The sequence below is a fragment of the Falco biarmicus genome, chromosome 9, assembly GCF_023638135.1.
Source record: "Falco biarmicus isolate bFalBia1 chromosome 9, bFalBia1.pri, whole genome shotgun sequence".
NCBI lineage: Eukaryota > Metazoa > Chordata > Aves > Falconiformes > Falconidae > Falco > Falco biarmicus.
In genome coordinates, this window is record NC_079296.1 from 15,264,254 (window position 1) to 15,334,381 (window position 70,128).

Genomic DNA, 70,128 nt, shown 5'->3' on the forward strand with positions numbered 1-70,128 from the left:
CCCGGCCGTCCATAAAGAAGTGTCTGCTTATCTCCCTCACATCGGGGTCGGCAAGTTTTTCATTCCGAGATTTCGGTACCAGCCGCTCCCCGCCCCCGCCGCGGGCCGTGCCTGCGCTGAGGCGGCGCGGCCCGGCCCCTGACGCGGCGCCGCTCTGCTCTGCCAGGGCCTCCGGTGGCGGCCGGCGGAGCGGCGCGGCCGGCTGCAGGTCCGCGGTGAGGCCCTGCGCGGGCTGGGGGGAGCGGGCCCTGCTCCAGGGCTGCCCCGGCCGCCGTCTGTGGCCCGGCACGGCCCGGCCCGGCCCGGCCCGGCACGGCACGGCACGGCCCGGCCCGGCCGGGGGTGTGTTTTCTTGGGGCGGAGCTGCCGGCCTCGCCCCCCGGCGCTGCCTCGTCCTGGCAGCGCCTCTGAACACCGAAATTGTGGGGGTTACGGTCTTATTGTCACCTGACGCTGTAAATCTACAAAACGCCGTAGAATATGATGGGGGGCGGGGCAACGTTACAGAAACCCATCAGTCTTTTACCTGAGCTTCCCCCCTTCCTGCCCAGGAGACACGTTTTCCCTTTTTTCTCCTCTTTTATCCACTGACAGACACATCAGAGGATTTTCTGGTTAGTGCCCCCCAGCACCGCAGCATCTTCCCCTGGGCTGAGGTAGCGTGAAATGTCTCCTGTGCTCTACAGATGCCCCCTCCCGCGTCCTGCCGACCTAATGGAACCAGCCAAGAAGCCCTGCAGTATGAAATCGAAGAGCTGAAGCAGAAAGACCTTGCTCTAGACCAGGAAACTGCACAATTATTGTCCGAGTATGTCCTTGGCGAGCTCAGTGTCCGCTGTGATGCCTCAGTTATTTTTGTTTCAAAAAAACCCAGCGGTCTAGGGCTTAGAGCTAAAAGCCGTCCTCTTACGCCACCGCTTTTATCGTGGCGTTGTGCAACGTTGATTACAGCGTTGTTTTGATTTATGGGACCCGTTAAGGGAGAATTCTTTCCACTTTATTTGGTAAAGCAAACCCAGGTTTCACTAGGAGCTGGGATAGGAGCATTTTAACTTTACCCCAGGTGTTGCTGAGGCAAATTACCTGTGAACTGGGAATGAATGGTTTTAACCGTCGTGATGCTATGACACATCATGCTACCAGAAGGCCTTGTTCATGTGAGAATTAAAATTGAGATTGTGGCTTGTATGACCTGCCCGGTTTAGCCCCGGATGAAACGGTTTCCTTGTTTGTTCCATCCCGATCAAGTGTCTATTTCTTTCCTGTCTGAAGCGAGTGGGTTAAACGTTGGTGTTCAAGAAGCAGAGGTGTTTCCCAGGCAAGCGAAGGGCCTGGAAAGAGATGGGTGCCGCTTACAGGGTAGCGCAACTGCTTTAACTGTGGTTTCTTATGACCTACTGTGGCAGCTACTTATTAGCAGCTCTTTTGAGATCAAGTTGCTGCTTGGTTTTTAAAGAGAGGGTATCTCTGTGGGTTATTTGTTGCAAAGGAGTGTTATTTTCTAAGGTCACGTGTAGTACAGAGAATGGAAACGGCAGAGCAACAAAGGCTGTTCCCAAAGCTTTTTTGCTTTACCACCACGCCTTTTTTTTTCACTAGCTACAGATTAGAGATACAGATATAAACTGAATTCACCACAGCCTATTCCTGTTTCTACTTGATTCTGAGAATTCGGGTGGGTTGGGGTTTTTTGGTAAGTCGATGCGGCAAAAAAAACCCCACTCAAAATGAGGGTCTGCTCATTTGTAGCTTTCGTGTTGATGACTTGCAGCAACTGTACTTGCTGCCTTCGGATTCTGCTTTGGATAGTGCCAGGCTTGAGCGTCTCAAATCTCCTTGCTGTGCTGGGTCAGTAGGGGCAACACTCGCCGTGCGGCATTTTTGACCTTTTCTGCTTTTATTGCTACAGAGGCTACAGCCTGGAGGAATTGGAGCAGCACATTTCTCTGCTCGCTCCATGAGTACAATGATATTAAAGATGCTGGACAGATGCTGCTGGGCAAACTGGGTAAGGAAGGGGAAAACTGTTGATGAACAACTCAGTCAATGTTTTCATGTAGACAGAGAGAGAGAAGGTACTACGCCACGAAGGCAGAGCTTGTTTTAAAGATTCTTGAATTCTAGGGCTTTCATTGCCCAGCCACTTGTGCAGGCACAAACACTTCTGTCGTTATTTTCGCAGGATGTGTTTAGAACCGAACATGCGAAAGAATTGTCATCTACTGCTATTTTAGTCTGTGTTATGTACTGCCAAACTTTGTTCAGTCTTACCAATTTTTGTCAGTTTTGCTCTTCATATACTTTAAAAGAGTGTTGAGACAAGCAGAGAGCGCAGCTGCAAAACCTTAGGTTGGTTCCTTAGCTATGGGAGGTTCTGTGAGAGAGTTAGGGGCTACTGGGAGGAAAACACAACTTTTCTGACTGGTCTGATACTTCTGTAATGAAAATAGCCGTCTTTCTTTTCCAGCTGTTATCCGAGGGGTTACTACAAAGCAGCTCTACCCTGAATACATACGATCTGGAGCTTAGCGACTAGTATTGAACCTGAAGATTGCCCCGTCCTGCAAAGCTGACACTTACTGGGCCGTGACGGTTTGGTGTGGTATTGGTTCAGAACGGACAGAAGGTGGCCTCAGAAGCTGTGTGTGGAATTGCAACAGCGCGTGCATGAACAGCCTTATTTCCGAGCAGCTTTACAACGTGAAAGCTGTTGAATCTGTCAGCTGTGTCCTGCTTGTGGGAAAGGGATGTAGGACTTTGGATGATTTTGTCTCCTGTCTGATGGGACAGTATTTTTTTTTTTTTTTTCGTTTGTTGGAAAGGCCGTAATTCAGGTTGATGTGAAGACTCTTCCCGTGGAGACCTTGCTTCTCTCCAGCATCCAGGGGCTGTTTGGTTACTGAATAATAGAGGAAGCGAGGGCATGCAAACGTGCAATGTAATAGCTGCTTTGAAAGAAAAGAAAAAACCCTCGGAAGCAGCAAGGGAAGAAGGCTGAATTTGTGGTGGCTTGGGGGTTGGTTTTGTTTTATGATCACATCTGGGTGAGTCTGGGTATTCTGCATTTTTGTACTTAACTGCTCGGGTAGCTAGAGGTTCTGTATCATTTCTGTGGTGAATGGCAAAAGGTGAAGTTGTATTGAACTGTCCTGTCTGAATAAAGCAGCTGTCACATTTCTCAGGAATTCACTTATTGAAGAGCCTATAAAACAGCGCGTGAACCTGGGAGCAAATTCTTAACCTCTAATCTGAGACAACTGGAACATCTATTACTCAAATGTTTTCTGAGGACTCTCAATGGTGACGGTGTGGCAGCGCTACCCAGTAATGGGTAGGTGCCGAATTACCTTTACTGCTACAGAGGCTACAGCCTGGAGGAACTGGAGCAGCACATTTCGTTCTTGCGGCTAAAACAGGAACAGTCAAAAGTAAGGAGGAAGCGAGTGGTGCGGCAGAGCGGTAATAAGGGGAGCAGCGGCGATGATGAAAATGCTATCGGCAGACGCGTTACAGAGGGGTGGAGGAGAGTGCGCTTGGAAAGTATGAAAGAGGGAGCGCACGCGTTTCCCGTGATATTACAAGATAGACACCCAGGCCAGTATCAGGCATTTCACTGGGAAATGATTAAGGAACTACGGAAAACTGTCACGCAAAATGCACTATATTCTCCTTTTACACAAATTTTGTTAGAGAACGTGATGATGGGTCCGCAGCTAGTGACTCTGCTAGAATGGATCCGTGACAAAGTGCTGGACTTTCCACCTGATGGCACCTGGAAAATTCCTGCCTGGCAAGCGGTCGGCAGGCGATTGTGTGATGCTGCCGTGGAGGGGGACTCTGTGGCAGGCATGTGTTTAGCGCCTTGCTGGCAAATTCTGACTCCTCTTTTGCCAAGCGTGGGCTAATTCTACTAACGGTGCTAAACCAGGGGAGGCTGTAAATCCCCCCGACAGCGCGGCTCTTCTCAACACACCGTCGACGACGGCGATTCCCTCCACACCTCCTCTGCCCCCAGAGCTCCTGTCACTGATTGCAGCGACCCTCACAGCACAGGACCGAGCGCGGGAACAGGACAACTCGGACAATGATTCCATTGACACCGATAAACCTTTGGACCCAGGTCCTATAGACCCGGAAGAGGAGCTAGACCTTTTTCCTCCTCCCCCTGATGCACTGGCTGTATGTTCGGGGAGGGTGAAAGGGGGTCTGAGGGATCGGTGGCAGGAATGCAGGCGGGAAGCGCTTAAGCGAGGGCATTTGGGAGGCGCCATGGCACGTTCACTATTTTGTCAGCCAAATCAACCTGCAGAGTGGCAGCCTGTGCAATACGAGGCTGTTAAAGGGTTAAGCAAAGCCGTGCGGGAAGGGGGGATCCATAACACATTTGCTGTGTCCCTTCTTGGAGTGATGGCAGAGCCTTATACACTCACACCATGTGATTATTGGAAGTCATTGCTTTGTGTGGTACGCACGCCGACGCAGTGCATGTGGTTATCTGGTTTTTGCGAGCTATGTGTAGTGGCCTCGATTGAAAAGCTTAATCGGGGAACTGCTGTGAACTGTGAGCCGTTGGCTGGAGAAAATAATTGTGCCGACCGATCCTGTGACTCAGGCAAGGCATCCCAGGGACAGCTATTTGCAGACGGAGGAGATGGCTACGAAGGCAGTCCGGGTAGGGGGATACGGGAGTCTGGGCGAGCCTCTAGTGCGTCCTTCGCCACGGTCTTGCAGGGTCCTAGAGAGTCATAGACTAACTTTATTGATCGGCTTCAGAATAGTTTGCAACAACAAGTCGAGCAGGAGGAAGCTCAAGGGTTGCTTTTAAAACAATTAGCTGTGATAATGCCAATGAAAAGTGAACATGGGCATCGCAGCCCTTGCACAGGCGCAACCCCAACACGTGTCAAATGGTTATAACCCAGAACTCACAGCAGACTGTAACTCCCAGGTTGAGTTCTGGAATGCAGCGTGACACGTTTTTGCTTCTCTAATCTCTTCTGTAAGAATAGTGCACGCTCTTAACTGGCTTCGTAAATAAGGCTGCTGGCTTGCTAAAGAAAGTAATGCTACAATACTATTTCTTATTTTTCCTGGCTTATTAACAGGTGTCGATTCTGTCCGTCGTATGTTGCTACAGAACCGAGTTGCTATTGATTTTTATTATTAGCGCAGGGACAAGGGTGTGGAGGCTTTGATAGGTTGCGTTACGTCAGTCTGAGTGACCACCATGAATCAATCCACAAAAGCATACAAAACTTAAAACAAAGATCCGCAGCAGAGCCAGGGGTGGGAGGCCTTTGGTCTCTTCTCACGGCTGGGAAACTTTGGGCCGTGGATCAAAAGTAGTCCAGGATTTATTATAATCGCCTTAACCCCCGTATTGATGTTTGCCTTACGTCTCCTATGCCTTTTTGTCCTGTATTCAGCGTTTAGCTGAGTGTGACATAAATCAGGTCACGGGCACCCAGCTACACACAACCTTTGCCTTGTCGCAATTCACAAGCAAAAAAGAGGAGGATAGAGAACGTCTGAAGAGATATACAGGAGAGGAAAATAGGGAATGGCTGACCTAACGAGAGATGAGAGAACAGCTAGGTATTGTGAAGGAGAGGAGGAAAGATGAACACGGTTATCTAGTGACAAATAGGTGTCTGCATGCGTGTAGCGGTACATAGCTATGCAACTGCGTGAATGATTTCTGCCCTGAGCCTGGTGGTACGTGCAGCTGTGGTTTGTGTCCGGGCTCAGACATGTAGATACGGGCTTCTCTGTTACGGTCAAGTCTCTCTGGCTGCATTAAAAAACAAAACCAAACCAAACCAAACCAAAACAAAAAACACAGTGACTTTAATAAGACTGCAACCTGATCGAATTCCAAGAAATGTGAGATAAGATGAACTTCTGAATTTGTTCATAAGTTGTAATGGAGTGCTACCTATATATGAATGCTAGAACATAGCTCTATTTCAGTGTGACCAGAATTTAGCATGCAACTGCATCAGCATATTGACAGAATACCTTTTGAGTTATTTCTTTTTTTCGTAACCTCTAAACTGGGAACAGCTCAAGGTGAAAAGAGACTGTTCAAATCCTCAGCTGTTGCCTCAGAAGGAATAACGTGTTCTTTGTGTACAGGTGAATTTAACACAGCTGAACATTTGTTTTGGGTTAGAAGTATCTGTCACACCTTCATCCCCACCACCACAACCTTTAAGGTCGGTGGGAAAAGCATTCTGTACCCTGTTGCAGCGGGGAAACTTCAGTTGAGCTGCAGTAGTTTGCGTACTTAACTGCAGCTCCTTTGGTGAAAATGAAGTTGTCGTAGAAGTTAGACTTTAACTTGAGTAACATACCCTTTGATACCTTGTAAGCGAGAAAGATTGTGTCCTGACAGCATGCTCTTTCCCACGCTTGTGCCTAGAGTTGTACTTGAAATCAGGTTGCGTGTTAAGTTTAAACCTAATCACACAGATATCTCAAAGTCCACAAAGATACATCACTGCTTAGGGGATTCTTGCAGTATAGCAGGTGCAAAACCCGTTCCAAAGTAACGATCTAGTGAAGCGTTTTCTTTCAGGAACACCATTTTCCCACTTCTCATAGATTATACACCATACAACGTAATATCTCTCCATAAAGCGTCTTGTGGCTAAACCGCATTCTGCAAACTTGTATTAGAAATAGATGCTTGCATTTTCACCTGCCGAAGTTCCCTAAGCTAAAGGATTGTGACCTAGGCATTGCTACGAAGCTCAAAGATCGTGACAACAGTGATGGAGAAGAGTGATTTAACACGTAGTTGATTTATGGTTCATACAGGACTATATCACACTACAAAACCGGTATGAATTCAGAGTTGTGGATGTACTGCATGTTCAGGTAATAGTTTCTCTACAATTTAAAAAAAAAGTGACTAAGCTATAAATACTGTATACTCTTATCTTTCCTTATTTTTTAAGCATTTTTTTATTTCCCTGTTTGTGTATAGTTTTCTATACCTATCTCTATATAAACAACCAACACAAAGCAACCAGAACATTTTGAGAAACTTTTATAGTTAACTTCTGCATTTAATTCCAGTAACAATCTAGAGGTGTCAATTCAGCTGTTTGCTTAGTTCCAAGTCTTCATTGTGTGCTCCCAGGTTCTTTGAAAAGCAGCAGTAACAGTCGAGCAGTTATTTAAAGTGAAACTTTGCTCTACGCAACTTCCACTTCCATGCCTTAGAATGGAGGCACAGCGGAACACTCACCCAAGGGCAAGATTTCAAGAGCTCTTAAGTAGGTTTTATCTTTTCATTTTAGGAGAGAAAATGTTTCTTAACAGCTTACGTACAGAATTTACAAGTTAAACACAATTTCTCATGCTCGTTTATTTGATTAGAAGTTTCTGAAAAATATTTTCATAAAACTTCCATAGCTTATTGCATGTTCTTGTAAATAATCATAAACCTGTATGTTGACCTCTGTAGGAAATGCACCGATAACAAGTTTAACATTTTGTGAACCCGACTGAAATGTACGAACGTACACATAAAAGAAGGCTAAAACTGGTAATTAAGTCATGAGACAGAAAACAAAAGAAAAAGGATGACAACTCCATAACATGGTAAAGCAACCTTTTACCAAAAAAAAAAACCCAAAAACCCAGCAAAGAAACAAAACCAAAAACCACAAACAGGGGTGAATTGTAGAGAACAGAGACAGTGGGTTGTTTTGACATTGATAACGTGCAGCTGAGAACCTGCAGCAAAGAGTCACATAACTTTGAGGGAGCACGAGAAGAAACCAGCATGAGACAGAAAGAAAGGAGGGATGTGATCTCACCTGTAGAAGGCAAGTGAACAGCAGAGAGTGGCCTGTCGCAGCACTCTCCAAAGGAGCCAGCTGCAGCCAGGTCTTTTACCATCACACTCTCCATGGCAGTCCCTCTGCTGCCTTCTAGTCTCGCCTCATCCAGGGCACGCTCACCCTCTCTGCTTCTTCCTCGGCTGCCCAACCGCTTCACAGAACCAGCCACAGCTGCACCTTGTCTACACCAGCCAACCCACCGCCCCTGAAGCCAGCCCACAGCTGTACATTGTCAGTGCTGATTAACCCAGCTTCGTTCCTCTGCAGTAGCCTACAGTGCACAGTGCTAAGGAATGTGTTGTACGAACCTTCCGGGCTGTTCCGCGTCGATTCACAGTCAGTTACAAAAACTGAACGACATGTCACAGGGCTTACAGCAGGAACTATTGGGAGATTGGTTGCGGAATCTTTTCAAGTCTCGGGGAACCACCAGATGGTTGCAGGACTTCACAACACGCGGAGGAATATTGCTATTGGTAATTGTAGTTTTATTGACCATTATTCCCTGTATGCCGAACTGTGTAAGACCTATGATTCAAAAGTAGTTTAACCTCTAATGTTGTTTCTGTTCAAAATAAAGACGGGGGAAGTGTAGAGAGCTTTATGGCCAGTGCTGGAGGCCACGATGCCTGTGAAGCGCCTTGAAGGCTAAAGAAGAGAGAAAGTACGATAAGGTTGGCTGAACGCCTGGAAGGAAGACGGGATATGAAGCAAGGCCAGAGCGGATGCGCGATGCCACATCTCGGCGGCTGGCTGGCTGAGAACATGAAACCCGCAGAGATAAGAAAGAAGAGAGAAAAAAAACGCAAGAAGTTCAGTGCATTTGCAGCTTAGTAATTGACCAATTATACGTGGCCAAGAAGTGCGTGAACAGTATTGATTAACCAAGGATATTTTAGTATGGGGCGCGTGAACAGCAAACGAGGATATTATAAGCGTGGGTTCTGGACTAATAAAAGGTCTTCTGGTCGAACTCAGGAGTCCACGTCATCATCTCCGCAGGCCACATGCTCCTCCTTCTCGTCTGCCATTGCACGGACCTGCAAGGCCACACAATAAAAGTCAAAACAGCGTTCATGGTGCATTCACTCCTGCCTGTGTTTGTCTAAAGCAGCTGTGATGCTGCCCCTGGTGTTACCTGTTCAGAGAGCTGCTGCACCTGCTGCTGCCAAATGCTCCACACCTTCACTTTCTCTACATACTGCTCTCTTTCTGCCTGGAGCTGGTGAACGGACTCCGAGAGCTGTTCAAAACAAAATTAAACACAAAGAAAATCGTATTGGCTAAATAAATTTGGCAGTGACCGCTTCAGGGATAAAGCCTGAAGAAACCAGTGTTAACACAAAGCTCAGGCTGCATTCTTCTGCCACACAAGTTTCTTTACAGACATGAAGATTTGAATGTCATTTCGTACAACCCCTGAGCAACCTGGGTTTCCAGGCCTGCCTTCTCCTCCAGTGCCACCTGCAACTGCTGCTTTGCATCCAGACTCCCTGCCTGATTTGACAACTGCCAAGAAAAATCAAAAAGTTATGGCAAAATGTTAACACTCCACTTCTGCATAGCCTTTCCCCTGACAGTAACCTGCCACTTATGATCCATGTTGCAACCCTAAAGTGCTCCGACTCACGGTGATGTCCAATGGAAAAAAAAAAAAAAAAAGAAAAAAAGAGGGGGGAAAGGAGATTTCTGTGTTTCACAGCCAAGAAAGCTGAAGTGGCTGAGACGGGAAGGGTCTGCCTCGCGTTAAGACACCAATGGCAGCAGAAGCTCATGCCAACAATCAGCTTTTCTGCCCTATTAGCGCCAAGTGAGCTTCTGAACAGCATTCTCCTGACGCAGGATTTTTACAAGACGGCAACTGGAAAAAGAAATCTGTCATGACATATTGCAATTAAATATTAGTTTTCAAATGATTTCTGAAACCCCAGGCACAACGGTCCACATAACAGCCAATCAGATCAAAATGTATCTCTCCGTGCCAAGAAAACGAGAGCGGGGAAAAAACTGGGAAAACAAGAAGGAACATAATTCTCCTTTTTCAGAACAGGACTAAAACTGCAGATGCAGGTAGGCCTGCACTGCAAGACCAAATGCCAGCTCAGCAACAGCACTGGACCACCCATCTTCACCTCACCCTCCAGTGTGAAACCAGCCTCTTTCTCTGAGATCTAACTTAAACTGAGCTTACGAGCATTCACTGAAAATAATCCCCGTGACAAGAGCAAAACCCCAATCAAAATACATGCTTTCTGGTGCTAGACAGGCACACCCAGCACCCTCAGAGCTAACAGTATGTCACGTCACTCGGGTTCTACCGGTACGCAACCTACACGTACAAGGTCCAGCTGGAGGGACTTTCAGCTTTTCACTCTGTCTGCTGGACAGAACGGCTGCTGTATTATCACACAAAAAAAGGAGAAAAGGAATACCAAAGGCAAATCGGAGTGAACTCTGTTCCGTCTTGCGGGTTTCACTGCATCTACCTGGTACCGCTGGTGATTACTATAGTTACGTTTATTGATAAAAGACGCACAGATATGTAGTAAATACGAGTTACTTTATGACAACTGAACTGAAACAATGGTAGGAAAATAAGCTACCAAAAAGAAGCAAGTGAAACGAAAATCAGAGCTTTGCCACAGCAACAGCGGAAGACAACTCTGGGCTACCAAATTTGACTTCCCTGAGCTTCTATCCCAATTTGATCAAGCCTTACATTTAAATAAACTGCCCAAAAAGCATTTTTTTAAAAAGGCTGGGGTTTTATGTTTGTGCCTGAACACGTTTCTGTGGCTTATTGGCATAGTTCCTGCCCTTTCCTCTTCAGAAGCCTGGCAACATGAAGACGCTAAAGCCTGTAAATGCTTGACTCAAAGGATCTGACTTCCTGCCCAAACCTATTTAAACCCAGCACTGGAACTTGCCAGACTGTGCATCCCCTGCGCAAGTTTCATTGCCTGTTGTAAAACGGGTTGGCAGGAGTAACTAGACAGCTTCCTCAGGGCAGCTGTTCAGAAAAACCAAAGAGCAAGGAGGTAGCAAATGAGCTGGGACAAAGACCGAGGCACTCACATTCTCTGGAGGCTGCTGGTCATCGCCCGTGGGAGTCTCGGGCCGACCGTCGTCTTTAGTTTTGCGTTTTTTCTTAGCTCCTGCAGCTGCTCCAGGGCTCTTCTTCTGCTGATACTCCTTCAGCTGTGAAAAATAATAATAATAATGATCTGAAATCCAAACAGAATATGCCTTCCGTGAGAATGATGTCAACCCCCCAGCCCCAACTCCACTGGCTAAAAAGACCAAGAGAAATGCTCTTCAATGAGTTTGTCGCTCCGGCGGAAGAAAAATAAAAATCAAAACACGTCCAGAAAAGGCTAACCTAAGATCTAATGCGATGAGTGTTCAACTTTTGTATACAGCTAAGAGTTTTTGGGAAACGACTTGATACTCCATCCTGCAACTACAAGGAGATGAAAAGAAGTATCTCGGGGTGGGGTTTTTTTAGGGTTCTAACTAAGAGCATTAAGGAAAAATGAATAAAGGGCAATTAAATCTGAATGTCAAGTGAAACATCAACACCTGACAGTAAGGTCTCCCACTCTGTGAAACACTTTGAGGAGGAAAATTACAATCCTCACAGACAAACGCCACGTTAATACAAGCAGCGTAGTCACTGTGAACTAAGGGGAGAAGCAACCTACAACGGATTTTTCAATCGCACCCGCTTCACCCCGGAGAAGCTAGTCTGATAAGCCGTTCGCTTGAATTCGGCTGGGTCTTCCGAGCCGAATCGTTCGTGCTCCAGCAGGGTGAAGCCCCCAGGCAAGCGAGCCCCAGGCAGTTCGGTCAACTGCCCGTTTCCGCAGCCCGCCCTCCGCCCCCCCGCCGGGCCGGGCCGGGCCGGGCCGCGCCTCGGCCTCCAGGTGGGGAAAGAAGGACCCGTTATTGGCAGAACTCCAAAATGGAAGCCCGAACCGCTCCAGGACACTTTCCCCTCGCAAGGACTTTCACATACGCCGCCCACGCCGCGGCCGGGGAAATAAGTAACATGAGACCAAAAAACCCCAAAAAAGGGTGTGGGGGAGGCCAGGGGGAGGGAAAACCGCCAAACCGAACCCGGCGGATCCACGGCACCGCCGCCCCTCACCTTCTCCTTGCCCGCCGCCAGCCAGCTCTGCCCGCTGCCGCCCGCCACGGCCGCCCCGCGCCTGGGCCGCCTTAGCTTCGCCCACCAGCGGCGCCAGCAGCCAGGGCCCGCCCAGCCTGCGCTGCCGCCCTGGAGGCCCGGCCCATCGCCGTGCCGCGACGTGCCCGGCCCACCGCCGGGCCCCGCCTCGTGGCCGGGCTCCACCGGCTCGGGCTCGTCGGCGGGCCGCGGCTCGCGGCCGGGGTCCACCGGCTCGGGCTCGCCGCCAGGCTGCGGCGGCTCGGGCTCGCGGTCGGGCTGCGGCGGCTCGGGCTCGCCGCCGGGCTGCGGCCCATGTCCGTGCCCCGCCGGGCCCGGCAACTCTGCTTTTGCCTCCTTCTCCTCAGGAGCAGGTGCCACCTTGCAGTGCCTGCTCCCCATGTTGGAGCCCGCACCGCCCGCTGCTCGGGTGACAGCCCGCACCGCCCGCTGCTCGGGTGACAGCCCGCACCGTCCGCTGCTCGGGTGACACCTGGCTGCCCGGCGTGCCCCACCCAGAGCTCACCTGCAGCTTCCCGGAGACGTTTGTTCCCCGGCGCTGACGGCACAGTGGGCCCTGTCGCTGGGAGACTCCACTTCCCAGCGTGCCCCGCGGCGCGCCCGCGCCTGCCGCTCCCGGCCGGCCCCGCGCGCACCCGGCCGGCCCGGCGGGAGGCGGCAGCCCTGGCCGAGCGGGTCCCGCCGAGCGCGGGTCGCAGCGCGCCCGCCCCGCCGCGGCCCGGGCCCGGCCGGTAGGAGCCGGGTCCCCGTGTTACAGATTTGCTAACGGTTACAATTAACTAACCTTATTTGATTTTATAAAATCATTTTCATAGAACTGTAGAGGAATAAGAAATATATTTTAGTGGAACTAGCAGCTGCACCACACAAGCTGCTGTGGAATCCTCTGTACAGCCCTGTACCACGGCCAAGGACTGAGAGCAACCGAATGAAACAACTCGTAGCTACCTGCCAAGAAACCGTGAACTTTAATAATAGTGATATAAAGAAATGGCATGGAATGGGGACAATCAGTTACGGGTAAATATATTTACACAAAGAATGTAGGTCTAGTAATTAGGACTCACTCACGCACCCGGCCGTCCATAAAGAAGTGTCCGCTTATCTCCCTCACATCGGGGTCGGCAAGTTTTTCATTCCGAGATTTCGGTACCAGCCGCTCCCCGCCCCCGCCGCGGGCCGTGCCTGCGCTGAGGCGGCGCGGCCCGGCCCCTGACGCGGCGCCGCTCTGCTCTGCCAGGGCCTCCGGTGGCGGCCGGCGGAGCGGCGCGGCCGGCTGCAGGTCCGCGGTGAGGCCCTGCGCGGGCTGGGGGGAGCGGGCCCTGCTCCAGGGCTGCCCCGGCCGCCGTCTGTGGCACGGCCCGGCCCGGCCCGGCCCGGCACGGCACGGCACGGCCCGGCCCGGCCCGGCACGGCCGGGGGTGTGTTTTCTTGGGGCGGAGCTGCCGGCCTCGCCCCCCGGCGCTGCCTCGTCCTGGCAGCGCCTCTGAACACCGAAATTGTGGGGGTTACGGTCTTATTGTCACCTGACGCTGTAAATCTACAAAACGCCGTAGAATATGATGGGGGGTGGGGCAACGTTACAGAAACCCATCAGTCTTTTACCTGAGCTTCCCCCCTCCCTGCCCAGGAGACACGTTTTCCCTTTTTTCTCCTCTTTTATCCACTGACAGACACATCAGAGGATTTTCTGGTTAGTGCCCCCCAGCACCGCAGCATCTTCCCCTGGGCTGAGGTAGCGTGAAATGTCTCCTGTGCTCTACAGATGCCCCCTCCCGCGTCCTGCCGACCTAATGGAACCAGCCAAGAAGCCCTGCAGTATGAAATCGAAGAGCTGAAGCAGAAAGACCTTGCTCTAGACCAGGAAACTGCACAATTCTTGTCCGAGTACGTCCTTGGCGAGCTCAGTGTCCGCTGTGATGCCTCAGTTGGTTTTGTTTAAAAAAAAAAATACGGTCTAGGGCTTAGAGCTAAAAGCCGTCCTCTTACGCCACTGCTTTTATCATGGCGTTGTGCAACGTTGATTACAGCGTTGTTTTGATTTATGGGACCCGTTAAGGGAGAATTCTTTCCACTTTATTTGGTAAAGCAAACCCAGGTTTCACTAGGAGCTGGGATAGGAGCATTTTAACTTTACCCCAGGTGTTGCTGAGGCAATTACCTGTGAACTGGGAATGAATGGTTTTAACCGTCGTGATGCTATGACACATCATGCTACCAGAAGGCCTTGTTCATGTGAGAATTAAAATTGAGATTGTGGCTTGTATGACCTGCCCGGTTTAGCCCCGGATGAAACGGTTTCCTTATTTGTTCCATCCCGATCAAGTGTCTATTTCTTTCCTGTCTGAATCGAGTGGGTTAAACGTTTGTGGTCAAGAAGCAGAGGTGTTTCCCAGGCAAGCGAAGGGCCTGGAAAGAGATGGGTGCCGCTTACAGGGTAGCGCAACTGCTTTAACTGTGGTTGCTTATGACCTACTGTGGCAGCTGCTTATTAGCAGCTCTTTTGAGATCAAGTTGCTGCTTGGTTTTTAAAGAGAGGGTATCTCTGTGGGTTATTTGTTGCAAAGGAGTGTTATTTTCTAAGGTCACGTGTAGTACAGAGAATGGAAACGGCAGAGCAACAAAGGCTGTTCCCAAAGCTTTTTTGCTTTACCACCACGCCTTTTTTTTTCACTAGCTACAGATTAGAGATACAGATACAAACTGAATTCACCACAGCCTATTCCTGTTTCTACTTGATTCTGAGAATTCAGGTGGGTTGGGGTTTTTTTGTAAGTCGATGCGGCAAAAAAAAACCCACTCAAAATGAGGGTCTACTTATTTGTAGCTTTCGTGTTGATGACTTGCAGCAACTGTACTTGCTGCCTTCGGATTCTGCTTTGGATAGTGCCAGGCTTGAGCGTCTCAAATCTCCTTGCTGTGCTGGGTCAGTAGGGGCAACACTCGCCGTGCGGCATTTTTGACCTTTTCTGCTTTTATTGCTACAGAGGCTACAGCCTGGAGGAATTGGAGCAGCACATTTCTCTGCTCGCTCCATGAGTACAATGATATTAAAGATGCTGGGCAGATGCTGCTGGGCAAACTGGGTAAGGAAGGGGAAAAGTGTTGATGAACAACTCAGTCAATGTTTTCATGTAGACAGAGAGAGAGAAGGTACTACGCCACGAAGGCAGAGCTTGTTTTAAAGATTCTTGAATTCTAGGGCTTTCATTGCCCAGCCACTTGTGCAGGCACAAACACTTCTGTCGTTATTTTCGCAGGATGTGTTTAGAACCGAACATGCGAAAGAATTGTCATCTACTGCTATTTTAGTCTGTGTTATGTACTGCCAAACTTTGTTCAGTCTTACCAATTTTTGTCAGTTTTGCTCTTCATATACTTTAAAAGAGTGTTGAGACAAGCAGAGAGCGCAGCTGCAAAACCTTAGGTTGGTTCCTTAGCTATGGGAGGTTCTGTGAGAGAGTTAGGGGCTACTGGGAGGAAAACACAACTTTTCTGACTGGTCTGATACTTCTGTAATGAAAATAGCCGTCTTTCTTTTCCAGCTGTTATCCGAGGGGTTACTACAAAGCAGCTCTACCCTGAATACATACGATCTGGAGCTTAGCGACTAGTATTGAACCTGAAGATTGCCCCGTCCTGCAAAGCTGACACTTACTGGGCCGTGACGGTTTGGTGTGGTATTGGTTCAGAACGGACAGAAGGTGGCCTCAGAAGCTGTGTGTGGAATTGCAACAGCGCGTGCATGAACAGCCTTATTTCCGAGCAGCTTTACAACGTGAAAGCTGTTGAATCTGTCAGCTGTGTCCTGCTTGTGGGAAAGGGATGTAGGACTTTGGATGATTTTGTCTCCTGTCTGATGGGACAGTATTTTTTTTTTTTCGTTTGTTGGAAAGGCCGTAATTCAGGTTGATGTGAAGACTCTTCCCGTGGAGACCTTGCTTCTCTCCAGCATCCAGGGGCTGTTTGGTTACTGAATAATAGAGGAAGCGAGGGCATGCAAACGTGCAATGTAATAGCTGCTTTGAAAGAAAAGAAAAAACCCTCGGAAGCAGCAAGGGAAGAAGGCTGAATTTGTGGTGGCTTGGGGGTTGGTTTTGTTTTATGATCACATCTGGGTGAGTCTGGGTATTCTGCATTTTTGTACTTAACTGCTCGGGTAGCTAGAGGTTCTGTATCATTTCTGTGGTGAATGGCAAAAGGTGAAGTTGTATTGAACTGTCCTGTCTGAATAAAGCAGCTGTCACATTTCTCAGGAATTCACTTATTGAAGAGCCTATAAAACAGCGCGTGAACCTGGGAGCAAATTCTTAACCTCTGATCTGAGACAACTGGAACATCTATTACTCAAATGTTTTCTGAGGACTCTCAATGGTGACGGTGTGGCAGCGCTACCCAGTAATGGGTAGGTGCCGAATTACCTTTACTGCTACAGAGGCTACAGCCTGGAGGAACTGGAGCAGCACATTTCGTTCTTGCGGCTAAAACAGGAACAGTCAAAAGTAAGGAGGAAGCGAGTGGTGCGGCAGAGCGGTAATAAGGGGAGCAGCGGCGATGATGAAAATGCTATCGGCAGACGCGTTACAGAGGGGTGGAGGAGAGTGCGCTTGGAAAGTATGAAAGAGGGAGCGCACGCGTTTCCCGTGATATTACAAGATAGACACCCAGGCCAGTATCAGGCATTTCACTGGGAAATGATTAAGGAACTACGGAAAACTGTCACGCAAAATGCACTATATTCTCCTTTTACACAAATTTTGTTAGAGAACGTGATGATGGGTCCGCAGCTAGTGACTCTGCTAGAATGGATCCGTGACAAAGTGCTGGACTTTCCACCTGATGGCACCTGGAAAATTCCTGCCTGGCAAGCAGTCGGCAGGCGATTGTGTGATGCTGCTGTGGAGGGGGACTCTGTGGCAGGCATGTGTTTAGCGCCTTGCTGGCAAATTCTGACTCCTCTTTTGCCAAGCGTGGGCTAATTCTACTAACGGTGCTAAACCAGGGGAGGCTGTAAATCCCCCCGACAGCGCGGCTCTTCTCAACACACCGCCAGCGATGGCGATTCCCTCCACACCTCCTCTGCCCCCAGAGCTCCTGTCACTGATTGCAGCGACCCTCACAGCACAGGACCGAGCGCGGGAACAGGACAACTCGGACAATGATTCCATTGACACCGATAAACCTTTGGACCCAGGTCCTATAGACCCGGAAGAGGAGCTAGACCTTTTTCCTCCTCCCCCTGATGCACTGGCTGTATGTTCGGGGAGGGTGAAAGGGGGTCTGAGGGATCGGTGGCAGGAATGCAGGCGGGAAGCGCTTAAGCGAGGGCATTTGGGAGGCGCCATGGCACGTTCACTATTTTGTCAGCCAAATCAACCTGCAGAGTGGCAGCCTGTGCAATACGAGGCTGTTAAAGGGTTAAGCAAAGCCGTGCGGGAAGGGGGGATCCATAACACATTTGCTGTGTCCCTTCTTGGAGTGATGGCAGAGCCTTATACACTCACACCATGTGATTATTGGAAGTCATTGCTTTGTGTGGTACGCACACCGACGCAGTGCATGTGGTTATCTGGTTTTTGCGAGCTATGTGTAGTGGCCTCGATTGAAAAGCTTAATCGGGGAACTGCTGTGAACTGTGAGCCGTTGGCTGGAGAAAATAATTGTGCCGACCGATCCTGTGACTCAGGCAAGGCATCCCAGGGACAGCTATTTGCAGACGGAGGAGATGGCTACGAAGGCAGTCCGGGTAGGGGGATACGGGAGTCTGGGCGAGCCTCTAGTGCGTCCTTCGCCACGGTCTTGCAGGGTCCTAGAGAGTCATAGACTAACTTTATTGATCGGCTTCAGAATAGTTTGCAACAACAAGTCGAGCATGAGGAAGCTCAAGGGTTGCTTTTAAAACAATTAGCTGTGATAATGCCAATGAAAAGTGAACATGGGCATCGCAGCCCTTGCACAGGCGCAACCCCAACACGTGTCAAATGGTTATAACCCAGAACTCACAGCAGACTGTAACTCCCAGGTTGAGTTCTGGAATGCAGCGTGACACGTTTTTGCTTCTCTAATCTCTTCTGTAAGAATAGTGCACGCTCTTAACTGGCTTCGTAAATAAGGCTGCTGGCTTGCTAAAGAAAGTAATGCTACAATACTATTTCTTATTTTTCCTGGCTTATTAACAGGTGTCGATTCTGTCCGTCGTATGTTGCTACAGAACCGAGTTGCTATTGATTTTTATTATTAGCGCAGGGACAAGGGTGTGAAGGCTTTGATAGGTTGCGTTACGTCAGTCTGAGTGACCACCATGAATCAATCCACAAAAGCATACAAAACTTAAAACAAAGATCCGCAGCAGAGCCAGGGGTGGGAGGCCTTTGGTCTCTTCTCACGGCTGGGAAACTTTGGGCCGTGGATCAAAAGTAGTCCAGGATTTATTATAATCGCCTTAACCCCCGTATTGATGTTTGCCTTACGTCTCCTATGCCTTTTTGTCCTGTATTCAGCGTTTAGCTGAGTGTGACATAAATCAGGTCACGGGCACCCAGCTACACACAACCTTTGCCTTGTCGCAATTCACAAGCAAAAAAGAGGAGGATAGAGAACGTCTGAAGAGATATACAGGAGAGGAAAATAGGGAATGGCTGACCTAACGAGAGATGAGAGAACAGCTAGGTATTGTGAAGGAGAGGAGGAAAGACGAACACGGTTATCTAGTGACAAATAGGTGTCTGCATGCGTGTAGCGGTACATAGCTATGCAACTGCGTGAATGATTTCTGCCCTGAGCCTGGTGGTACGTGCAGCTGTGGTTTGTGTCCGGGCTCAGAGATGTCAATACGGGCTTCTCTGTTACGGTCAAGTGTCTCTGGTTGCATTAAAAAACAAAACCAAACCAAACCAAAACAAAACAAAAAACACAGTGACTTTAATAAGACTGCAACCTGATCGAATTCCAAGAAATGTGAGATAAGATGAACTTCTGAATTTTGTTCATAAGCTGTAATGGAGTGCTACCTATATATGAATGCTAGAACATAGCTCTATTTCAGTGTGACCAGATTTAGCATGCAACTGCATCAGCATATTGACAGAATACCTTTTGAGTTATTTCTTTTTTTCATAACCTCTAAACTGGGAACAGCTCAAGGTGAAAAGAGACTGTTCAAATCCTCAGCTGTTGCCTCAGAAGGAATAACGTGTTCTTTGTGTACAGGTGAATTTAACACAGCTGAACATTTGTTTTGGGTTAGAAGTATCTGTCACACCTTCATCCCCACCACCACAACCTTTAAGGTCGGTGGGAAAAGCATTCTGTACTCTGTTGCAGCGGGGAAACTTCAGTTGAGCTGCAGTAGTTTGCGTACGTAACTGCAGCTCCTTTGGTGAAAATGAAGTTGTCGTAGAAGTTAGACTTTAACTTGAGTAACATACCCTTTGATACCTTGTAAGCGAGAAAGATTGTGTCCTGACAGCATGCTCTTTCCCACGCTTGTGCCTAGAGTTGTACTTGAAATCAGTTTGCGTGTTAAGTTTAAACCTAATCACACAGATATCTCAAAGTCCACAAAGATACATCACTGCTTAGGGGATTCTTGCGGTATAGCAAGTGCAAAACCCGTTCCAAAGTAACGATCTAGTGAAGCGTTTTCTTTCAGGAACACCATTTTCCCACTTCTCATAGATTATACACCATACAACGTAATATCTCTCCATAAAGTGTCTTGTGGCTAAACCGCATTCTGCAAACTTGTATTAGAAATAGATGTTTGCACTTTCACCTGCCGAAGTTCCCTAAGCTAAAGGATTGCGACCTAGGCAATGCTACGAAGCTCAAAGATCGTGACAACAGTGATGGAGAAGAGTGATTTAACACGTAGTTGATTTATGGTTCATACAGGACTATATCACACTACAAAACCGGTATTAATTCAGAGTTGTGGATGTACTGCATGTTCAGGTAATAGTTTCTCTACAATTTAAAAAAAAAAAAAGTGACTAAGCTATAAATACCGTATACTCTTATCTTTCCCTATTTTTTAAGCATTTTTTTATTTCCCTGTTTGTGTATAGTTTTCTATACCTATCTAGATATAAACCACCAACACAAAGCAACCAGAACATTTTGAGAAACTTTTATAGTTAACTTCTGCATTTAATTCCAGTAACAATCTAGAGGTGTCCATTCAGCTGTTTGCTTAGTTCCAAGCCTTCATTGTGTGCTCCCAGGTTCTTTGAAAAGCAGCAATAACAGTCGAGCAGTTATTTAAAGTGAAACTTTGCTCTACGCAACTTCCACTTCCATGCTTTAGAATGGAGGCACAGCGGAACACTCACCCAAGGGCAAGATTTCAAGAGCTCTTAAGTAGGTTTTATCTTTTCATTTTAGGAGAGAAAATGTTTCTTAACAGCTTACATACAGAATTTACAAGTTAAACACAATTTCTCATGCTCGTTTATTTGATTAGAAGTTTCTGAAAAATATTTTCATAACACTTCCATAGCTTATTGCATGTTCTTGTAAATAATCATAAACCTGTATGTTGACCTCTGTAGGAAATGCACCGATAACAAGTTTAACATTTTGTGAACCCGACTGAAATGTACGAACGTACACATAAAAGAAGGCTAAAACTGGTAATTAAGTCATGAGACAGAAAACAAAAGAAAAAGGATGACAACTCCATAACATGGTAAAGCAACCTTTTACCAAAAAAAAAACCCAAAAACCCAGCAAAGAAACAAAACCAAAAACCACAAACAGGGGTGAATTGTAGAGAACAGAGACAGTGGGTTGTTTTGACATTGATAACGTGCAGCTGAGAACCTGCAGCAAAGAGTCACATAACTTTGAGGGAGCACGAGAAGAAACCAGCATGAGACAGAAAGAAAGGAGGGATGTGATCTCACCTGTAGAAGGCAAGTGAACAGCAGAGAGTGGCCTGTCGCAGCACTCTCCAAAGGAGCCAGCTGCAGCCAGGTCTTTTACCATCACACTCTCCATGGCAGTCCCTCTGCTGCCTTCTAGTCTCGCCTCATCCAGGGCACGCTCACCCTCTCTGCTTCTTCCTCGGCTGCCCAACCGCTTCACAGAACCAGCCACAGCTGCACCTTGTCTACACCAGCCAACCCACCGCCCCTGAAGCCAGCCCACAGCTGTACATTGTCAGTGCTGATTAACCCAGCTTCGTTCCTCTGCAGTAGCCTACAGTGCACAGCGCTAAGGAATGTGTTGTACGAACCTTCCGGGCTGTTCCGCGTCGATTCACAGTCAGTTACAAAAACTGAACGACATGTCACAGGGCTTACGGCAGGAACTATTGGGAGATTGGTTGCGGAATCTTTTCAAGTCTCGGGGAACCACCAGATGGTTGCAGGACTTCACAACACGCGGAGGAATATTGCTATTGGTAATTGTAGTTTTATTGACCATTTTTCCCTGTATGCCGAACTGTGTAAGACCTATGATTCAAAAGTAGTTTAACCTCTAATGTTGTTTCTGTTCAAAATAAAGACGGGGGAAGTGTAGAGAGCTTTATGGCCAGTGCTGGAGGCCACGATGCCTGTGAAGGGCCTTGAAGGCTAAAGAAGAGAGAAAGTACGATAAGGTTGGCTGAACGCCTGGAAGGAAGACGGGGTATGAAGCAAGGCCAGAGCGGATGCGCGATGCCACATCTCGGTGGCTGGCTGGCTGAGAACATGAAACCCGCAGAGATAAGAAAGAAGAGAGAAAAAAAACGCAAGAAGTTCAGTGCATTTGCAGCTTAGTAATTGACCAATTATACGTGGCCAAGAAGTGCGTGAACAGTATTGATTAACCAAGGATATTTTAGTATGGGGCGCGTGAACAGCAAACGAGGATATTATAAGCGTGGGTTCTGGACTAATAAAAGGTCTTCTGGTCGAACTCAGGAGTCCACGTCATCATCTCCGCAGGCCACATGCTCCTCCTTCTCGTCTGCCATTGCACGGACCTGCAAGGCCACACAATAAAAGTCAAAACAGCGTTCATGGTGCATTCACTCCTGCCTGTGTTTGTCTAAAGCAGCTGTGATGCTGCCCCTGGTGTTACCTGTTCAGAGAGCTGCTGCACCTGCTCCTGCCAAATGCTCCACACCTTCACTTTCTCTACATACTGCTCTCTTTCTGCCTGGAGCTGGTGAACGGACTCCGAGAGCTGTTCAAAACAAAATTAAACACAAAGAAAATCGTATTGGCTAAATAAATTTGGCAGTGACCGCTTCAGGGATAAAGCCTGAAGAAACCAGTGTTAACACAAAGCTCAGGCTGCATTCTTCTGCCACACAAGTTTCTTTACAGACATGAAGATTTGAATGTCATTTCGTACAACCCCTGAGCAACCTGGGTTTCCAGGCCTGCCTTCTCCTCCAGTGCCACCTGCAACTGCTGCTTTGCATCCGGACTCCCTGCCTGATTTGACAACTGCCAACAAAAATCAAAAAGTCATGGCAAAATGTTAACACGCCACATCTGCATAGCCTTTCCCCTGACAGTAACCTGCCACTTATGATCCATGTTGCAACCCTAAAGTGCTCCGACTCACGGTGATGTCCAATGGGAAAAAAAAAAAAAAAAGAAAAAAAGAGGGAGGAAAGGAGATTTCTGTGTTTCACAGCCAAGAAAGCTGAAGTGGCTGAGACGGGAAGGGTCTGCCTCGCGTTAAGACACCAATGGCAGCAGAAGCTCATGCCAACAATCAGCTTTTCTGCCCTATTAGCGCCAAGTGAGCTTCTGAACAGCATTCTCCTGATGCAGGATTTTTACAAGACGGCAACTGGAAAAAGAAATCTGTCATGACATATTGCAATTAAAGATTAGTTTTCAAATGATTTCTGAAACCCCAGGCACAACGGTCCACATAACAGCCAATCAGATCAAAATGTATCTCTCCGTGCCAAGAAAACGAGAGCGGGGAAAAAACTGGGAAAACAAGAAGGAACATAATTCTCCTTTTTCAGAACAGGACTAAAACTGCAGATGCAGGTAGGCCTGCACTGCAAGACCAAATGCCAGCTCAGCAACAGCACTGGACCACCCATCTTCACCTCACCCTCCAGTGTGAAACCAGCCTCTTTCTCTGAGATCTAACTTAAACTGAGCTTACGAGCATTCACTGAAAATAATCCCCGTGACAAGAGCAAAACCCCAATCAAAATACATGCTTTCTGGTGCTAGACAGGCACACCCAGCACCCTCAGAGCTAACAGTATGTCACGTCACTCGGGTTCTACTGGTACGCAACCTACACGTACAAGGTCCAGCTGGAGGGACTTTCAGCTTTTCACTCTGTCTGCTGGACAGAACGGCTGCTGTATTATCACACAAAAAAAGGAGAAAAGGAATACCAAAGGCCAATCGGAGTGAACTCTGTTCCGTCTTGCGGGTTTCACTGCATCTACCTGGTACCGCTGGTGATTACTATAGTTACGTTTATTGATAAAAGACGCACAGATATGTAGTAAATACGAGTTACTTTATGACAACTGAACTGAAGCAATGGTAGGAAAATAAGCTACCAAAATGATGCAAGTGAAACGAAAATCAGAGCTTTGCCACAGCAACAGCGGAAGACAACTCTGGGCTACCAAATTTGACTTCCCTGAGCTTCTATCCCAATTTGATCAAGCCTTACATTTAAATAAACTGCCTGAAAAGAATTGGTTTAAAAAGGCTGGGGTTTTATGTTTGTGCCTGAACACGTTTCTGTGACTTATTGGCATAGTTCCTGCCCTTTCCTCTTCAGAAGCCTGGCAACATGAAGACGCTAAAGCCTGTAAATGCTTGACTCAAAGGATCTGACTTCCTGCCTAAACCTATTTAAACCCAGCACTGGAACTTGCCAGACTGTGCATCCCCTGCGCAAGTTTCATTGCCTGTTGTAAAACGGGTTGGCAGGAGTAACTAGACAGCTTCCTCAGGGCAGCTGTTCAGAAAAACCAAAGAGCAAGGAGGTAGCAAATGAGCTGGGACAAAGACCGAGGCACTCACATTCTCTGGAGGCTGCTGGTCATCGCCCGTGGGAGTCTCGGGCCGACCGTCGTCTTTAGTTTTGCGTTTTTTCTTAGCTCCTGCAGCTGCTCCAGGGCTCTTCTTCTGCTGATACTCCTTCAGCTGTGAAAAATAATAATAATAATGATCTGAAATCCAAACAGAATATGCCTTCCGTGAGAATGATGTCAACCCCCCAGCCCCAACTCCACTGGCTAAAAAGACCAAGAGAAATGCTCTTCAATGAGTTTGTCGCTCCGGCGGAAGAAAAATAAAAATCAAAACACGTCCAGAAAAGGCTAACCTAAGATCTAATGCGATGAGTGTTCAACTTTTGTATACAGCTAAGAGTTGCTGGGAAACGACTTGATACTCCATCCGGCAACTACAAGGAGATGAAAAGAAGTATCTTGGGGTGGAGTATTTTTAGGGTTCTAACTAAGAGCATTAAGGAAAAATGAATAAAGGGCAATTAAATCTGAATGTCAAGTGAAACATCAACACCTGACAGTAAGGTCTCCCACTCTGTGAAACACTTTGAGAAGGAACATTACAGTCCTTACAGACAAATGCCATGTTAATACAAGCAGCGTAGTCACTGTGAACTAAGGGGAGAAGCAACCTACAACGGATTTTTCAATCGCACCCGCTTCACCCAGGAGAAGCTAGTCTGATAAGCCATTCGCTTGAATTCGGCTGGGTCTTCCGAGCCGAATCGTTCGTGCTCCAGCAGGGTGAAGCCCCCAGGCAAGCGAGCCCCAGGCAGTTCGGTCAACTGCCCGTTTCCCCAGCCCGCAGCCCGCCCTCCGCCCCCCCGCCGGGCCGGGCCGGGCCGGGCCGCGCCTCGGCCTCCAGGTGGGGAAAGAAGGACCCGTTATTGGCAGAACTCCAAAACAGAAGCCCGAACCGCTCCAGGACACTTTCCCCTCGCAAGGACTTTCACATACGCCGCCCACGCCGCGGCCGGGGAACTAAGTAACATGAGACCAAAAAAACCCAAAAAAGGGTGTGGGGGAGGCCAGGGGGAGGGAAAACCGCCAAACCGAACCCGGCAGATCCACGGCACCGCCGCCCCTCACCTTCTCCTTGCCCGCCGCCAGCCAGCTCTGCCCGCTGCCGCCCGCCACGGCCGCCCCGCGCCTGGGCCGCCTTAGCTTCGCCCACCAGCGGCGCCAGCAGCCAGGGCCCGCCCAGCCTGCGCTGCCGCCCTGGAGGCCCGGCCCATCGCCGTGCCGCGACGTGCCCGGCCCACCGCCGGGCCCCGCCTCGTGGCCGGGCTCCACCGGCTCGGGCTCGTCGGCGGGCCGCGGCTCGTGGCCGGGCTCCACCGGCTCGGGCTCGCCGCCAGGCTGCGGCGGCTCGGGCTCGCGGTCGGGCTGCGGCGGCTCGGGCTCGCCGCCGGGCTGCGGCCCATGTCCGTGCCCCGCCGGGCCCGGCAACTCTGCTTTTGCCTCCTTCTCCTCAGGAGCAGGTGCCACCTTGCAGTGCCTGCTCCCCATGTTGGAGCCCGCACCGCCCGCTGCTCGGGTGACAGCCCGCACTGCCCGCTGCTCGGGTGACACCTGGCTGCCCGGCGTGCCCCACCCAGAGCTCACCTGCAGCTTCCCGGAGACGTTTGTTCCCCGGCGCTGACGGCACAGTGGGCCCTGTCGCTGGGAGACTCCACTTCCCAGCGTGCCCCGCGGCGCGCCCGCGCCTGCCGCTCCCGGCCGGCCCCGCGCGCACCCGGCCGGCCCGGCGGGAGGCGGCAGCCCTGGCCGAGCGGGTCCCGCCGAGCGCGGGTCGCAGCGCGCCCGCCCCGCCGCGGCCCGGGCCCGGCCGGTAGGAGCCGGGTCCCCGTGTTACAGATTTGCTAACGGTTACAATTAACTAACCTTATTTGATTTTATAAAATCATTTTCATAGAACTGTAGAGGAATAAGAAATATATTTTAGTGGAACTAGCAGCTGCACCACACAAGCTGCTGTGGAATCCTCTGTACAGCCCTGTACCACGGCCAAGGACTGAGAGCAACCGAATGAAACAACTCGTAGCTACCTGCCAAGAAACCGTGAACTTTAATAATAGTGATATAAAGAAATGGCATGGAATGGGGACAATCAGTTACGGGTAAATATATTTACACAAAGAATGTAGGTCTAGTAATTAGGACTCACTCACGCACCCGGCCGTCCATAAAGAAGTGTCCGCTTATCTCCCTCACATCGGGGTCGGCAAGTTTTTCATTCCGAGATTTCGGTACCAGCCGCTCCCCGCCCCCGCCGCGGGCCGTGCCTGCGCTGAGGCGGCGCGGCCCGGCCCCTGACGCGGCGCCGCTCTGCTCTGCCAGGGCCTCCGGTGGCGGCCGGCGGAGCGGCGCGGCCGGCTGCAGGTCCGCGGTGAGGCCCTGCGCGGGCTGGGGGGAGCGGGCCCTGCTCCAGGGCTGCCCCGGCCGCCGTCTGTGGCACGGCACGGCACGGCCCGGCCCGGCCCGGCACGGCCCGGCACGGCACGGCCGGGGGTGTGTTTTCTTGGGGCGGAGCTGCCGGCCTCGCCCCCCGGCGCTGCCTCGTCCTGGCAGCGCCTCTGAACACCGAAATTGTGGGGGTTACGGTCTTATTGTCACCTGACGCTGTAAATCTACAAAACGCCGTAGAATATGATGGGGGGCGGGGCAACGTTACAGAAACCCATCAGTCTTTTACCTGAGCTTCCCCCCTCCCTGCCCAGGAGACACGTTTTCCCTTTTTTCTCCTCTTTTATCCACTGACAGACACATCAGAGGATTTTCTGGTTAGTGCCCCCCAGCACCGCAGCATCTTCCCCTGGGCTGAGGTAGCGTGAAATGTCTCCTGTGCTCTACAGATGCCCCGTCCCGCGTCCTGCCGACCTAATGGAACCAGCCAAGAAGCCCTGCAGTATGAAATCGAAGAGTTGAAGCAGAAAGACCTTGCTCTAGACCAGGAAACTGCACAATTCTTGTCCGAGTACGTCCTTGGCGAGCTCAGTGTCCGCTGTGATGCCTCAGTTGGTTTTGTTTAAAAAAAAAAATACGGTCTAGGGCTTAGAGCTAAAAGCCGTCCTCTTACGCCACCGTTTTTATCGTGGTGTTGTGCAACGTTGATTACAGCGTTGTTTTGATTTATGGGACCCGTTAAGGGAGAATTCTTTCCACTTTATTTGGTAAAGCAAACCCAGGTTTCACTAGGAGCTGGGACAGGAGCATTTTAACTTTACCCCAGGTGTTGCTGAGGCAAATTACCTGTGAACTGGGAATGAATGGTTTTAACCGTCGTGATGCTATGACACATCATGCTACCAGAAGGCCTTGTTCATGTGAGAATTAAAATTGAGATTGTGGCTTGTATGACCTGCCCGGTTTAGCCCCGGATGAAACGGTTTCCTTGTTTGTTCCATCCCGATCAAGTGTCTACTTATTTCCTGTCTGAAGCGAGTGGGTTAAACGTTGGTGTTCAAGAAGCAGAGGTGTTTCCCAGGCAAGCGAAGGGCCTGGAAAGAGATGGGTGCCGCTTACAGGGTAGCGCAACTGCTTTAACTGTGGTTTCTTATGACCTACTGTGGCAGCTGCTTATTAGCAGCTCTTTTGAGATCAAGTTGCTGCTTGGTTTTTAAAGAGAGGGTATCTCTGTGGGTTATTTGTTGCAAAGGAGTGTTATTTTCTAAGGTCACGTGTAGTACAGAGAATGGAAACGGCAGAGCAACAAAGGCTGTTCCCAAAGCTTTTTTGCTTTACCACCACGCCTTTTTTTTTCACTAGCTACAGATTAGAGATACAGATATAAACTGAATTCACCACAGCCTATTCCTGTTCCTACTTGATTCTGAGAATTCGGGTGGGTTGGGGTTTTTTTGTAAGTCGATGCGGCAAAAAAACCCCCACTCAAAGTGAGGGTCTACTCATTTGTAGCTTTCGTGTTGATGACTTGCAGCAACTGTACTTGCTGCCTTCGGATTCTGCTTTGGATAGTGCCAGGCTTGAGCGTCTCAAATCTCCTTGCTGTGCTGGGTCAGTAGGGGCAACACTCGCCGTGCGGCATTTTTGACCTTTTCTGCTTTTATTGCTACAGAGGCTACAGCCTGGAGGAATTGGAGCAGCACATTTCTCTGCTCGCTCCATGAGTACAATGATATTAAAGATGCTGGGCAGATGCTGCTGGGCAAACTGGGTAAGGAAGGGGAAAACTGTTGATGAACAACTCAGTCAATGTTTTCATGTAGACAGAGAGAGAGAAGGTACTACGCCACGAAGGCAGAGCTTGTTTTAAAGATTCTTGAATTCTAGGGCTTTCATTGCCCAGCCACTTGTGCAGGCACAAACACTTCTGTCGTTATTTTCGCAGGATGTGTTTAGAACCGAACATGCGAAAGAATTGTCATCTACTGCTATTTTAGTCTGTGTTATGTACTGCCAAACTTTGTTCAGTCTTACCAATTTTTGTCAGTTTTGCTCTTCATATACTTTAAAAGAGTGTTGAGACAAGCAGAGAGCGCAGCTGCAAAACCTTAGGTTGGTTCCTTAGCTATGGGAGGTTCTGTGAGAGAGTTAGGGGCTACTGGGAGGAAAACACAACTTTTCTGACTGGTCTGATACTTCTGTAATGAAAATAGCCGTCTTTCTTTTCCAGCTGTTATCCGAGGGGTTACTACAAAGCAGCTCTACCCTGAATACATACGACCTGGAGCTTAGCGACTAGTATTGAACCTGAAGATTGCCCCGTCCTGCAAAGCTGACACTTACTGGGCCGTGACGGTTTGGTGTGGTATTGGTTCAGAACGGACAGAAGGTGGCCTCAGAAGCTGTGTGTGGAATTGCAACAGCGCGTGCATGAACAGCCTTATTTCCGAGCAGCTTTACAACGTGAAAGCTGTTGAATCTGTCAGCTGTGTCCTGCTTGTGGGAAAGGGATGTAGGACTTTGGATGATTTTGTCTCCTGTCTGATGGGACAGTATATTTTTTTTTTCGTTTGTTGGAAAGGCCGTAATTCAGGTTGATGTGAAGACTCTTCCCGTGGAGACCTTGCTTCTCTCCAGCATCCAGGGGCTGTTTGGTTACTGAATAATAGAGGAAGCGAGGGCATGCAAACGTGCAATGTAATAGCTGCTTTGAAAGAAAAGAAAAAACCCTCGGAAGCAGCAAGGGAAGAAGGCTGAATTTGTGGTGGCTTGGGGGTTGGTTTTGTTTTATGATCACATCTGGGTGAGTCTGGGTATTCTGCATTTTTGTACTTAACTGCTCGGGTAGCTAGAGGTTCTGTATCATTTCTGTGGTGAATGGCAAAAGGTGAAGTTGTATTGAACTGTCCTGTCTGAATAAAGCAGCTGTCACATTTCTCAGGAATTCACTTATTGAAGAGCCTATAAAACAGTGCGTGAACCTGGGAGCAAATTCTTAACCTCTATTCTGAGACAACTGGAACATCTATTACTCAAATGTTTTCTGAGGACTCTCAATGGTGACGGTGTGGCAGCGCTACCCAGTAATGGGTAGGTGCCGAATTACCTTTACTGCTACAGAGGCTACAGCCTGGAGGAACTGGAGCAGCACATTTCGTTCTTGCGGCTAAAACAGGAACAGTCAAAAGTAAGGAGGAAGCGAGTGGTGCGGCAGAGCGGTAATAAGGGGAGCAGCGGCGATGATGAAAATGCTATCGGCAGACGCGTTACAGAGGGGTGGAGGAGAGTGCGCTTGGAAAGTATGAAAGAAGGAGCGCACGCGTTTCCCGTGATATTACAAGATAGACACCCAGGCCAGTATCAGGCATTTCACTGGGAAATGATTAAGGAACTACGGAAAACTGTCACGCAAAATGCACTATATTCTCCTTTTACACAAATTTTGTTAGAGAACGTGATGATGGGTCCGCAGCTAGTGACTCTGCTAGAATGGATCCGTGACAAAGTGCTGGACTTTCCACCTGATGGCACTTTGCAAATTCCTGCCTGGCAAGCGGTCGGCAGGCGATTGTGTGATGCTGCCGTGGAGGGGGACTCCGTGGCAGGCATGTGTTTAGCGCCTTGCTGGCAAATTCTGACTCCTCTTTTGCCAAGCGTGGGCTAATTCTACTAACGGTGCTAAACCAGGGGAGGCTGTAAATCCCCCCGACAGCGCGGCTCTTCTCAACACACCGTCGACGACGGCGATTCCCTCCACACCTCCTCTGCCCCCAGAGCTCCTGTCACTGATTGCAGCGACCCTCACAGCACAGGACCGAGCGCGGGAACAGGACAACTCGGACAATGATTCCATTGACACCGATAAACCTTTGGACCCAGGTCCTATAGACCCGGAAGAGGAGCTAGACCTTTTTCCTCCTCCCCCTGATGCACTGGCTGTATGTTCGGGGAGGGTGAAAGGGGGTCTGAGGGATCGGTGGCAGGAATGCAGGCGGGAAGCGCTTAAGCGAGGGCATTTGGGAGGCGCCATGGCACGTTCACTATTTTGTCAGCCAAATCAACCTGCAGAGTGGCAGCCTGTGCAATACGAGGCTGTTAAAGGGTTAAGCAAAGCCGTGCGGGAAGGGGGGATCCATAACACATTTGCTGTGTCCCTTCTTGGAGTGATGGCAGAGCCTTATACACTCACACCATGTGATTATTGGAAGTCATTGCTTTGTGTGGTACGCACACCGACGCAGTGCATGATGTGGTTATCTGGTTTTTGCGAGCTATGTGTAGTGGCCTCGATTGAAAAGCTTAATCGGGGAACTGCTGTGAACTGTGAGCCGTTGGCTGGAGAAAATAATTGTGCCGACCGATCCTGTGACTCAGGCAAGGCATCCCAGGGACAGCTATTTGCAGACGGAGGAGATGGCTACGAAGGCAGTCCGGGTAGGGGGATACGGGAGTCTGGGCGAGCCTCTAGTGCGTCCTTCGCCACGGTCTTGCAGGGTCCTAGAGAGTCATAGACTAACTTTATTGATCGGCTTCAGAATAGTTTGCAACAACAAGTCGAGCAGGAGGAAGCTCAAGGGTTGCTTTTAAAACAATTAGCTGTGATAATGCCAATGAAAAGTGAACATGGGCATCGCAGCCCTTGCACAGGCGCAACCCCAACACGTGTCAAATGGTTATAACCCAGAACTCACAGCAGACTGTAACTCCCAGGTTGAGTTCTGGAATGCAGCGTGACACGTTTTTGCTTCTCTAATCTCTTCTGTAAGAATAGTGCACGCTCTTAACTGGCTTCGTAAATAAGGCTGCTGGCTTGCTAAAGAAAGTAATGCTACAATACTATTTCTTATTTTTCCTGGCTTATTAACAGGTGTCGATTCTGTCCGTCGTATGTTGCTACAGAACCGAGTTGCTATTGATTTTTATTATTAGCGCAGGGACAAGGGTGTGAAGGCTTTGATAGGTTGCGTTACGTCAGTCTGAGTGACCACCATGAATCAATCCACAAAAGCATACAAAACTTAAAACAAAGATCCGCAGCAGAGCCAGGGGTGGGAGGCCTTTGGTCTCTTCTCACGGCTGGGAAACTTTGGGCCGTGGATCAAAAGTAGTCCAGGATTTATTATAATCGCCTTAACCCCCGTATTGATGTTTGCCTTACGTCTCCTATGCCTTTTTGTCCTGTATTCAGCGTTTAGCTGAGTGTGACATAAATCAGGTCACGGGCACCCAGCTACACACAACCTTTGCCTTGTCGCAATTCACAAGCAAAAAAGAGGAGGATAGAGAACGTCTGAAGAGATATACAGGAGAGGAAAATAGGGAATGGCTGACCTAACGAGAGATGAGAGAACAGCTAGGTATTGTGAAGGAGAGGAGGAAAGACGAACACGGTTATCTAGTGACAAATAGGTGTCTGCATGCGTGTAGCGGTACATAGCTATGCAACTGCGTGAATGATTTCTGCCCTGAGCCTGGTGGTACGTGCAGCTGTGGTTTGTGTCCGGGCTCAGAGATGTCAATACGGGCTTCTCTGTTACGGTCAAGTGTCTCTGGTTGCATTAAAAAACAAAACCAAACCAAACCAAAACAAAACAAAAAACACAGTGACTTTAATAAGACTGCAACCTGATCGAATTCCAAGAAATGTGAGATAAGATGAACTTCTGAATTTTGTTCATAAGCTGTAATGGAGTGCTACCTATATATGAATGCTAGAACATAGCTCTATTTCAGTGTGACCAGAATTTAGCATGCAACTGCATCAGCATATTGACAGAATACCTTTTGAGTTATTTCTTTTTTTCATAACCTCTAAACTGGGAACAGCTCAAGGTGAAAAGAGACTGTTCAAATCCTCAGCTGTTGCCTCAGAAGGAATAACGTGTTCTTTGTGTACAGGTGAATTTAACACAGCTGAACATTTGTTTTGGGTTAGAAGTATCTGTCACACCTTCATCCCCACCACCACAACCTTTAAGGTCGGTGGGAAAAGCATTCTGTACTTTGTTGCAGCGGGGAAACTTCAGTTGAGCTGCAGTAGTTTGCGTACGTAACTGCAGCTCCTTTGGTGAAAATGAAGTTGTCGTAGAAGTTAGACTTTAACTTGAGTAACATACCCTTTGATACCTTGTAAGCGAGAAAGATTGTGTCCTGACAGCATGCTCTTTCCCACGCTTGTGCCTAGAGTTGTACTTGAAATCAGTTTGCGTGTTAAGTTTAAACCTAATCACACAGATATCTCAAAGTCCACAAAGATACATCACTGCTTAGGGGATTCTTGCGGTATAGCAAGTGCAAAACCCGTTCCAAAGTAACGATCTAGTGAAGCGTTTTCTTTCAGGAACACCATTTTCCCACTTCTCATAGATTATACACCATACAACGTAATATCTCTCCATAAAGTGTCTTGTGGCTAAACCGCATTCTGCAAACTTGTATTAGAAATAGATGTTTGCACTTTCACCTGCCGAAGTTCCCTAAGCTAAAGGATTGCGACCTAGGCAATGCTACGAAGCTCAAAGATCGTGACAACAGTGATGGAGAAGAGTGATTTAACACGTAGTTGATTTATGGTTCATACAGGACTATATCACACTACAAAACCGGTATTAATTCAGAGTTGTGGATGTACTGCATGTTCAGGTAATAGTTTCTCTACAATTTAAAAAAAAAAAAAGTGACTAAGCTATAAATACCGTATACTCTTATCTTTCCCTATTTTTTAAGCATTTTTTTATTTCCCTGTTTGTGTATAGTTTTCTATACCTATCTAGATATAAACCACCAACACAAAGCAACCAGAACATTTTGAGAAACTTTCATAGTTAACTTCTGCATTTAATTCCAGTAACAATCTAGAGGTGTCCATTCAGCTGTTTGCTTAGTTCCAAGCCTTCATTGTGTGCTCCCAGGTTCTTTGAAAAGCAGCAATAACAGTCGAGCAGTTATTTAAAGTGAAACTTTGCTCTACGCAACTTCCACTTCCATGCTTTAGAATGGAGGCACAGCGGAACACTCACCCAAGGGCAAGATTTCAAGAGCTCTTAAGTAGGTTTTATCTTTTCATTTTAGGAGAGAAAATGTTTCTTAACAGCTTACGTACAGAATTTACAAGTTAAACACAATTTCTCATGCTCGTTTATTTGATTAGAAGTTTCTGAAAAATATTTTAATAACACTTCCATAGCTTATTGCATGTTCTTGTAAATAATCATAAACCTGTATGTTGACCTCTGTAGGAAATGCACCGATAACAAGTTTAACATTTTGTGAACCCGACTGAAATGTACGAACGTACACATAAAAGAAGGCTAAAACTGGTAATTAAGTCATGAGACAGAAAACAAAAGAAAAAGGATGACAACTCCATAACATGGTAAAGCAACCTTTTACCAAAAAAAAAAACCAAAAACCCAGCAAAGAAACAAAACCAAAAACCACAAACAGGGGTGAATTGTAGAGAACAGAGACAGTGGGTTGTTTTGACATTGATAACGTGGAGCTGAGAACCTGCAGCAAAGAGTCACATAACTTTGAGGGAGCACGAGAAGAAACCAGCATGAGACAGAAAGAAAGGAGGGATGTGATCTCACCTGTAGAAGGCAAGTGAACAGCAGAGAGTGGCCTGTCACAGCACTCTCCAAAGGAGCCAGCTGCAGCCAGGTCTTTTACCATCACACTCTCCATGGCAGTCCCTCTGCTGCCTTCTAGTCTCGCCTCATCCAGGGCACGCTCACCCTCTCTGCTTCTTCCTCGGCTGCCCAACCGCTTCACAGAACCAGCCACAGCTGCACCTTGTCTACACCAGCCAACCCACCGCCCCTGAAGCCAGCCCACAGCTGTACATTGTCAGTGCTGATTAACCCAGCTTCGTTCCTCTGCAGTAGCCTACAGTGCACAGTGCTAAGGAATGTGTTGTACGAACCTTCCGGGCTGTTCCGCGTCGATTCACAGTCAGTTACAAAAACTGAACGACATGTCACAGGGCTTACGGCAGGAACTATTGGGAGATTGGTTGCGGAATCTTTTCAAGTCTCGGGGAACCACCAGATGGTTGCAGGACTTCACAACACGCGGAGGAATATTGCTATTGGTAATTGTAGTTTTATTGACCATTTTTCCCTGTATGCCGAACTGTGTAAGACCTATGATTCAAAAGTAGTTTAACCTCTAATGTTGTTTCTGTTCAAAATAAAGACGGGGGAAGTGTAGAGAGCTTTATGGCCAGTGCTGGAGGCCACGATGCCTGTGAAGGGCCTTGAAGGCTAAAGAAGAGAGAAAGTACGATAAGGTTGGCTGAACGCCTGGAAGGAAGACGGGGTATGAAGCAAGGCCAGAGCGGATGCGCGATGCCACATCTCGGCGGCTGGCTGGCTGAGAACATGAAACCCGCAGAGATAAGAAAGAAGAGAGAAAAAAAACGCAAGAAGTTCAGTGCATTTGCAGCTTAGTAATTGACCAATTATACGTGGCCAAGAAGTGCGTGAACAGTATTGATTAACCAAGGATATTTTAGTATGGGGCGCGTGAACAGCAAACGAGGATATTATAAGCGTGGGTTCTGGACTAATAAAAGGTCTTCTGGTCGAACTCAGGAGTCCACGTCATCATCTCCGCAGGCCACATGCTCCTCCTTCTCGTCTGCCATTGCACGGACCTGCAAGGCCACACAATAAAAGTCAAAACAGCGTTCATGGTGCATTCACTCCTGCCTGTGTTTGTCTAAAGCAGCTGTGATGCTGCCCCTGGTGTTACCTGTTCAGAGAGCTGCTGCACCTGCTGCTGCCAAATGCTCCACACCTTCACTTTCTCTACATACTGCTCTCTTTCTGCCTGGAGCTGGTGAACGGACTCCGAGAGCTGTTCAAAACAAAATTAAACACAAAGAAAATCGTATTGGCTAAATAAATTTGGCAGTGACCGCTTCAGGGATAAAGCCTGAAGAAACCAGTGTTAACACAAAGCTCAGGCTGCATTCTTCTGCCACACAAGTTTCTTTACAGACATGAAGATTTGAATGTCATTTCGTACAACCCCTGAGCAACCTGGGTTTCCAGGCCTGCCTTCTCCTCCAGTGCCACCTGCAACTGCTGCTTTGCATCCAGACTCCCTGCCTGATTTGACAACTGCCAACAAAAATCAAAAAGTTATGGCAAAATGTTAACACGCCACATCTGCATAGCCTTTCCCCTGACAGTAACCTGCCACTTATGATCCATGTTGCAACCCTAAAGTGCTCCGACTCACGGTGATGTCCAATGGGAAAAAAAAAAAAAAAAGAAAAAAAGAGGGAGGAAAGGAGATTTCTGTGTTTCACAGCCAAGAAAGCTGAAGTGGCTGAGACGGGAAGGGTCTGCCTCGCGTTAAGACACCAATGGCAGCAGAAGCTCATGCCAACAATCAGCTTTTCTGCCCTATTAGCGCCAAGTGAGCTTCTGAACAGCATTCTCCTGATGCAGGATTTTTACAAGACGGCAACTGGAAAAAGAAATCTGTCATGACATATTGCAATTAAAGATTAGTTTTCAAATGATTTCTGAAACCCCAGGCACAACGGTCCACATAACAGCCAATCAGATCAAAATGTATCTCTCCGTGCCAAGAAAACGAGAGCGGGGAAAAAACTGGGAAAACAAGAAGGAACATAATTCTCCTTTTTCAGAACAGGACTAAAACTGCAGATGCAGGTAGGCCTGCACTGCAAGACCAAATGCCAGCTCAGCAACAGCACCGGACCACCCATCTTCACCTCACCCTCCAGTGTGAAACCAGCCTCTTTCTCTGAGATCTAACTTAAACTGAGCTTACGAGCATTCACTGAAAATAATCCCCGTGACAAGAGCAAAACCCCAATCAAAATACATGCTTTCTGGTGCTAGACAGGCACACCCAGCACCCTCAGAGCTAACAGTATGTCACGTCACTCGGGTTCTACCGGTACGCAACCTACACGTACAAGGTCCAGCTGGAGGGACTTTCAGCTTTTCACTCTGTCTGCTGGACAGAACGGCTGCTGTATTATCACACAAAAAAAGGAGAAAAGGAATACCAAAGGCCAATCGGAGTGAACTCTGTTCCGTCTTGCGGGTTTCACTGCATCTACCTGGTACCGCTGGTGATTACTATAGTTACGTTTATTGATAAAAGACGCACAGATATGTAGTAAATACGAGTTACTTTATGACAACTGAACTGAAGCAATGGTAGGAAAATAAGCTACCAAAATGATGCAAGTGAAACGAAAATCAGAGCTTTGCCACAGCAACAGCGGAAGACAACTCTGGGCTACCAAATTTGACTTCCCTGAGCTTCTATCCCAATTTGATCAAGCCTTACATTTAAATAAACTGCCTGAAAAGAATTGGTTTAAAAAGGCTGGGGTTTTATGTTTGTGCCTGAACACGTTTCTGTGACTTATTGGCATAGTTCCTGCCCTTTCCTCTTCAGAAGCCTGGCAACATGAAGACGCTAAAGCCTGTAAATGCTTGACTCAAAGGATCTGACTTCCTGCCTAAACCTATTTAAACCCAGCACTGGAACTTGCCAGACTGTGCATCCCCTGCGCAAGTTTCATTGCCTGTTGTAAAACGGGTTGGCAGGAGTAACTAGACAGCTTCCTCAGGGCAGCTGTTCAGAAAAACCAAAGAGCAAGGAGGTAGCAAATGAGCTGGGACAAAGACCGAGGCACTCACATTCTCTGGAGGCTGCTGGTCATCGCCCGTGGGAGTCTCGGGCCGACCGTCGTCTTTAGTTTTGCGTTTTTTCTTAGCTCCTGCAGCTGCTCCAGGGCTCTTCTTCTGCTGATACTCCTTCAGCTGTGAAAAATAATAATAATAATGATCTGAAATCCAAACAGAATATGCCTTCCGTGAGAATGATGTCAACCCCCCAGCCCCAACTCCACTGGCTAAAAAGACCAAGAGAAATGCTCTTCAATGAGTTTGTCGCTCCGGCGGAAGAAAAATAAAAATCAAAACACGTCCAGAAAAGGCTAACCTAAGATCTAATGCGATGAGTGTTCAACTTTTGTATACAGCTAAGAGTTTTTGGGAAACGACTTGATACTCCATCCTACAACTACAAGGAGATGAAAAGAAGTATCTTGGGGTGGAGTATTTTTAAGGTTCTAACTAAGAGCATTAAGGAAAAATGAATAAAGGGCAATTAAATCTGAATGTCAAGTGAAACATCAACACCTGACAGTAAGGTCTCCCACTCTGTGAAACACTTTGAGAAGGAACATTACAGTCCTTACAGACAAATGCCATGTTAATACAAGCAGCGTAGTCACTGTGAACTAAGGGGAGAAGCAACCTACAACGGATTTTTCAATCGCACCCGCTTCACCCAGGAGAAGCTAGTCTGATAAGCCATTCGCTTGAATTCGGCTGGGTCTTCCGAGCCGAATCGTTCGTGCTCCAGCAGGGTGAAGCCCCCAGGCAAGCGAGCCCCAGGCAGTTCGGTCAACTGCCCGTTTCCCCAGCCCGCAGCCCGCCCTCCGCCCCCCCGCCGGGCCGGGCCGGGCCGCGCCTCGGCCTCCAGGTGGGGAAAGAAGGACCCGTTATTGGCAGAACTCCAAAACAGAAGCCCGAACCGCTCCAGGACACTTTCCCCTCGCAAGGACTTTCACATACGCCGCCCACGCCGCGGCCGGGGAACTAAGTAACATGAGACCAAAAAAACCCAAAAAAGGGTGTGGGGGAGGCCAGGGGGAGGGAAAACCGCCAAACCGAACCCGGCAGATCCACGGCACCGCCGCCCCTCACCTTCTCCTTGCCCGCCGCCAGCCAGCTCTGCCCGCTGCCGCCCGCCACGGCCGCCCCGCGCCTGGGCCGCCTTAGCTTCGCCCACCAGCGGCGCCAGCAGCCAGGGCCCGCCCAGCCTGCGCTGCCGCCCTGGAGGCCCGGCCCATCGCCGTGCCGCGACGTGCCCGGCCCACCGCCGGGCCCCGCCTCGTGGCCGGGCTCCACCGGCTCGGGCTCGTCGGCGGGCCGCGGCTCGTGGCCGGGCTCCACCGGCTCGGGCTCGCCGCCAGGCTGCGGCGGCTCGGGCTCGCGGTCGGGCTGCGGCGGCTCGGGCTCGCCGCCGGGCTGCGGCCCATGTCCGTGCCCCGCCGGGCCCGGCAACTCTGCTTTTGCCTCCTTCTCCTCAGGAGCAGGTGCCACCTTGCAGTGCCTGCTCCCCATGTTGGAGCCCGCACCGCCCGCTGCTCGGGTGACAGCCCGCACTGCCCGCTGCTCGGGTGACACCTGGCTGCCCGGCGTGCCCCACCCAGAGCTCACCTGCAGCTTCCCGGAGACGTTTGTTCCCCGGCGCTGACGGCACAGTGGGCCCTGTCGCTGGGAGACTCCACTTCCCAGCGTGCCCCGCGGCGCGCCCGCGCCTGCCGCTCCCGGCCGGCCCCGCGCGCACCCGGCCGGCCCGGCGGGAGGCGGCAGCCCTGGCCGAGCGGGTCCCGCCGAGCGCGGGTCGCAGCGCGCCCGCCCCGCCGCGGCCCGGGCCCGGCCGGTAGGAGCCGGGTCCCCGTGTTACAGATTTGCTAACGGTTACAATTAACTAACCTTATTTGATTTTATAAAATCATTTTCATAGAACTGTAGAGGAATAAGAAATATATTTTAGTGGAACTAGCAGCTGCACCACACAAGCTGCTGTGGAATCCTCTGTACAGCCCTGTACCACGGCCAAGGACTGAGAGCAACCGAATGAAACAACTCGTAGCTACCTGCCAAGAAACCGTGAACTTTAATAATAGTGATATAAAGAAATGGCATGGAATGGGGACAATCAGTTACGGGTAAATATATTTACACAAAGAATGTAGGTCTAGTAATTAGGACTCACTCACGCACCCGGCCGTCCATAAAGAAGTGTCCGCTTATCTCCCTCACATCGGGGTCGGCAAGTTTTTCATTCCGAGATTTCGGTACCAGCCGCTCCCCGCCCCCCGCCGCGGGCCGTGCCTGCGCTGAGGCGGCGCGGCCCGGCCCCTGACGCGGCGCCGCTCTGCTCTGCCAGGGCCTCCGGTGGCGGCCGGCGGAGCGGCGCGGCCGGCTGCAGGTCCGCGGTGAGGCCCTGCGCGGGCTGGGGGGAGCGGGCCCTGCTCCAGGGCTGCCCCGGCCGCCGTCTGTGGCACGGCACGGCACGGCCCGGCCCGGCCCGGCACGGCCCGGCACGGCACGGCCGGGGGTGTGTTTTCTTGGGGCGGAGCTGCCGGCCTCGCCCCCCGGCGCTGCCTCGTCCTGGCAGCGCCTCTGAACACCGAAATTGTGGGGGTTACGGTCTTATTGTCACCTGACGCTGTAAATCTACAAAACGCCGTAGAATATGATGGGGGGCGGGGCAACGTTACAGAAACCCATCAGTCTTTTACCTGAGCTTCCCCCCTCCCTGCCCAGGAGACACGTTTTCCCTTTTTTCTCCTCTTTTATCCACTGACAGACACATCAGAGGATTTTCTGGTTAGTGCCCCCCAGCACCGCAGCATCTTCCCCTGGGCTGAGGTAGCGTGAAATGTCTCCTGTGCTCTACAGATGCCCCGTCCCGCGTCCTGCCGACCTAATGGAACCAGCCAAGAAGCCCTGCAGTATGAAATCGAAGAGTTGAAGCAGAAAGACCTTGCTCTAGACCAGGAAACTGCACAATTCTTGTCCGAGTACGTCCTTGGCGAGCTCAGTGTCCGCTGTGATGCCTCAGTTGGTTTTGTTTAAAAAAAAAAATACGGTCTAGGGCTTAGAGCTAAAAGCCGTCCTCTTACGCCACCGTTTTTATCGTGGTGTTGTGCAACGTTGATTACAGCGTTGTTTTGATTTATGGGACCCGTTAAGGGAGAATTCTTTCCACTTTATTTGGTAAAGCAAACCCAGGTTTCACTAGGAGCTGGGACAGGAGCATTTTAACTTTACCCCAGGTGTTGCTGAGGCAAATTACCTGTGAACTGGGAATGAATGGTTTTAACCGTCGTGATGCTATGACACATCATGCTACCAGAAGGCCTTGTTCATGTGAGAATTAAAATTGAGATTGTGGCTTGTATGACCTGCCCGGTTTAGCCCCGGATGAAACGGTTTCCTTGTTTGTTCCATCCCGATCAAGTGTCTACTTATTTCCTGTCTGAAGCGAGTGGGTTAAACGTTGGTGTTCAAGAAGCAGAGGTGTTTCCCAGGCAAGCGAAGGGCCTGGAAAGAGATGGGTGCCGCTTACAGGGTAGCGCAACTGCTTTAACTGTGGTTTCTTATGACCTACTGTGGCAGCTGCTTATTAGCAGCTCTTTTGAGATCAAGTTGCTGCTTGGTTTTTAAAGAGAGGGTATCTCTGTGGGTTATTTGTTGCAAAGGAGTGTTATTTTCTAAGGTCACGTGTAGTACAGAGAATGGAAACGGCAGAGCAACAAAGGCTGTTCCCAAAGCTTTTTTGCTTTACCACCACGCCTTTTTTTTTCACTAGCTACAGATTAGAGATACAGATATAAACTGAATTCACCACAGCCTATTCCTGTTCCTACTTGATTCTGAGAATTCGGGTGGGTTGGGGTTTTTTTGTAAGTCGATGCGGCAAAAAAACCCCCACTCAAAGTGAGGGTCTACTCATTTGTAGCTTTCGTGTTGATGACTTGCAGCAACTGTACTTGCTGCCTTCGGATTCTGCTTTGGATAGTGCCAGGCTTGAGCGTCTCAAATCTCCTTGCTGTGCTGGGTCAGTAGGGGCAACACTCGCCGTGCGGCATTTTTGACCTTTTCTGCTTTTATTGCTACAGAGGCTACAGCCTGGAGGAATTGGAGCAGCACATTTCTCTGCTCGCTCCATGAGTACAATGATATTAAAGATGCTGGGCAGATGCTGCTGGGCAAACTGGGTAAGGAAGGGGAAAACTGTTGATGAACAACTCAGTCAATGTTTTCATGTAGACAGAGAGAGAGAAGGTACTACGCCACGAAGGCAGAGCTTGTTTTAAAGATTCTTGAATTCTAGGGCTTTCATTGCCCAGCCACTTGTGCAGGCACAAACACTTCTGTCGTTATTTTCGCAGGATGTGTTTAGAACCGAACATGCGAAAGAATTGTCATCTACTGCTATTTTAGTCTGTGTTATGTACTGCCAAACTTTGTTCAGTCTTACCAATTTTTGTCAGTTTTGCTCTTCATATACTTTAAAAGAGTGTTGAGACAAGCAGAGAGCGCAGCTGCAAAACCTTAGGTTGGTTCCTTAGCTATGGGAGGTTCTGTGAGAGAGTTAGGGGCTACTGGGAGGAAAACACAACTTTTCTGACTGGTCTGATACTTCTGTAATGAAAATAGCCGTCTTTCTTTTCCAGCTGTTATCCGAGGGGTTACTACAAAGCAGCTCTACCCTGAATACATACGACCTGGAGCTTAGCGACTAGTATTGAACCTGAAGATTGCCCCGTCCTGCAAAGCTGACACTTACTGGGCCGTGACGGTTTGGTGTGGTATTGGTTCAGAACGGACAGAAGGTGGCCTCAGAAGCTGTGTGTGGAATTGCAACAGCGCGTGCATGAACAGCCTTATTTCCGAGCAGCTTTACAACGTGAAAGCTGTTGAATCTGTCAGCTGTGTCCTGCTTGTGGGAAAGGGATGTAGGACTTTGGATGATTTTGTCTCCTGTCTGATGGGACAGTATATTTTTTTTTTCGTTTGTTGGAAAGGCCGTAATTCAGGTTGATGTGAAGACTCTTCCCGTGGAGACCTTGCTTCTCTCCAGCATCCAGGGGCTGTTTGGTTACTGAATAATAGAGGAAGCGAGGGCATGCAAACGTGCAATGTAATAGCTGCTTTGAAAGAAAAGAAAAAACCCTCGGAAGCAGCAAGGGAAGAAGGCTGAATTTGTGGTGGCTTGGGGGTTGGTTTTGTTTTATGATCACATCTGGGTGAGTCTGGGTATTCTGCATTTTTGTACTTAACTGCTCGGGTAGCTAGAGGTTCTGTATCATTTCTGTGGTGAATGGCAAAAGGTGAAGTTGTATTGAACTGTCCTGTCTGAATAAAGCAGCTGTCACATTTCTCAGGAATTCACTTATTGAAGAGCCTATAAAACAGTGCGTGAACCTGGGAGCAAATTCTTAACCTCTATTCTGAGACAACTGGAACATCTATTACTCAAATGTTTTCTGAGGACTCTCAATGGTGACGGTGTGGCAGCGCTACCCAGTAATGGGTAGGTGCCGAATTACCTTTACTGCTACAGAGGCTACAGCCTGGAGGAACTGGAGCAGCACATTTCGTTCTTGCGGCTAAAACAGGAACAGTCAAAAGTAAGGAGGAAGCGAGTGGTGCGGCAGAGCGGTAATAAGGGGAGCAGCGGCGATGATGAAAATGCTATCGGCAGACGCGTTACAGAGGGGTGGAGGAGAGTGCGCTTGGAAAGTATGAAAGAAGGAGCGCACGCGTTTCCCGTGATATTACAAGATAGACACCCAGGCCAGTATCAGGCATTTCACTGGGAAATGATTAAGGAACTACGGAAAACTGTCACGCAAAATGCACTATATTCTCCTTTTACACAAATTTTGTTAGAGAACGTGATGATGGGTCCGCAGCTAGTGACTCTGCTAGAATGGATCCGTGACAAAGTGCTGGACTTTCCACCTGATGGCACTTTGCAAATTCCTGCCTGGCAAGCGGTCGGCAGGCGATTGTGTGATGCTGCCGTGGAGGGGGACTCCGTGGCAGGCATGTGTTTAGCGCCTTGCTGGCAAATTCTGACTCCTCTTTTGCCAAGCGTGGGCTAATTCTACTAACGGTGCTAAACCAGGGGAGGCTGTAAATCCCCCCGACAGCGCGGCTCTTCTCAACACACCGTCGACGACGGCGATTCCCTCCACACCTCCTCTGCCCCCAGAGCTCCTGTCACTGATTGCAGCGACCCTCACAGCACAGGACCGAGCGCGGGAACAGGACAACTCGGACAATGATTCCATTGACACCGATAAACCTTTGGACCCAGGTCCTATAGACCCGGAAGAGGAGCTAGACCTTTTTCCTCCTCCCCCTGATGCACTGGCTGTATGTTCGGGGAGGGTGAAAGGGGGTCTGAGGGATCGGTGGCAGGAATGCAGGCGGGAAGCGCTTAAGCGAGGGCATTTGGGAGGCGCCATGGCACGTTCACTATTTTGTCAGCCAAATCAACCTGCAGAGTGGCAGCCTGTGCAATACGAGGCTGTTAAAGGGTTAAGCAAAGCCGTGCGGGAAGGGGGGATCCATAACACATTTGCTGTGTCCCTTCTTGGAGTGATGGCAGAGCCTTATACACTCACACCATGTGATTATTGGAAGTCATTGCTTTGTGTGGTACGCACACCGACGCAGTGCATGATGTGGTTATCTGGTTTTTGCGAGCTATGTGTAGTGGCCTCGATTGAAAAGCTTAATCGGGGAACTGCTGTGAACTGTGAGCCGTTGGCTGGAGAAAATAATTGTGCCGACCGATCCTGTGACTCAGGCAAGGCATCCCAGGGACAGCTATTTGCAGACGGAGGAGATGGCTACGAAGGCAGTCCGGGTAGGGGGATACGGGAGTCTGGGCGAGCCTCTAGTGCGTCCTTCGCCACGGTCTTGCAGGGTCCTAGAGAGTCATAGACTAACTTTATTGATCGGCTTCAGAATAGTTTGCAACAACAAGTCGAGCAGGAGGAAGCTCAAGGGTTGCTTTTAAAACAATTAGCTGTGATAATGCCAATGAAAAGTGAACATGGGCATCGCAGCCCTTGCACAGGCGCAACCCCAACACGTGTCAAATGGTTATAACCCAGAACTCACAGCAGACTGTAACTCCCAGGTTGAGTTCTGGAATGCAGCGTGACACGTTTTTGCTTCTCTAATCTCTTCTGTAAGAATAGTGCACGCTCTTAACTGGCTTCGTAAATAAGGCTGCTGGCTTGCTAAAGAAAGTAATGCTACAATACTATTTCTTATTTTTCCTGGCTTATTAACAGGTGTCGATTCTGTCCGTCGTATGTTGCTACAGAACCGAGTTGCTATTGATTTTTATTATTAGCGCAGGGACAAGGGTGTGAAGGCTTTGATAGGTTGCGTTACGTCAGTCTGAGTGACCACCATGAATCAATCCACAAAAGCATACAAAACTTAAAACAAAGATCCGCAGCAGAGCCAGGGGTGGGAGGCCTTTGGTCTCTTCTCACGGCTGGGAAACTTTGGGCCGTGGATCAAAAGTAGTCCAGGATTTATTATAATCGTCTTAACCCCCGTATTGATGTTTGCCTTACGTCTCCTATGCCTTTTTGTCCTGTATTCAGCGTTTAGCTGAGTGTGACATAAATCAGGTCACGGGCACCCAGCTACACACAACCTTTGCCTTGTCGCAATTCACAAGCAAAAAAGAGGAGGATAGAGAACGTCTGAAGAGATATACAGGAGAGGAAAATAGGGAATGGCTGACCTAACGAGAGATGAGAGAACAGCTAGGTATTGTGAAGGAGAGGAGGAAAGATGAACACGGTTATCTAGTGACAAATAGGTGTCTGCATGCGTGTAGCGGTACATAGCTATGCAACTGCGTGAATGATTTCTGCCCTGAGCCTGGTGGTACGTGCAGCTGTGGTTTGTGTCCGGGCTCAGAGATGTCAATACGGGCTTCTCTGTTACGGTCAAGTGTCTCTGGTTGCATTAAAAAACAAAACCAAACCAAACCAAACCAAAACAAAAAACACAGTGACTTTAATAAGACTGCAACCTGATCGAATTCCAAGAAATGTGAGATAAGATGAACTTCTGAATTTTGTTCATAAGCTGTAATGGAGTGCTACCTATATATGAATGCTAGAACATAGCTCTATTTCAGTGTGACCAGATTTAGCATGCAACTGCATCAGCATATTGACAGAATACCTTTTGAGTTATTTCTTTTTTTCATAACCTCTAAACTGGGAACAGCTCAAGGTGAAAAGAGACTGTTCAAATCCTCAGCTGTTGCCTCAGAAGGAATAACGTGTTCTTTGTGTACAGGTGAATTTAACACAGCTGAACATTTGTTTTGGGTTAGAAGTATCTGTCACACCTTCATCCCCACCACCACAACCTTTAAGGTCGGTGGGAAAAGCATTCTGTACTCTGTTGCAGCGGGGAAACTTCAGTTGAGCTGCAGTAGTTTGCGTACGTAACTGCAGCTCCTTTGGTGGAAATGAAGTTGTCGTAGAAGTTAGACTTTAACTTGAGTAACATACCCTTTGATACCTTGTAAGCGAGAAAGATTGTGTCCTGACAGCATGCTCTTTCCCACGCTTGTGCCTAGAGTTGTACTTGAAATCAGGTTGCGTGTTAAGTTTAAACCTAATCACACAGATATCTCAAAGTCCACAAAGATACATCACTGCTTAGGGGATTCTTGCGGTATAGCAGGTGCAAAACCCGTTCCAAAGTAACGATCCAGTGAAGCGTTTTCTTTCAGGAACACCATTTTCCCACTTCTCATAGATTATACACCATACAACGTAATATCTCTCCATAAAGTGTCTTGTGGCTAAACCGCATTCTGCAAACTTGTATTAGAAATAGATGTTTGCACTTTCACCTGCCGAAGTTCCCTAAGCTAAAGGATTGTGACCTAGGCAATGCTACGAAGCTCAAAGATCGTGACAACAGTGATGGAGAAGAGTGATTTAACATGTAGTTGATTTATGGTTCATACAGGACTATATCACACTACAAAACCGGTATTAATTCAGAGTTGTGGATGTACTGCATGTTCAGGTAATAGTTTCTCTACAATTTAAAAAAAAAAAAAGTGACTAAGCTATAAATACCGTATACTCTTATCTTTCCCTATTTTTTAAGCATTTTTTTATTTCCCTGTTTGTGTATAGTTTTCTATACCTATCTAGATATAAACCACCAACACAAAGCAACCAGAACATTTTGAGAAACTTTTATAGTTAACTTCTGCATTTAATTCCAGTAACAATCTAGAGGTGTCCATTCAGCTGTTTGCTTAGTTCCAAGTCTTCACTGTGTGCTCCCAGGTTCTTTGAAAAGCAGCAATAACAGTCGAGCAGTTATTTAAAGTGAAACTTTGCTCTACGCAACTTCCACTTCCATGCCTTAGAATGGAGGCACAGCGGAACACTCGCCCAAGGGCAAGATTTCAAGAGCTCTTAAGTAGGTTTTATCTTTTCATTTTAGGAGAGAAAATGTTTCTTAACAGCTTACATACAGAATTTACAAGTTAAACACAATTTCTCATGCTCGTTTATTTGATTAGAAGTTTCTGAAAAATATTTTCATAACACTTCCATAGCTTATTGCATGTTCTTGTAAATAATCATAAACCTGTATGTTGACCTCTGTAGGAAATGCACCGATAACAAGTTTAACATTTTGTGAACCCGACTGAAATGTACGAACGTACACATAAAAGAAGGCTAAAACTGGTAATTAAGTCATGAGACAGAAAACAAAAGAAAAAGGATGACAACTCCATAACATGGTAAAGCAACCTTTTACAAAATAAAAACCCAAAAACCCAGCAAAGAAACAAAACCAAAAACCACAAACAGGGGTGAATTGTAGAGAACAGAGACAGTGGGTTGTTTTGACATTGATAACGTGCAGCTGAGAACCTGCAGCAAAGAGTCACATAACTTTGAGGGAGCACGAGAAGAAACCAGCATGAGACAGAAAGAAAGGAGGGATGTGATCTCACCTGTAGAAGGCAAGTGAACAGCAGAGAGTGGCCTGTCGCAGCACTCTCCAAAGGAGCCAGCTGCAGCCAGGTCTTTTACCATCACACTCTCCATGGCAGTCCCTCTGCTGCCTTCTAGTCTCGCCTCATCCAGGGCACGCTCACCCTCTCTGCTTCTTCCTCGGCTGCCCAACCGCTTCACAGAACCAGCCACAGCTGCACCTTGTCTACACCAGCCAACCCACCGCCCCTGAAGCCAGCCCACAGCTGTACATTGTCAGTGCTGATTAACCCAGCTTCGTTCCTCTGCAGTAGCCTACAGTGCACAGCGCTAAGGAATGTGTTGTACGAACCTTCCGGGCTGTTCCGCGTCGATTCACAGTCAGTTACAAAAACTGAAGGACATGTCACAGGGCTTACGGCAGGAACTTTTGGGAGATTGGTTGCGGAATCTTTTCAAGTCTCGGGGAACCACCAGACGGTTGCAGGAGTTTACAACACGCGGAGCAATATTGTTATTGGTAATTGTAGTTTTATTGACCATTATTCCCTGTATGCCGAACTGTGTAAGACCTATGATTCAAAAGTAGTTTAACCTCTAATGTTGTTTCTGTTCAAAATAAAGACGGGGGAAGTGTAGAGAGCTTTATGGCCAGTGCTGGAGGCCACGATGCCTGTGAAGGGCCTTGAAGGCTAAAGAAGAGAGAAAGTACGATAAGGTTGGCTGAACGCCTGGAAGGAAGACGGGGTATGAAGCAAGGCCAGAGCGGATGCGCGATGCCACATCTCGGCGGCTGGCTGAGAACACGAAACCCGCAGAGATAAGAAAGAAGAGAGAAAAAAAAAGGCAAGAAGTTCAGTGCATTTGCAGCTTAGTAATTGACCAATTATATGTAGCCAAGACGTGTGTGAACAGCATTGATTAACCAATGATAATTTAGTATGGGGCGCGTGAACAGCAAACGAGGATATTATAAGCGTGGGTTCTGGACTAATAAAAGGTCTTCTGGTTGAACTCGGGAGTCCACGTCATCGTCTCCTCAGGCCATATGCTCCTCCGCCTCCTCGTCTGCCATTGCACGGACCTGCAAGGCCACACCATGAAAGTTAAAACAACGTTCATGGTGCATTCACTCCTGCCTGTGTTTGTCTAGAGCAGCTGTGACGCTGCCCCTGGTGTTACCTGCTCAGAGAACTGCTGCACCTACTGCTGCCACATTCTCTGCACCTCCTTCAGTTTCTCTGCATAGTGATCTCTTTCATCCTGGAGCCTGAAAACTGACCCTGAGAGCTGTTCAAAACAAAACAAAACACAAAGAAAATCGTATTGGCTAAATAAATTTGGCAGTGACCGCTTCAGGGATAAAGCCTGAAGAAACCAGTGTTAACACAAAGCTCAGGCTGCATTCTTCTGCCACACAAGTTTCTTTACAGACATGAAGATCTGGATGTCATTCCGTACAAGCCCTGAGCAACCCGGGTTTCCAGGCCTGCCTTCTCCTCCAGTGCCACCTGCAACTGCTGCTTTGCATCCAGACTCCCTGCCTGATTTGACAACTGCCAACAAAAATCAAAAAGTCATGGCAAAATGTTAACACGCCACTTCTGCATAGCCTTTCCCCTGACAGTAACCTGCCACATGATCCATGTTGCAACCTTAAAGTGCTCCAACTCACGGTGATGTTCAATGAAAAAAAAAAAAAAAAAAGAGGAGGGGGGAAGGAGATTAAAATCAAAAAGCTTAGATTTTAGCCCTGTAAAACAGGCTGAGCTAGACAGCTCCTCCCTACCAATTTTGTATTTACGACTTGTTTGATTAAAACCTATTTTCTTAATCTAAAAATCTGGCTCAGAAACTTTGTGCATTTCCAGAGTCTGTATTACACAGCCAGATCAGGTGGTCTAAAAGTTGTCAAACACGTCAGGAATTTAAAGCCAGTGTCTGGAGCATGTCAGTTGGCACACAGTACTTTTCCCAGAAGAGGAGCAGCTGCCTTTATTTCAAGGGTAACTTAAGCCACTGACTGGGGAGGAAAAAAAAACCAAAACCAACAATAAACAAAAGAGCAGTTTCTTCCCTCACAGGCTCAGGTTCACACCGGCTTGCTCTCTGAACTGCTAACAGCTGGCTTCCTGAATTCCCTTCCTAACTGGCTGCTTCTCTTAACTTTCCCCAGCTGACCTTCAAGTTACCATTGTCCAATTCACCTTCTGCAAGGGTGGGTACAAACACCACCCCTATTCAACTGGCTTCTCAGTGAGACCACGAGACAGCTGCGTAACCAAAATGCCAAACAGATACAAAGCAGGAAAAGTCTTTGTATTGTCACGCGCTGTATGTTCAGTCACCCTCTCATATTGTACAACATTCTTTTCGCAGACCAGCGTCACAACAGCTTTCAGTCTACTGCTCCAGCTCCTTCAAACAGACCTTCTGTTCCTCAGAGGCCTCGCTGAAGGCCTGTGACCAAGAGGATGCCTTGATGAGGTTTTGTGCCTTCCTTTCCGAACAAGGGTTAAGCCTTGCCCCCACTCTCAGAAGCAAAGTCTTACAACGGTCAGTGTGATCTACCCTCACAGCCTGGAAGCAGTATGGGCACCTGGTGGATCCTCCGTTCAACAATTTCCAGTTCCTCATGCAAATCCGTTATATATAACTGCAAGGCTGAGTACTTGGAAACCAGGCAGCAAATCTGCTGTGACAGCTGTGAATTCTTCTGCTTAATTTCCTCACTGCTTTTGCTGAAACAAACCAAAATTAAAGCAGCATCACTGTATGTACTATGGGTCTGGGCAAGTACATGTCATAAACTTACAATCCAGCTAGTCGTAACAGTTAGAATCACAGAAACATCACATCCAGTCACTTTTTTTAAGCTGAATATCCAACCTCCCAAGTCACCACCTGTGGTGCATGCCCCTTGTGATGTTTTGTGGCTCTACCGGGAAGAGCAGTGTTACTCTGCAGTAACAAGCAGCAAATGGACTTACCTTTGTTTGTACAGCTCCTGTTTCAGGTCTTTTCGCTCCTTCATTAACTCTTCATTACGCTGCAGAAAAAAAGAAATGACCGATTCAGCTGCAGACTTCAGCAAAATATTTCTCCTTTAGCACATCAGCTGAAGTGGAAAGCATCAAAACTTTGGCAAAACCCTTCAGGACAGGTTGCTTAGAACCTCCTGAATTTGCCAGGAATAAATCTGCTCAGCCTTTTCAAACGCGATGCTACTAACTGAACGTGAGGTCATTTCTGCAGACTTCTGGATGAATATCAACACTGAAGTGTCTGCCTGATGGAGACCCTCCTGAGACAAGGTCTCGGTGGCGCTTCTGTTGCGTGTGGAGCTGGCAAGACTAATGAAGTAAGGTGCCGGATCTGAAGACAGCAACTGGACCATATGATTAGTGGTCACAGAAACCTGAATGAAGTTTGCCTTGACCATGGAGAACACAGGGCTTTACAAGGTTAATTAACAATTCAGAATGTTAATTTCTGCCCCTTCTCCGAGCAGGGACTACAGACTTTGCATTAGTGTACTGACAAGCAAATAGCCAAAGGCAGAGCTGCTGGTGAAGCATAAGCAGAGGTGACTCTTACCTTCTCTGCCTGTTTCTGCTGCAGAGAGATGGAGGCCAAAGTACGTTCCAGCTCCGACTCCCTCTGGAGAGATGAACGTAAACAAGCAGCAAGGCTCTCGGCTTCTCCTGAACAAGTCAGAACAGAGTGAGTTGAGGCTGGACCACAAAGAGCTTTTTGGAACTGCTAAACAGCACTTTCTGCTTTGTCAACAAGCTCTTAAGGCAGCACAGAGCTTTGCAAGTCAGCAGACCTGGTTCCGCCCCTGGCTCTACAGGTGGCTCACTAGCAGCTCTGGGCAGTAAAGCTCTCTGTAACTACCATCCTCACTTTGAGGGAGATGACGAAACTTCCTCTGCAGAATAGGCAATATGTTGGTTGGGATCTTTCTAATAGAAGTTGTTGCTCAAACTTGGTTCAGAATGAAGGGCTCGGGTAAAACCTACCTTTACGCGATAGCTGTGTGGGAGGGAGGGTGGCGAAAAGGGAACTAAGTTTTAAAAGGATCAGAAGAAAGTCAGAAAGGAACAGCCTGGGGTAGTCACCGGGGCTGAACAGGGCTGACAAGGCTTTAGTGATGCAAAAAAGAACCTCAACTGCCATGGGATCAACATGCTCCCACTTGGGGGCAGCTCTGGCGACAGAGGCAGCGATGGTGCCAAGTATTGCCCACCGAGGAGTCGGCCACTGCTGTGAGCTGGCTGCCAGCAACTGTCATGCCTCTGGCTTGAAATTCACACTTTGACCAACAGCTTGAGCTGGAGTGCCCACAGTCAATTACCTGATTTCTTCCCTGCAGCTTCTCGAGTATGTGCAAGGGCCGCCTGCAACTCAGACTTCTCAGAAGTTACAATTCCAATAGTCTGGACACGAACCTTTGGGAAAGGAAAATCGGCTCAGCACAAAACTTCTTTGCTTGTAATTGCAACATCACTGTTGCCACAAAAGGCTAACTCAGTAAAGGGAAAGAGCTCGTGCAGTTAAGCACAGTCGGGCTGACTCCCAGTTTTCCTGAAGGAACGCGCTCGCGGCTTCCCGAGTAAAGACTATGAATGGTCAGTAATCCAGAGAACAGCAGAAGGCAGGTAGTGTTACTGTAATGGAGGCTCTGCCATACCCGTAGCTGTTCCCTCAGTGCGGCTTGCTCTTCAGAAAATGTATTTTCCAACTCCTTCTTTTCCTGTATAAAGAAATGATGCCTATTTAGCACAAAAACACAGATGGGTAACCCTTGTTTTGTATCAAACTGAAAAAGCAGTGATACATTGGTAGGACTTGCAGCATCGAAACGACAGCAGCCTTTTAAAGACATACTTCAGCCCTGCGTTATTTGAACGCCTTCACTATTTATCCATCCTAGATTGGCAGTAACAGCATAGCACAATCGCTGCTAGCATAAAAACGGTAGTGCTTGGAAGCAAGCTACTGGCAAGGACTTGTATTCTCCTGCCTCCACCACACTCCTCTAATACTTGAGTATTTAAACGTTCGCTTGTGTCAAAATAAGAACGCTACCTGCCAGGCAGGCCTAACTCATGAAGTCAAATCATTCAACCCTACGCTACAAATGAAACTGAATCTAACATAAGACAAGACCACACGTGCCTGGGCCACAGCCCACTATACTCTCTGCGCCGCCAAGGAAGAGATACTATTTTTCTGCCTATCCAAAACCAGGACACACTTTACCTTCTCCAGCTGATCCACTGCCTCCTGGCTCTGCTCTTTCTGTGGAAGAAAAGTGATGCACCAGAGAAAATACTCTCATACATCTGAAACACATTTTCACTTCAGCAAAGTAGGATACATGCCCAATTCACGCAAACAGAATTTCCACTTTCTGTAGTCCTTTCTGTAGAGGACTAGGAAGTTCATCTTAGCTATTAAAAATACGAGATCTGGAGCTGCCCTCACTAATGTACTTCATATGCCAGGCATCTTTTTCATCGCTCAGTAGACTGCCACAGTTGTTCTCCAACACCGCTGCTGAAACCCCTCCATGTCTACATCTGAGCATCTACCACCTTCAGTTAAACTCGCACCCCCACATCTGTGCAACTGATGGCAGTAATCCTGGTGTATTGGGATGATCGCCAGAAATGCTGGGGTTTTTTTAAAAAACACCACCAATAAAAAAAAAACAACACCAAGCAACCAATAACCCCAAAGAAAAACATAGTCTTTTCCTTGACCTGAGACCTCAGACCTTTCTTCCACTGAAGAGCTGGCCTTAAGTCACGCAGAGCCGCACTTGTGTTGGCAGACTTCTGCAGGAGGTGGTATGGGAGGGCTGAAGCCAGATACAAAGAGAAGGGGTAATTCTGTCCTAGCCCATTTCCATCTTAGCGGTGAAGTATTTGGAGATTTGTTGTCCGTAGGTAATGCACCTTTAGATATGAGGTGAAGGAGACAAAGGTGGCAGCTGCCTACCCAGGCCGCCACACAACTGTGCTGCTGTGTTTGCTATTTGCTTGTTGTCTCCCTGACAGCTTCTTCACAGATGCCTCGTAACTAACTACATAAGCAGGGCTTTTTTGCCTTCCCAAAGAACGAGCATTGTCCAAGCTCTTTCTTTACTACTGCTGCTACTACTTCAATGCATTTTGAAAGGTGACTACAGATGGAAGAGCGATGAGCGAGAGTATTGGTTCTAGCAATGCCCATGCACAACATAACCAGCAAAAGCAAAGGCAAGACCACAAATGCAGCAAAGGCCCTACACAGTTGCAGGCCAGCGTAAAAGCGGGCAAACAAGGAGAATCTTGGGTGGGCAATGCACTATGCCAAGTTCCTCTGCAGCCCAGCTAAAACACAAAAAGAAACAGAATGGAACAAAAATAACCCAAAGCCCAAAGGAAAACAACAAGGGGGGGTCACGGGGTACACCGGGAAATGCTGAACTTTGCAAAAAGTGTACTTTTACAGAGGAACAAAATGGGGAAAAGCATTTCACACAAGAAAGGCTCTTGTCAGACTGAAACAAGTCCACTTGGCTGCATTTCTTGCAGTGTTAAAGCTGAAGGCTGAAAAGCTGCAGCGGGAATCCATGCAGGCCACAGGACAAAGCAGTTCACTCATCGCGCCAAGAGAAGCTGAGGATATGATCAGAAACCAGCCCCAGACCCTCTCAGGCCTACTGCTCCCACTCTGCCGATATCGTTAGACCAGCAGCACCACCTGCAGAAACAGGTTTTCACACTGCTGCCAGCACCAGAGTTGTGTGTTTTAAGGATTCGGACCAGGCGCAGAAATAGCTGTTTTATCAGGATGCTTATCATCCAGGGAAAGCCTGATGAGATCAGCAGAGCACACTTAAATGGAAACAACAAAACTCCGTTTCTTGTTCCTCAGTTGAGCCAATACATTCACCAGCGGCCTTAGACTTTGAGCCCCTTAACAGGTTTTCCGTGCAGCTCATTTTGTTCCCTACAGAGTGCCGTGTAAGCAGCCTTCCTTGTGGCACTAGGAGAGAACCCATAACTTTGCAGACACCCAAAGAGCTTGGAGGAGCAGCGAGGACCATGTCAGACTGGTTGGTTGGGTTGTTTCTTACCAGTTCCTCTATCTGTGTAACGAACTGCTTGTTCGTTAAGATTGCTGGAATCCAGGGCTACTGCCAGCTCCCGGTAACGTGTCTGATGGGCACATGCAGACAGGAGAAAAAGGAAGGAGCAGAAGAGGAGGAGGGGAGGAAAAAAAGCAGGAATTAAAGAGGACAGAAAAATAAATCCTATCGAACTGTGATAATCAGATTCTCCAAACAAAACAAAAATCTACCGTTTCAACAAAAGCAGCTGAGACATCAACACATTTTATCCATTCTGCCAAGGCTTCATTTTGACCCAACAGTGACTCAGAAATAAGAACGGCAGCTGCACGGAAGCCAGATTATCCCCAGTCCCCAAACTGGAAACACCTCCGATACCTGCCCCCCAGTGTTGATCACAACTACCCGATGATAGCACAAGACAACACTAGACAGCAGTGAACGAGAACTGTGCATTCAATTAGGTCTCGCTAACACTGCCGAAAGCAGAGTCCCAGTAAGTTATCAACAGTAGCAAATAAGAAAGGGGGCGGGGGGGGGACGGGGACACTGAGAACAACCTCCTTCCGTTTCCTTAATATTTGTGGAAGAAACAGCACTTTCTCCATTCACATATGATGTAGACTACAAGCAAAGCAGTCAAGTCAGCCAGTTTTATTCCCCATGGAAACAAGTCACTACTAAGGAAGAACTGACTATCACAATAATACTCCTTATAGCGCCTTTCACTCCAAAGTACCACACAGAGAAAACATCCTTTTCTGGGTAAGGAGAGATGCAGACTCCCTCTGCGACAAGCTAATGTCAATGATGCAGGTTGATTTCCCATTCTTTCCCACTAAAGCAAGAATACATCTTTCCATGCATACATGCTGTCCATTCATCCCACTCAGCTTTTCTTCCCACTGCTGAAAGTTTATGTTCTAAACCAGGATTTTTTGCTTCTCAATGCTTAAATATCATATTGTTCAATAGGATGACTGCAGACACCGCTGAGATCCAGGAGTGTTTTCTTGAGCTGACTGCTTAAAGCTCCACATCAAATATCAAGAGAATTAATAGGACAAAAGGAATACAAAGGCAAATCAGAGTGAAGTCCATTCCATCTTGCAGGTTTCACTGCATCTAACTGGTACCCCTGGTGATTACTATAGTTACGTTTATTGATAAGAGACGCACGGATATGTAGTAAACAGGAGTTACTTTATGACAACTGAACTGAAACAATGGTAGGAAAATAAGCTACCAAAATGATGCAAGTGAAACGAAAATCAGAGCTTTGCCACAGCAACAGCGGAAGACAACTCTGGGCTACCAAATTTGACTTCCCTGAGCTTCTATCACAATTTGATCAAGCCTTCCGTTTAAATAAACTGCCTGAAAAGAATTGGTTTAAAAAGGCTGGGGTTTTATGTTTGTGCCTGAACACGTTTCTATTGCTTATCGGCATAGTTCCTGCCCTTTCCTCTTCAGAAGCCTGGCAACGTGAAGACGCTAAAGCCTGTAAACGCTTGACTCAAAGGATCCGACTTCCTGCCTAAACCTATTTAAACCCAGCACTGGAACTTGCCAGACTGTACATCCCCTGCGCAAGTTTCATCACCTGTTGTAAAACGGGTTGGCAGGAGTAACTAGACAGCTTCCTCAGGGCAGCTGCTTGCCTGGAGATCAGCAGAGTCATGCCCTTCAGAAGCAAGGCCCTAGGGAATACAGCAACGACACGCACAGCGGGAGAAATACAGACTAAGAAAACACTGCCTCTCCCTACTGCACTTGCCCTCAGCAGCTCAGTTAGTTTATCGCCTCACCCCACACTCCTCCTTTTCCTCAAAGCTCAGCTGTCTTGCGGAAGAGGTTTTGACAAGGTTCACTTTTTCACACGTTCAGTTCAACACAAACCAGAAGGGCGCAAGCACTTTACGAGCAATGGCAACGCATGGTATCAACTAGCTCCATGATAATAAAAACAGCAACAAAACTCAAGCAACTGACAGGGGCTATGTCAGGACAAGGCTCCACCCAGGAAATCGAGGCCAGCGTAAACAGAACCTGAAGCATGCAGTAGGGAGAGCGAGTCACTGCGAGGGACACAGAGCACTGCCTCACCTTCCTCCTGTCCAATGAGGGTATGGCTACCCCATTGGAGCGCTTCAGGTCCGACACCGGCACCTTCAGAATGTTCTGAATCTGAAGGAGGTGAAAGAAAAGGGGGAACGGCTCAGAAAAGGACAGAGAGAAAGTGTCGATCGGAGGGAGCCAAAGAAACCGGCATCCTCCGGCTGGCCAGGAGCACGCAGCTCAAAGCAGCAGCTCTGGGCACACCCAGGGCTGCGTGACAGCACCGCATGATCAGACACGGCTTTGGCACGTACCCTGAGCTCTAGTGTGCACCTTCCAGCAGCGGTAGCTGCTAACTATTGTGGCACGCTTCGCGTGCTGGCGATACAGGCAGCTGCGCCAGTCATCCATTACACCCGCATAACCATTTCCCGGCTCTAGTCACGTTGTTCAGAAAACCAAAGAACAAGGAGGTAGCAAATGAGCTGGGACAAAGACCGAGGCACTCACGTTCTCTGGAGGCTGCTGGTCATCGCCCAGGGGAGTCTCAGGTCGACGGTCTCCTTTAGTTTTGCGGTTTTCCTTACTTGCTGCAGCTGCTCCAGGGCTCTTCTTCTGCTGATACTCCTTCAGCTGTGAAAAATAATAATAATCTGAAATCCAAACAGAACATGCCTTCTGTGAGAATGATGTCAACCCCCAGCCCCAACTCCACTGGGTAAAAAGACCAAGTGTAAGGACAAGAGAAACGCTCTTCAATGAGTTTGTCGCCCGGGGGGGGGGGGAAGAAAAATAAAAATCAAAACACGTCCAAAAAAAAGGCTAAAGTAAGATCGAATGTGATGAGTTTACGACAAGAGACTCAGAGCTGCAAACGTTCAACTTTTGTACACAGCTAAGAGTTGCTGGGAAACGACTTGATACTCCATCCGGCAACTACAAGGAGATGAAAAGAAGTATCTCGGGGTGGGGTTTTTTTAGGGTTCTAACTAAGAGCATTGAGGAAAAATGAGTAAAGGGCAATGAAATCTGAATGTTAAGTGAAACATCAACACCTGACAGTAAGGTCTCCCACTCTGTGAAACACTTTGAGAAGGAACATTACAGTCCTTACAGACAAATGCCATGTTAATACAAGCAGCGTAGTCACTGTGAACTAAGGGGAGAAGCAACCTACAACGGATTTTTCAATCGCACCCGCTTCACCCCGGAGAAGCTAGTCTGATAAGCCGTTCGCTTGAATTCGGCTGGGTCTTCCGAGCCGAATCGTTCGTGCTCCAGCAGGGTGAAGCCCCCAGGCAAGCGAGCCCCAGGCAGTTCGGTCAACTGCCCGTTTCCCCAGCCCGCAGCCCGCCCTCCGCCCCCCCGCCGGGCCGGGCCGCGCCGCGCCTCGGCCTCCAGGTGGGGAAAGAAGGCCCCGTTATTGGCAGAACTCCAAAATGGAAGCCCGAACCGCTCCAGGACACTTTCCCCTCGCCAGGACTTTCACATACGCCGCCGCCGCGGCCGGGGAGAAAACCAAGGGCGGGGAACTAAGTAAAATGACACCAACCCCCCCCCAAAAAGGGTGTGGGGGAGGCCAGGGGGAGGGAAAACCGCCAAACCGAACCCGGCGGACCCACGGCACCGCCGGCCCGGCCCGCCCCGGCCCCCGCCGCCCCTCACCTTCTCCTTGCCCGCCGCCAGCCAGCTCTGCCCGCTGCCGTCCGCCACGGCCGCCCCGCGCCTGCGCCGCCTTGGCTTCGCCCACCGCCGGCGGCAGCAGCCAGGGCCCGCCCAGCCTGCGCTGCCGCCCTGGAGGCCCGGCCCATCGCCGTGCCGCGACGTGCCCGGCCCACCGCCGGGCCCCGCCTCGTGGCCGGGCTCCACCGGCTCGGGCTCGCCGCCGGGCTGCGGCCCATGTCCGTGCCCCGCCGGGCCCGGCAACTCTGCTTTTGCCTCCTCCTCCTCAGGAGCAGGTGCCACCTTGCAGTGCCTGCTCCCCATGTTGGAGCCCGCACCGCCCGCTGCTCGGGTGACAGCCCGCACCGCCCGCTGCTCGGGTGACAGCCCGCACCGCCCGCTGCTCGGGTGACACCTGGCTGCCCGGCGTGCCCCACCCAGAGCTCACCTGCAGCTTCCCGGAGACGTTTGTTCCCCGGCGCTGACGGCACAGCGGGCCCTGTCGCTGGGAGACTCCACTTCCCAGCGTGCCCCGCGGCGCGCCCGCGCCTGCCGCTCCCGGCCGGCCCCGCGCGCACCCGGCCGGCCCGGCGGGAGGCGGCAGCCCTGGCCGAGCGGGTCCCGCCGAGCGCGGGTCGCAGCGCGCCCGCCCCGCCGCGGCCCGGGCCCGGCCGGTAGGAGCCGGGTCCCCGTGTTACAGATTTGCTAACGGTTACAATTAACTAACCTTATTTGATTTTATAAAATCATTTTCATAGAACTGTAGAGGAATAAGAAATATATTTTAGTGGAACTAGCAGCTGCACAACACAAGCTGCTGTGGAATCCTCTGTACAGCCCTGTACCACGGCCAAGGACTGAGAGCAACCGAATGAAACAACTCGTAGCTACCTGCCAAGAAACCGTGAACTTTAATAATAGTGATATGTAGGTCTAGTAATCAGGTCGTGGAACCATAGTTTGAACGAAATAATTAATGAAAGAGCTAGCGAAAGAAGGAGTCCGTTTCTCTAACTTTCTCTGACAAGGGGCCTGTTTATAAGTTATCTAGAGGGAGCGAGTAAAAGAAACAAGCAGAAGGACCAGATGGTCGACAAGGACATCCATTAGCTCGGACCGACAAGAACACTGCAGACTTGCAAGACCATCACATACCAGGCAAAAGGTGAAACCTACCCCATGAGGTGACGTACGGAATTAAACTCTGTAACTCAAAAGTTATAAAGTAGGTATGTTTATTGCACGCAGATGCATGGGGGATCGCTCCTCCACAAGCGTGCGTGCCCCATTTCACATTTATACAATAAAACAAATGAATATTCAATTAACGCCTATACATATTCGTTACCTAAACCCGCTTACTCTGGCTTCGTATGTTAATTAGCTTACCAGTCCTTTGCCTGGAATGTGGTGGTCTTGCAGGTTTGTAGGTCCTTGTGACCATCTGATCTTCTCCAGCAAGAAGACTTAGCACTCCCTTCCTCTAGATAACATTGGAATGTCTCTCATCCTTTTCTCATCCTTTTTATAAATAGCCCCTTTGTTAGAGGAAGAAGGGCAGGCATCTCCTCAAAGCTGTGTGCCTATGTGACCAGACACCGCACCCATGACCGGTCACCATACCCGCATTCCTTGAGCAGACATATACAATCACAATCGATGTCCATTGTCCCCATTTCACGCTATTTCTCCATATCAGAGAAATATTCACTGCAAAACTGGCTTCATAAAGTATTGGAAGAATTTTTAACATTTTGCCCAATTACAGACAATTTAACGTCTCTGCAATGCCTGTGCCTGTCCACAGAATTTAAATACTGCTTATAGCACAGGAGGCACCTTACCTTCCCTACAGGGAGGTACAGAAAAAGCGAGCATACACAGTTATTTCTCTTTCAGTGAGATCTTCTGCTCCAGCTATTAATGCATTGTAGTAGAGCAAGGGTATTTCACCTCAATTTCCTATTCCGTTTGCAGGGCAGTGCCACTGGCTTCAACAGCACCAGAGGCCCAAAGGACCACCTGCCAAGTCTGAGGGGACTTACAGACAAGACTTTCCACATACCCTGATTTTCTCTGATTTCTTCGGAGGGAAGAAAAACCAAGCTTAATGTGCCATCATCGGCTGCTACAGCCTGTGCGTGCTACGCCTGGAGCCAAGTGATCAGGCAGATTCCTGCCACCCATTCAGGGAAATCACACAAACACATTAATTGAATGCTCTTAGTACTGCTGGGTTGGGGCTCTGAAAATACATTCTTAATTTCTGGCACAATTAACACTTGAGCAACATTAACTGCTCATTTTCTTACCACTGCGTTGTTGAGGTGCACTCAGCGATTTAAGACACAAGTATGCAGTGGCAGAGTCCTGTAGAGAGCTCTCTCCCTGGCAATGCTTCAAACCCACAGCAGGAGCACAAAACTCCTGGAAAAAAATGGAATATGGGGGGATTTCAAAAGGCAACTACAGAAGTAAGTAAAAGGTTGTGCCTTGTACTTTGCCAGCTGGTTTTCTTCAGGACGTATTTAATAGCAGAATAAGTGACATCTCTGTTCCTGTCCTTCACAGGTCAAACTGATTTAATATACAGAGAATCAGCATTAAACACATAGTTAATTACAAAATAAGACTAAGAAAACAGGCTTTTGAGGCTAATCTTAGTAGCTCAAGAGGCAGCATCTCAGCCACGCTGAGGGTAATTCTTGCCAGTCTTGGCTAACTACTGCATCTCGCCTCCACCAAGCAGCCTGACCAGATGCATGGGGAGATGAAGCTGAAAAGCAGTCATAGCACTAGGGAACCAACTAGGGAGAAACATCCCCAGAAGGCACAGCACTGGCCTTGCACCCTGTCCTGACAGATGACTCATGGTGCAAGATGGTGACCGTCTTGCTGAGCTGACACTGTTTGGCCCTGAGCCCTGTTGTTCTGGACTCCAGCATTCAGCTCCCTCTAATGATGAAACGAAGTCTTGAAGATGCCTTGTGGCAGGGCTTCTCAGACAAGGATGGTCTCAGACCTACAGCCTTTTCTGTCTTTCTCTAATCCCTAGACTGCAAGCTTCTTTGCGAAAAGCAAAGCACCCACAACTCTCTCAACCTCTGACTTGAGGGCTTCCCTGTAGCATACACAGAGAGCTCCCCCAGTTTACACATTTCTCCCCAACACCCACCCCCCCACCCCCCCATGTGTGGGTTTTAGGTTGAACAGGAACATGTTAGGGAAGCTGCAAACCTAGCAAGGCACCCCAAAGTGTACCCATGTAGAGCTTGCTTGGAGATGAAGGCGCTCTTCTTTTTTGAAGACATGGTTGGGTGCTGGAGCCTCTGTGTTCCTCTACTAAAAGAAGGTTACAGTAAACAAGAGATGTGTTCAAAATCCAGGGCACCAAAGCACGTATCGATAACAGATTTCCTTTTAGTTATCAAAACAAAAAGCAGCAGTCTAGCCAACTAGGCAATATACAGGCGAGGGAGGCATCAGATTCCCAGCATGTCCAGCGTGGCAGATCATTGACGACAGGACCCCGCAGTCAGTGCTAAAGAAACTCTGTCCTCTAGGGTGTAGGAAAATCTGCTGTTGGGCAGGATGTATTCCCAGTCATGCTAATAGTAACAAGGCACATGAGGTCCTGAGCAGTTTCTCTTCTCAACATCTAAAATTTAGGAAAGTGGTTAAGGTCCTTGAGGAAATGCAGCAGTTGACAGATGATGAGAGTGGGGCACAGATACTGAAGGAGGGTCATCAGCTTCTCACTCGTCCCTCTGGTTCCTCATCCTAGCACTCAGCTAGCAATGCTGAAGAGGACCACACCTGTACACTTTTCAAACCCATAGCGCTCTCCCATCTAGAAGTGCAGGTGCTACACAGACAGATCCTGATAGGGAAATACAGTTGAAGGAAAGCTGAACTCTGCAGCAGCAGATGTAAAATAAATATATTTAAACCCAGGGAGTGAGAATTGTATAATCATAGGACGGTTTGGGTTGGAAGGGGCCTTAAAGATCATCTGGTTCGAACCTCCCTGCTATGTGCAGGGCCACCTTCCACTTGACCAGGTTGCTCAAAGCCCCATTAAAATAGAAAAAATATGGAAATGCTCTTAAAACACTCAAACCCCCACATACAGTTTGCCAGAAGAACAGTTAGAGAGCTAGCTCAGCATTTATATGACACAAGCTCTTTTGGCAACCTAAAATTCAAAACACTGCAGAAGTACCCCTCTCTGTTTCATTTTCTTCTCCTGACACATAATTAAAATGACAAAAGAGACCACATAGCCAAGCCTAGCACTTAGTCCATGCAGCACAGATGCAAACCAAAGCACGTGCCACCAGTTCTCTCACCCACCTGCTCCTTCTAGGAAAGCCTGGGGTCGCACTGTCGTGCAGGTGGGTGGTTGCTGGACCCTGAACGCCCTAATAATGGGAACAGTTACCTCCACTGCAGCAAGCTGTAGCCAGCAGAAGGTCAGATGACATTTGCCTGTAAGCAAAGGAAAACCAACAGCAGTACAGTGGTCTTTGGTCTCAGTCCTTTCATTGCAACTGTCCTTGCTCCAGAAGACACAGCGACCAGCCTCTGTCCCCATCCACCACATCAAGCTGCCCCCAAGTCAGAAACTCAGCTCCCACCCCATTAGCCCCAGCGAAGCTCTCATAAAATGAGTTTTTAACGTGAAAAGCTTTAGCATGCAACAGGGGAAGCCCTTTTGGGTCTTGGCTCAGGAGCAAGCACAGAGAATAGAAGAACTAAGTTTTCTAAGACTACTTTGCCAATACATACTATTTCTACCTTCCCACTTTTGCCACCTAGTCCCACTTTACTAATCATTTTATTTTTTTTTTTCCCCACTCAACATGACAACTTTTCTAGAACTCATTTCCCTTCCTTTTCAGAGCAAGAACAATGTCAGCTTCCTTTGGCAAGGTACAATAAAGAAACACACCGCGGATTGCACTTGGTGCCCCACCACTGCTTTACCTGGGGGATCTTCACTCGTGGTACTGGCAAAGACACACATGCATTTAAATGGGAAACAGACCCTATTAACATTGCCTGGCTTTGTAGTCAGGTAAAAAGTGACACTTGAATGTAAAGCACTTAGATTTTCATACTCCAGTCAGGGGAATGAAGACATTATTCTTATCAATTATATTGCCACAAATTAATTTTCTCACAGCTGCCAATTTCTGTTACGAAAGAACCACACACAAATTTGAGCCTCTCCATTGCAGTTCTCCACCAGAACAAAACTATTCTGCAAGCAGAGTTTTAAAGTTTGTTTAGGTTCAAATGATTATAATGGTGGGACTCACTTAGGCTGTAACAGTATTAACTTTTGCAGTGAACAGAGTACTCTCCTCTTATTAACTGTATGTACCTGTGTGTGCACATTGTACTCCCCCCCATATGGCTGGGGAAAAAAAAAGAATCTTGATTTATTGCACAGGAGAAATGCTTGCCTTTTACAGCAAATGAAGTGCTAATCCTTTATTTAATAAAAGGGACAAATAATCTCACTTACACTGTTTCCAAATTACATTTTTCATATAATACCCAGGCATCAGTGAATGAAGGTGCTCTACAAGTACCTTGCCTTACAACAGCTTCATGTAACACACTCTCAAAATTATCGCTTCCTAATTAATTTCATTGTGAAGTACAGAGATTGAAAATGTCAATAATCCATAAATGCTTTCACGAACCACAACCTAAATTAGATCCCTAAATATGGTATCTATAGATTTTCAGAAATCAAAGCTGTCATTTTTCATAAGTGGATTTTTTTTTTTCTGCTTAGATTTCCACTCATCTGATAAATTCGTGAAACCTTTCAAACCATTAATTTGGGCTTCCTTAAAATGTCAGTGGTTTTAGTCTGCTTTTTAATACATAATAACTAAATTTAATAGATGTTCACTGAAATAATACTAAGGATTATTAATGTTAAAATCCTTGTCAGTCTAACTGTGAATCATCAGGACCCAGGAAACCACTAATATACATTAACTCTTCTTGTCCACTAGAGGTTTCTGAGAGATGAAAAAAGTCACCGTTATCTACAAAATTGTCTTGTGTATTATAGATCAAACTCTAGGCTATTTTGGGAGGAAGCCATATTTTTGTTAGACATTTCTATAAGGAACGACAGGCATCAGAGGCCCAAGCCTTCACACAGAGTTTCTGCCAAACCCAAAAATCAACAAATGCTTTTCCACAGCACTATCCTCTCAAGGCCAATTTTCTAGGAGCTTAAACATTATGAACTCATTTCCAAATTTTAGGTAATAAAGTACACAAAAAATTATGCCTTTAAATATTTTGGGGGGGGGGGGGGGGTGCGGGGAAACACAAAACCCACAACATTGGGATTCTGAGTTTCAGGGTCAAACTGTAAGATTCCTACTACATGCCCGGCCCTGCAAGAGCTGACGTGGTGTGCAGAGCAGAGATCATCAGTGAGATGATTCTGAACGGTTCTGCAAACATTCAGATTTCCCAACATTCTGTGAATAATTTCTGTTCTTTCTTTGCTTCTCTCTTCTTGTTATTATTCCAGGTGGCAGTCACAGTGACTGGCTTCTCTGAAGAAGCAGACACTTCATCAGCTTCAGCAGATACTGAATGTGATTGCACTGCATTTCTAAGTGTATTATTCCAAGAGGTAAATATTTTTTGCTCAAGTAAAGATAATTCATTTAAGGTCTAATAAGCCCCGAAATATACTACACTGGGAAAAAAAGGAGCAACTATTGTTATATTCAAAGTTCATCTTCAGAAGGAATATCTAATTTTTTTCAAGTGTATAAATCTCTTCTGTAGATGAGATTTTATGTTTGGAGCACTATTCCTGAGATAAAGCCACCTCAATTTTTGAAATAGAAAGGTTGTTTATGCTAGTCAAAGTGTCAGAGCAGTGGCCACTACCCACCGCCATCACAAGCAGAAAAATGAACCGTTGCAGACTTCTGCTGTGACCCTACTGCCAGTAGCACATCCCCCTGTTGTCAGTAGTTTATACAAAAACCAGTAGTAACTTCTCAGTTCACTGCAACCTTCAACTTGTTGTACACCCGAATTTTCCTTTAGAATTTGTCAATTAAAAAGAAGCAGCAAGATGAGTTAGCAAAAAGAGGGGGAAGGAGCATACAAGTACTGCGTGAAATCCAATTATGGCTGCAAGTCATTCAGCCCAACTTCCCTTGGCAGTTGGCCTCTTACTGTTTCCAGCACAACAGCAGATGAGTGAGCTGCCATTACATTACAGCAGAATCAGCCACCTGGACATCATTGTCCAATAATGAGGGAAGGGCGGGGGGGGGGGGGACGGGACGACATGAACGGACAACACACGACAGGACAGGAAAAGTGAAAGTGCAGATCCAGAAAGGGAGGCAAGCACGGCAGGACTGACCCTCTGCAGCACTGCTTCTGTAGCCGGCTCTTGCTGCCGATGAAAACCCACCAGCCTTTTGCAACACAGCCTGATGGTTAGGACGAGAGAGTTATGTGGAGATCTGGTCCCTCCAATGGAGGTGTGGATTAAACCTCACCTGGGTTTTGAGCTCCTTTTATAGGGGAGAGCGGCATTACCATGCATTACTTACAGCTCCAGGTCCAAAAAAAAACCAACCAAAAAACCACAAACCACCCAAAAAAAAAAAGCCGAGCATTTTCCAAGAATGTTAATTCCAGGGTGCCCCTCTGGAAAAGATTTGGACACAAAATGAGTACTAAGATGCTGCTCCCCTCCATCAGGAAAGGCTTCTGTGCACATAAAGGAGCACGAGGAGGTGCTGGCAGCAGGGTTTGATTCTCCAGGGCTGTTAAACGTGGCTTTCCAGGGAATGAACCTTCCTTACACCTGATTCCCAGTGCTGCCAGGTCAACCCAGGAGTGCTCAGAGAAGGGGCATGGAGACATGGACCAACAGAACCGTTAAAACCCCCACAACAGAGCAGCTGTTTGAGAAATAACCTTGCCTGGTAAAATCTAACCCTGGAGAGCTCTTGTAAGCAAGTTTGAGTCTGGGCCTTACTCCCCCTGTAAGGGAGTGGAATCGGGTCAGGTAAACGGACCCGCAAAACCACCCCACTTCTTCTTCCCCCTGAGATGTCAAACACATGGAAAGATTACTTGGCAACTAGGCAAATGTAGCTAATTAAGAATAATTATTATTTGCATAGCTCTTTATGTCTTCCTTGCCAGATGAATTGTAAACCCTCCTCGCCTGACTTTAAAAGGAACAAACCCCTGAAGTTCATTAAAGATTTGTCCTCAGCCAGGCATGAGATAAATCTGGGATGTCAAGAGCCTGACAGAGCCATCAAGGCAAACATTAGGTGTCTTGCCTTAAGCAATAAGCAGGAAGGAAAAAATGTCTTAGGTGGGGGAAGGCAGAATTAAAGCTCTGTGTCTTTTGGTCTGATTTCTCTCCAAAGAGGAATAAACTGTTTGTCATCCTGCCGGCTATGAGACTAGCTATAAAATAATGGATTTCACAGGCCCAGATGAGGCTAATCATGATTGCCAAGGCATGTCTGTGCTGTGAGAAGTGAGTGAAATCTGATACTCTTCAGAGAAAACATGTTTTGAAAAGCTCTTTGCTCTGCAATAAGCCTTGGCAGTTATCTCATGTCTTGGAGTATCTACCATATTTCTTGTTCGATTGCAAGGCGTATTGCTGACACTGGCTGCTATGGCTGAGTTTCCTTTAATAACACTTTGGTAGGTAAAACACCGCTTCTTTTTTAACTATTGAGAAAATGGTATGGAAGGGTTTTGCATCAATTGCCTCTCTCGGTAGTACTTAAAGGGTAAGTGTCTCCAACCGAATGCTGTAGTAAAATGCCCCATCAAAATCAGAAAAGGATTTCCACAAAGCTGAACACCAAAACAACACATTTGTTTTTTCCTCTCTGGATTGGGGGAACACCTACAAAGTAGCTGGAGAGGTGGGATTTTACTACAACCACTTTGGAGAGCAAGTGAACAGCAGGGGAAGGAGTCGTCAGATTTCTTCAGGAACTGGTCCTTTGGAACAAGATTTTACAATCTGGTCTAAATTTTAACAACATCTGCTATTTTACAAAAAAGCAGAAAAAAAAGAATCAAGGCGCGACTTCTAGCATTTTTAGGTTTAAGTAATTAACGCAAGTGTGCCGTATGTGTGTGCACATATGCACACTCATATGCAGAGGAGTGACTTCCAAGACTTAAAGATTTAAATAATTAACCCAAGCGTGTCACACGCACATACGTTCACATGTGTTACAGAAAGGTACTGGCATAGCTTACACTTTGAGGCACATTCCCAATCACTCTAAAGAAACGATTCTGCAGTAGACTGACACGCACATCCCATCTACTACCCGTTAAAGCAAGTATTGCAGAAAATTGCTTGGGAGTCTTAATTTAAATCATCTTTTCTTTTGCTCCAACTCTCAGTACTCAAGAGTCAACACAAATCTCAGCTGAGAGGCAGATGTTTCAGAGGAGATCATGCCCTGCTGAATTGTGAAATGCTCTCATGCCTTTTCCCCAGTTCATGCTCCAGATGTGCTGGGGAGATGGGAGAGACTGTGTGCACGCCTATGCAGTGCAGAGACAGTCATCGCTGCCTCCTCGAGATGCACAGACCAGAAGGTAACATTAAATGTGCTGGTTCTGGTGAACGTTAGCGTGTCCTCAAACCCCAGCTGAGCAAATCTCTCTCTGCTGTGCACAAGCATCTTCCTCGCCTCTGTTTCACTTGTCTCCCTGCCACGCCAAGCGCCCAGTAATCACTACCTACCAAACAGTGCAGAAAACCCTCATAGATTTGCAGAGCTGAGTGAGGAGCAGAAATGAAGCCGGGAGTCCCTGTGGTGCTCTTGGCAAGGCTGCGGCAAGCCAGCCTGCCACCAGCTGAGGCTGCCGTGCCAGCAAACCCTCCATAGGCTGGTGCTGGGGTGCATCTACTCAACCAAGCATGCAGGTAAATGCATTAAGGGACAGTAGCTTACTACTAATGTGTGCTCTGAGCCCAAGTGTGAATACAGAGCACTGTATGGGGTTTGGGATTGGGCTCCCCACTATTTGAATCTGGGACTAAGAAGGATGACGTTATATTTTATACTTTTTTTCAATGAATAAGTACTGATACAAAGGGACCTAGCTAGAATGTACTGTCATTTTAAAGGAATACATCTGAGACCTTTAACTTGTACTGGTATAACCAGTCAAGTAAAAATATTATTCTGCTTGGGAGAACCACAAATCACAGCAATAAAATATATGCAGGGAATACACAGAAATTTGGTACTATTTGCAATGAACGAATATTAGGCACCGCTAAGACCTATCATTTTCATCGCTAATGAAAAAGAGACTATTTTATTTCTAATTTAAAGCATAAGAATTTATGAAGGTTCAGAGAAGTCTTTTGTGTGCGTGTGCTTTTGGAACAGCTTAACTTCTAATATATTATGTATTCTAAAACTAGGATCCTTGAGCTCTTGCACAATATATACTGGTGCACGTTACTGGAGCAGTCAGTGTGTGGTGCCCTCTGTCTATTTCATAGCCAATGCAGCATTTTCCCCATAGCACCAATAGATTAAAAAAAAATAATATCTTGCTAAGTAAAACAAAACAAAACAAAAGTGACAATGAAACACACTCATTTTGCTATGAGGTAATTCAATACATCTGTCTATTTTGCTAAGGCTTAGTTTTTATGTAAAACAACACTTGTTTATCTTGCTAACTTCAAAAATGGAAAAAAGAATGAAGTGCGAGGTTTAGTTTTCAGCCCAGATCTTACTAATTTGAAAATAGGAAATAGAGCTAAGAGGGATGCTGAGAAATCTAGGGGACAGAGCCAGATGACAAGGCTATGCCTGCTTCACGTAAATGCTCTCTTGAAATCTCTTTTGGACAATTCAGATGAGGCAAACTCACAAGAATTAAATGATCGTGTTGTCAGAGGTTCCCAGGGGGACATCAATGATGTCATGCTGATATGGTGGCACAGAAGACTTGGCCCTTTTCTTTCACTGTATGCTATTCTGTTCTGCACAGGAGGCCTCATCTAACAGATCAAATGGAAGGATGTCATGGCCTGAGCCCATGTGCAGCACGAGCATATAGCTTACAGCATCTCCTGGGAGAGGCTTTTGAAGATCCAGCTTCCCACCAAATTACTAAAAAACCTTGCATTGGAAGGAAAGGTTGAGAAGGTAGAGAAGAGCTGGAACAAAAGAAGTACTACTAGGTGACCTAAGGCTGGTGAGAAGAGGCTGCACCAGGATAGAACCTGAAGTGAAACAGTTTAAGAAGCATCTACCAGTAAGACTGGTATGGAAACACAACCTAGAGACCACCCAACAACACACATCTCAACTAGTACACACCACAGCTCATTGCTAACCCAGCCTGCTTTTTCCATGTTCACCTCTTAGAGACATGCAGCAGTTTCTGATGACCAGCAAAACACCAACATGAGAATAACATGTGTTCTTGGCAGTGACAGCACATCATAAAATTCACACTTAAAAATCATACTTGGGCACAACGCAACAAAGATTTAGTCAACTGTGTAGTCTCAACAGGTTTATGAAAGCCTAGGATGCCGTGCATCTTCATCACAACTTGAGGGCAAGAGCAGTGCCTCAAGTGAGGGTTGTGGGTAGCCCATCCTACTGCTACAAGGAGCTTGTGCGGTATGATATTTCACAAACACATACTTCATACAAATGTACACAATTTCCAGTGCATTACTATGTTCTCATTGAGCTAACGCATGAAACAGAAAGTCCCCACGACAGCTCTACCCGGGTTGACTGAGGCGGAAGGCCTGATCTTTAGTCTACATTAGCAGAAGACCAACCTATTTTTCAAAGAGGCCTCTAATTTAAAGAGAGCAGGTATTCAGCAGTTTCAGAAAGATGATAGCCCATACCTTCATTTAACGCCCATATTCTTAATAATAGTAGGTTGTGTGTGTGACCTGAGACGTGGAGAAAGGATGAAAGTGTACGTATTACATTGGCTGAGAGACTGCCCTTCTCTGAGAGTTAAAGGAAGGGGTGCTGGGGGCTCTCGGCAGCTGGTGTTGCCTGTTCTGGTGTCACACTCAAATGGAGGGAAGGAAAAAAGGTAGATGGATGGGATGGCTCCAGTGCTGCATGGTCACAGGCAGCTGCGGGAGAC

General features: G+C 47.9%; 4 protein-coding genes and 3 long non-coding RNA genes across 7 annotated transcripts; 3 read left to right on the forward strand and 4 right to left on the reverse strand.

The window, feature by feature from the left end:
• The first annotated feature begins 691 nt into the window (after positions 1–691).
• LOC130155296 (uncharacterized) lies at positions 692–2,615 on the forward strand. Its single transcript, XR_008823995.1, has 3 exons — positions 692–808; positions 1,910–2,008; positions 2,468–2,615. It is a non-coding gene; the product is annotated as an uncharacterized LOC130155296 (long non-coding RNA).
• A 6,113-nt stretch (positions 2,616–8,728) lies between these two features.
• On the reverse strand, positions 8,729–21,994 carry LOC130155069 (golgin subfamily A member 2-like). Its single transcript, XM_056352015.1, has 5 exons — positions 21,950–21,994; positions 11,998–12,321; positions 10,926–11,048; positions 8,989–9,093; positions 8,729–8,890 (listed from the first exon to the last, which is right to left on the reverse strand). The coding sequence occupies exons 1-5, from the start codon at positions 21,992–21,994 to the stop codon at positions 8,825–8,827; spliced, it is 663 nt and encodes a 220-aa protein (XP_056207990.1). The 3' UTR covers positions 8,729–8,824.
• Positions 21,995–22,134: 140 nt separating this feature from the next.
• On the reverse strand, positions 22,135–25,231 carry LOC130155602 (uncharacterized). The gene is made up of 3 exons (XR_008824122.1): positions 25,118–25,231; positions 24,039–24,161; positions 22,135–22,206 (listed from the first exon to the last, which is right to left on the reverse strand). It is a non-coding gene; the product is annotated as an uncharacterized LOC130155602 (long non-coding RNA).
• Positions 25,232–26,883: 1,652 nt separating this feature from the next.
• On the forward strand, positions 26,884–28,726 carry LOC130155070 (DNA repair protein SWI5 homolog). The gene is given in 4 exon segments (XM_056352016.1): positions 26,884–27,005; positions 28,107–28,143; positions 28,145–28,205; positions 28,665–28,726. Coding segments are annotated over 4 exon segments (282 nt in total).
• A 6,202-nt stretch (positions 28,727–34,928) lies between these two features.
• Positions 34,929–39,297, reverse strand: LOC130155077 (golgin subfamily A member 2-like). Its single transcript, XM_056352022.1, has 5 exons — positions 39,286–39,297; positions 38,200–38,523; positions 37,126–37,248; positions 35,189–35,293; positions 34,929–35,090 (listed from the first exon to the last, which is right to left on the reverse strand). Exons 1-5 carry the CDS (start codon positions 39,295–39,297, stop codon positions 35,025–35,027), a joined length of 630 nt encoding a protein of 209 aa, XP_056207997.1. The 3' UTR covers positions 34,929–35,024.
• Positions 39,298–39,966: 669 nt separating this feature from the next.
• Positions 39,967–41,809, forward strand: LOC130155078 (DNA repair protein SWI5 homolog). The gene is given in 4 exon segments (XM_056352024.1): positions 39,967–40,088; positions 41,190–41,226; positions 41,228–41,288; positions 41,748–41,809. Coding segments are annotated over 4 exon segments (282 nt in total).
• An 8,001-nt stretch (positions 41,810–49,810) lies between these two features.
• Positions 49,811–50,837, reverse strand: LOC130155375 (uncharacterized). The gene is made up of 3 exons (XR_008824047.1): positions 50,685–50,837; positions 50,078–50,136; positions 49,811–49,828 (listed from the first exon to the last, which is right to left on the reverse strand). It is a non-coding gene; the product is annotated as an uncharacterized LOC130155375 (long non-coding RNA).
• Positions 50,838–70,128: the final 19,291 nt, after the last annotated feature.

Coding starts and splice junctions, on each gene's coding strand:
- LOC130155069 (XM_056352015.1), bottom strand. CDS start 21,994: ATGGCAGACGAGAAGGAGGAGCATGTGGCCTGCGGAGATGATGAC. Junction 12,322..21,949: donor TGGCCTGCGGAGATGATGAC/GTGGACTCCTGA, acceptor CATGGGCCGCAG/CCCGGCGGCGAGCCCGAGCC. Junction 8,891..8,988: donor TGCAGCAGCTCTCTGAACAG/GTAACACCAGGG, acceptor GTGGCCTTGCAG/GTCCGTGCAATGGCAGACGA.
- LOC130155077 (XM_056352022.1), bottom strand. Junction 35,294..37,125: donor ACCAGCAGCCTCCAGAGAAT/GTGAGTGCCTCG, acceptor TGTTTTGAACAG/CTCTCGGAGTCCGTTCACCA. Junction 35,091..35,188: donor TGCAGCAGCTCTCTGAACAG/GTAACACCAGGG, acceptor GTGGCCTTGCAG/GTCCGTGCAATGGCAGACGA.